Source organism: Anomaloglossus baeobatrachus, chromosome 1 (assembly GCF_048569485.1).
Source record: "Anomaloglossus baeobatrachus isolate aAnoBae1 chromosome 1, aAnoBae1.hap1, whole genome shotgun sequence".
NCBI classification, from domain to species: domain Eukaryota; kingdom Metazoa; phylum Chordata; class Amphibia; order Anura; family Aromobatidae; genus Anomaloglossus; species Anomaloglossus baeobatrachus.
Genome location: NC_134353.1, coordinates 427,504,676 through 427,576,764, shown reverse-complemented (window position 1 = coordinate 427,576,764; position 72,089 = coordinate 427,504,676). Strand labels below are relative to the sequence as shown.

The 72,089-nt window shown below is 45.2% G+C and overlaps 1 protein-coding gene across 2 annotated transcripts; it reads left to right on the top strand.

Annotated features, from left to right (window-relative positions):
- The first annotated feature begins 13,513 nt into the window (after positions 1 to 13,513).
- On the top strand, positions 13,514 to 64,132 carry MBD3 (methyl-CpG binding domain protein 3). Of its 2 annotated transcripts, none has more exons than XM_075352616.1 (6): positions 13,514 to 13,670; positions 50,130 to 50,289; positions 55,293 to 55,430; positions 55,523 to 55,613; positions 59,000 to 59,177; positions 63,111 to 64,132. In XM_075352616.1, the coding sequence occupies exons 1-6, from the start codon at positions 13,603 to 13,605 to the stop codon at positions 63,283 to 63,285; spliced, it is 810 nt and encodes a 269-aa protein (XP_075208731.1). In that variant the 5' UTR covers positions 13,514 to 13,602; the 3' UTR covers positions 63,286 to 64,132. The 2 variants fall into 2 exon arrangements, with proteins under 2 accessions (XP_075208731.1, XP_075208732.1); XM_075352617.1 differs by having other exon boundaries at positions 13,576 to 13,712.
- The last annotated feature ends 7,957 nt before the right edge of the window (positions 64,133 to 72,089 follow it).

The window sequence follows — 72,089 nt, the reverse complement described above, 5'->3', positions numbered from 1 at the left end:
CTTCCAGGTAATTCCAAAGGCCGGAAAGGGGTGTGTACGCACAGACACATAGCAACCAGGTCTCCCACACTCTAGAGGGGACCCTTGGGCAGACCCAAGAGGGGGCATTCCTCCACATCTCAGCTAGGGGTGTAGGGGAGGGGCTGGAAGCTAAGGTGGCAGTGGCTGTCAGGAAAGTAGTAGGAGTAGAGCCAGTCTGATGCGGAGAGCGCAGAAAAGAGGGAGCGAGCAGGCACGCGGACACGCTAGTCAGCCCCTGCACGTGTAGTAGCCATTAGCGGGGGAGAACGGTCACCAGCAAGTTGGACAGAAAGACGCTGAGGAAGTCAGCTGGTCGTGTACGAAGACTTCTGGTGGCTAGGCATGCACGGGGAACAGGTCCCTAGAGTAGACGTCCATTTACTGATCTGCTAAACCTGCCAGTGGGGGGACCACAAGTCCCACACCAACCAACTAGAGTCTGAGCATCAGCAGCAACGAGGGGGCCCATAAGGAGGATCGAGCCTGGAGCCATCTTCCTTGGTCCATGCTACCAGCAAACGGGCCAAAAAGGGGAGAAAAGGCAGTAGCGACTTCCCTGATGAATCCCACGGTACTTCAAGTCAGGGGTTATCAGAAACAAGAAGTGCTAGGTAGGCGAGTTAACGGTTACCCCTTAGACCAGCCTGAAGGAGTTCCTGGTTCCACCTGGTTTATCTCAGCATCACCCGGGTTACCTCACAAAAACACCTGAAAGTGAGTAAACAAGTTGAAAGACATCTTGGACTGCGACTGAGTTATCCTGCGACCTGTTGTTTTACACACCCGAGCCCCTGGGGTCAGCCTCACTCACGGGAGGCCATACCATCCGACTGCAGACCCCATCAGCCCCAGATGCTCGTTAAAACTGCAGTGGTGGTCACCCATAACCCTAACCGCAAACCGTGAGTGGCGTCACGACTCCCATGTAAATAAACCTGACATACCTGTTGCCAGTGGTAATCAAGTGGAGCCCCTGTGGCGTCTCAGAAGGTGGAGTGACGTCCCTGAGGCGACCACTACAGGTGGGCGACACACTGGTACTATGTGTATGCAGTAAGTTTATTCTGTTCCCATATCTATGTAGGAGGCTTGGTTATGTTGCTGTTTCCATGTAGTAGACTTAGTACTGTAAGTACGATTTTGTTACTGTATGGATACAGTAACCTCTGTTCTGCTCCCTTATCTCTGGAGTAAGCTCAGTTCTGTTCCCGTATCTATGTAAAAAGCTTGGTTTTCTTCCCTTATGTGCCGCCCCCGCATCAGCAGCCAGGCTGCTCGGATCCGGATCCGCAATGGCTCGAGGGGTCTCCGGACCCGGGGGTCGAGGTCGCGCGGCCACTCAGAATAAAGGGGAAGTATTGGATGGTATGGTTAAAGTTCGTGACTCCACCCGTGGTGCGTGGCAAGATGGAGTACCACCGCTGTGATTGGGAGTACTCGGTGGCGATGGTGTGGGCAGCTAGGTGTTTAACCCCTCCACGGGTAGGGGGGATGCCCCAGGACTCGAAGATTGTGACAGAGAGGTGCCATTAGGACGGTAAGGGTCACTTGTGTACTCACTCAGTCCAATAACGCTGATGACGCGGGCGGAGGAGGGGACACTGCGCTCTCCCACTGCTCGGGTCCGGCTGCTGCTGCCGCTGCTGCTCGTTGGTGGCTCGAGTGGTGGGCCGGATCCCGGGGACTCAAGTGGCGCTCCTCGCCCGTGAGTGAAAAGGGGATTTGATTGTGGTGATTTGGTTATTGTCCGTGACGCCACCCACGGTTGTGGTGATATTGGTGACACCACCGCTGCTCTAGACGGGGATCCCGGGAGCGGTGACAGGGAGCAGCTTTGTTGTTCGTTCTCCCCTCCGTGGGTAGGGGGTTGGTTGTCCCGGGGCCCGGTGATGGGGCAGGGATGGATGACAGGCGGGTTACAGGGCCTGGTGAGGTGCAGGGTCGCGGGGGCAGCGCTGTGCCGCATGGCATGGTGGTACTCACTCAGCCAATGATGAGGACACAGTTCTCGGTAAAACACACGGCTGGATGGACGGGGGGCCCATAAGGAGGATCGAGCCTGGAGCCATCTTCCTTGGTCCACGCCACCAGCAAACGGGCCAAAAAGGGGAGAAAAGGCAGTAGCGACTTCCCTGATGAATCCCACGGTACTTCAAGTCAGGGGTTATCCGAAACAAGAAGTGCTAGGTAGGCGAGTTAACGGTTACCCCTTAGACCAGCCTGAAGGAGTTCCTGGTTCCACCTGGTTTATCTCAGCATCACCCGGGTTACCTCACAAAAACACCTGAAAGTGAGTAAACAAGTTGAAAGACATCTTGGACTGCGACTGAGTTATCCTGCGACCTGTTGTTTTACACACCAGAGCCCCTGGGGTCAGCCTCACTCACGGGACGCCATACCATCCGACTGCAGACCCCATCAGCCCCAGATGCTCGTTAAAACTGCAGTGGTGGTCACCCATAACCCTAACCGCAAACTGTGAGTGGCGTCACGACTCCCATGTAAATAAACCTGACATACCTGTTGCCAGTGGTAATCAAGTGGAGCCCCTGTGGCGTCTCAGAAGGTGGAGTGACGTCCCTGAGGCGACCGCTACAGGTGGGCGACACACTGGTACTATGTGTATGCAGTAAGCTTGTTCTGTTCCCATATCTATGTAGGAGGCTTGGTTATGTTGCTGTTTCCATGTAGTAGACTTAGTACTGTAAGTACGATTTTGTTACTGTATGGATACAGTAACTTCTGTTCTGCTCCCTTATCTCTGGAGTAAGCTCAGTTCTGTTCCCGTATCTATGTAAAAAGCTTGGTTTTGTTCCCTTATGTGCCGCCCCCGCATCAGCAGCCAGGCTGCTCGGATCCGGATCCGCAATGGCTCGAGGGGTCTCCGGACCCGGGGGTCGAGGTCGTGCGGCCACTCAGAATAAAGGGGAAGTATTGGATGGTATGGTTAAAGTTCGTGACTCCACCCGTGGTGCGTGGCAAGATGGAGTACCACCGCTGTGATTGGGAGTACTCGGTGGCGATGGTGTGGGCAGCTAGGTGTTTAACCCCTCCACGGGTAGGGGGGATGCCCCAGGACTCGAAGATTGTGACAGAGAGGTGCCATTGGGATGGTAAGGGTCACTTGTGTACTCACTCAGCCCAATAACGCTGATGTCGCGGGCGGAGGAGGGGACGCTGCGCTCTCCCACTGCTCGGGTCCGGCTGCTGCTGCCGCTGCTGCTCGGTGGTGGCTCGAGCGGTGGGCCGGATCCCGGGGACTCGAGCGGCGCTCCCCGCCCGTGAGTGAAAAGGGGATTTGATTGTGGTGATTTGGTTATTGTCCGTGACGCCACCCACGGTTGTGGTGATATTGGTGACACCACCGCTGCTCTAGACGGGGATCCCGGGAGCGGTGACAGGGAGCAGCTTTGTTTTTAGTTCTCCCCTCCGTGGGTAGGGGGTTGGTTGTCCCAGGGCCCGGTGATGGGGCAGGGATGGATGACAGGCGGGTTACAGGGCCTGGTGAGGTGCAGGGTCGCGGGGGCAGCGCTGTGTCGCACGGCACGGTGGTACTCACTCAGCCAATGATGAGGACACAGTTCTCGGTAAAACACACGGCTGGATGGACGGGTCCCACAGACAGCTGCGGTGTTGTTTCTCCCGGCAGGTTGATGGCGACTTCCTTTCCCTGCACCTATGTACTGTAAACGGTTCCAATGGGTTCCCACCGGTAACCCGCTCCCCGGCTTGGATGTGGGCCGGAGGAGCCCCTTTTGCCCGCAGGCTCTGGCCCTGGGAACGGTAGCCTTGGCGGTGGCTGTGATTCCCTCTCTCGGTTGGACGGTTGCCTTCTGTCGGGACTTGGCTGCTGGGAAACCCAGGAGGTTCCCTTCGCTAACGGATTTGGCAAATTCACGGCGACTCCTAGCCTTGCCGGGGCCCGTAAACCCCTGCCAGATGGTGCTGGCTTCTCTTTGTGTACCGGTCCGGTACCGCCGGGCCACCGCCCGTCCACGGTCTTTACGGTAAACTCCGATAGGCCACTCCTGCAAACGGTCACCACCGTCTGCCAACCTTGCTGATCCGTCCGGGCCACACACCAGGACCAACTTCAGTCTGCTCCTCTACCACTTTCCTTCCTTTCACTTTCCACTCTCAAACTGATCTGTTCACTTTTCCCGCCTCCAGGACTGTGTACTCCTCGGTGGGCGGGACCAACCACCTGGCCCACCCCCCTGGTGTGGACATCAGCCCCTGGAGGAAGGCAACAAGGGTTTGTGTCTGACTTTGATGTGCCTGACCGGGAGTGTGAGGTGTGTGGGTGTTGTTCTCTGTGGCCCCTGGCTTGTCCAGGGCGCCACATTCCCCCTTAGTAAAATGCAGACCGTCCGCGGTTTTATAGGGAGCAGCTTTGTTGTTAGTTCTCCCCTCCGTGGGTAGGGGGTTGGTTGTCCCGGGCCCCGGTGATGGGGTAGGGGTGGATGACAGGCGGCTTACAGGGCCTGGTGAGGTGCAGGGTCACGGGGGCAGCGCTGTGCCGCACGGCACGGTGGTACTCACTCAGCCAATGATGAGGACACAGTTCTCGGTAAAACACACGGCTGGATGGACGGGTCCCACAGACGGCTGCGCTGTTGTTTCTCCCGGCAGGTTGATGGTGACTGCCTTTCCCTGCACTTATGTACTGTAAATGGTTCCAATGGGTTCCCACCGGTAACCCGCTCCCTGGCTTGGATGTGGGCCGGAGGAGCCTCTTTTGCCCGCAGGCTCTGGCCCTGGGAACGGTAGCCTTGGCGGTGGCTGTGTTTCCCTCTCTCAGTTGGACGGTTGCCTTCTGTCGGGACTTGGCTGCTGGGAAACCCAGGAGGTTCCCTTCGCTAACGGATTTGGCAAATTCACGGCGACTCCTAGCCTTGCCGGGGTCCGTAAGCCTCTGCCAGATGGTGCTGGCTTCTCTTTGTGTACCGGTCCGGTACCGCCGGGCCACCGCCCGTCCACGGTCTTTATGGTAAACTCCGATAGGCCACTCTTGCAGACGGTCACCACCGTCTGCCAACCTTGCTAATCCGTCCGGGCCACACACCCGGACCAACTTCAGTCTGCTCCTCTACCACTTACCTTCCTTTCACTTTCCACTCTCAAACTGATCTGTTCACTTTTCCCGGCTTGTCCAGGGCGCCACACTGACACCGACAACTGAGGTAAACCAAAGTTCTGGACACTGCTGCAGCCTGGATCCCGTGACCGTTGTTCTGCTCCCTTATCTCTGAAGTAAGCTCAGTTCTGTTCCCGTATCTATGTAAAAAGCTTGGTTCTGTTCCCTTATCTCTGTAGTAAGCTCGGTTCTGCTCCCTTATCTCTGTAGTAATCTCTGTTCTGCTCCCTTATCTCTGTAGTAAGCTCTGTTCTGCTCCCTTATCTCTGTAGTAAGCTCTGTTCTGCTCCCTTATCTCTGGAGTACTGTAGAGATAAAAATATAGCACATATGAGAAGCACCCATGGAGTGATTTCTGTATATTTATATTATAGAATTGCTCACCTGGTTAGGTTGTGCGCTCTCGCACAACCCCGGTGTTAGATGTATAATTCCTCTGGGAGATGAGGGACTGTCTCAGCTGGCGTTATCTGTTGTTCTGCTGAGAGGATCCAGGTTTGTTGCCGCTGCTGGCTTCAGATTCACCGACTTCTTGAATCCTGGAGCTCTGTGCAGACCTGCGTCCTCCCGCTGTTAGTTCAAATGATCTGATGGATTCTATTACTCACAGCAGCTCTACCCGGATTCCCTTATGGGAGTAGGCATATAGAAAAAAAAAAAAGACCGGAATCTTTTTTATTTATCTCTGGAGTAAGCTCAGTTCTGTTCCCGTATCTATGTAAAAAGCTTGGTTCTGTTCTTTTATCTCTGTAGTAAGCTCGGTTCTGATCTTGTATCTCTGTAGTAAGCTCGGTTCTGTCCTGTATCTATGTAGTAAGCTCGGTTCTGCTCCCTTATCTCTGTAGTAAGCTCTGTTCTTCTCCCTTATCTCTGAAGTAAGCTCAGTTCTGTTCCCGTATTTATGTAAAAAGCTTGGTTCTGTTCCCTTATCTCTGTAGTAAGCTCAGTTTTGCTCCCTTATCTCTGTAGTAAGCTCTGTTCTGGGCCCTTATGTCTGGAGTAAGCTCTGTTCTGCTCCCGTATATCTATAGTAAGCTCAGTTCTGCGCCCATATCTCTGCAGTAAGCTTGCTTCTGTTCCTGTATCTATGTAGTAAGCTCAGTTCTGTTCCCGTATCTATGTAGTAAGCTCGGTTTTGTTCCCTTATCTCTGGAGTAAGCTCGGTTCTGCTCCTTTATCTCTGTAGTAAGCTCAGTTCTGCTCCCATATCTATGTAGTAAGCTCAGTTCTGCTCCTGTATCTATGTAGTAAGCTTGGTTCTGATCTCGTATCTCTGTAGTAAGCTCAGTTCGCCTCCCATATCTCTGTAGTAAGCTCTTTGCAATTCCTGTATCTATGTAGGCATCTTGGTCCTGTTGCAGTAAGCGCGGTTGTGTTCCCATATATATGTACCAGTCTGTTCATAAAGCCTGTAACTTCTGCTGCTTTAATGAAGCGGCCAGAGATAAACAGGCCAAAGGTGGGTCGCTGCAACTTGAGGGCCACTGCCTTATGATTTCCCCCCTGGCCAAAATGTGCCAGCCAGCCCCTGCCAGAGAGACTGTGAGAAACCCTGATTTCCCTGATGGAGGACTACTGGAGGATTGTAACTGAACTCCGAGATATTTATGCCATTTCTGAACTATTTTTACCCTCCGTATGGTGGATTATTTGATGGTCATTCTATATTGCATGGAATAAATATGCTTTGGTTTGTTCACTCATTTCTCGCTCTGTTGATTGTGTGATATCGGAGAAGGACCCCGACACAATTGGTGGCAGTAGTGGGATCAACAGAGCACAGCCTAATGGAGATCCACCCACAGAGTGAGTACAGAGACTGGACCACATCCAGTCTACATGAGAGAGCCAGAGATCTGGGCCTGAACCACCATGGAATGAGTAAAGAGGCCTTAATCGATCTACTGGTGGGTGCGAGCCAGATCACCTCCTCCCAGATGTCTGACGGACAAGCACTGGAGACGGGGATCCCTGCCCCAAAAAGCCAGTGGTTGCTGTGGTTCAAAGAAGAGACGGCGGTTGGGCCCATGTGTATCTCAGGAGTATAAGGAGGAGGCTACAAGAAGCAATGGAGTTCGGCAGAGAGAGTAATATCAGTTGGAGTGTAAACCCAGCGATCCAGGAGCCTGTACGGATTACCCGAGCAGACTTCAAGCCATTTAATGAGGCTTCCGGAGATGTGGAAGGGTTCTTCAAGGACTTTGAGCAGCAGTGTGCCGTGATGGAGGTGCCCCACTCTGGCTGGATGCGTTTGTTATTGGGACTCCTGAACGGAAGCCTGGCAGAGGCTTATCGCACCATTAACTCACAGCAGAACCGGGATTACAACATTGTAAAATGGACTATCCTGGATTACCATGCCATCACCCCAGACTCACATAGGGCACAGTTCCCAGACACCACGGGGCGATCGTTCAGGATGTATGCCCATAAGATGTCCCAGGCATGTCGGAAGTGGCTGGAAGCAGAAGACTCCTTCACTGTGGAAGACATTATATAGGTATTTCTTAAAGAACAATTTCTTTACAAGTATCCCTCAGAAATACGGGAATGGGTCAGAGAGCGCACACCGTGCACCTTGGATAGAGCTGCAGCCCTGACTGATGAGGCCCTTACTATCCGACCACATTGGAGGAGGCTTCTGGACAATAAGCCACAGCCTTTTCCTGCGCCCCAGACCCCTCCGGTTATATCTGCCCCTCCAGTGGGAAACAAAGAAAGGAGATGTTATGAGTGCGGACAACCTGGACACCTGCAATCCAGTTGTCCTGCAAGGACTCGGAGGGACCCCACGCACCTCCACCTTGTTTGGTGCATTTTGTGTATTCCATCCCGCCTGAGGAAGAGGTACAACCCCCTCCATTGGCGTGTACCCCTGACCCCTGCACCATACAGTGCTGGCCAAAAGTATTGGCACCCCTGCAATTCTGTCAGATAATACTCAGTTTCTTCTTGAAAATGATTGCAATCACAAATTCTTTGGTATTATTATCTTCACTTATTTTGCTTGCAATGAAAAAACACAAAAGAGAATGGAACAAAAATCAAATCATTGATCATTTCACACAAAACTCCAAAAATGGGCCAGACAAAAGTATTGGCACCCTTTAGGCCGCTTTACACGCTGCGATATCATGACCGATATCGCTATCGTGCGTAGCCACCCCCCATCGGTTGTGCGACACGGGCAAATCGCTGCCCGTAGCGCACAACATCGCGTGGACCCGTCACACTACTTACCTGCCTACCGACGTCGCTGTGACCGGCGAACCACCTCCTTTCTAAGGGGGGCGGTTCGTTCAGCGTCACAGCGATGTCACACAGCGGCCGCCCAATAGAAGCGGAGGGGCGGAGATGAGCGGGACGTAACATCCCGCCCACCTACTTCCTTCCTCATTGCGGGCGGCCGCAGGTAAGGAGAGGTTCTTCGTTCCTGCGGTGTCACACATAGCGATGTATGCTGCCACAGCAACGAGGAACTACATCGCTAGCTGCAGCAGTAGCGATAATCGAGAATAGGGGGAAATATCACTGATGAGCGATTTTGAACGTTTTTGCGACGATTCAAAATGGCTCATAGGTGTCACACACAACGACATTGCTAAAGTGGCCGGATGTGCGTCACAAATTCCGTGACCCCAACGAGATCGCTTGAGCGGTGTCACAGCGTTTAAAGCGGCCTTAAGCCTAATACTTGGTTGCACAACCTTTAGCCAAAATAACTGCGAACAACCGCTTCCGGTAACCATCAATGAGTTTCTTACAATGCTCTGCTGGAATTTTAGACCATTCTTCTTTGGCAAACTGCTCCAGGTCCCTGAGATTTGAAGGGTGCCTTCTACAAACTGCCATTTTGAGATCTCTCCACAGGTGTTCTATGGGATTCAGGTCTGGACTCATTGCTGGCCACTTTAGTAGTCTCCAGTGCTTTCTAGCAAACCATTTTCTAGTGCTTTTTGAAGTGTGTTTTGGGTCATTGTCCTGCTGGAAGACCCATGACCTCTGAGGAAGACCCAGCTTTCTCACACTGGGCCCTACATTATGCTGCAAAATTTGTTGGTAGTCTTCAACCTTCATAATGCCATGCACACGGTCAAGCAGTCCAGTGCTAGAGGCAGCAAAGCAACCCCAAAACATCAGGGAACCTCCGCCATGTTTGACTGTAGGGACCGTGTTCTTTTCTTTGAATGCCTCTTTTTTTTCCTGTAAACTCTATGTTGATGGCTTTTCCCAAAAAGCTCTACTTTTGTCTCATCTGACCAGAGAACATTCTTCCAAAACGTTTTAGGCTTTCTCAGGTAAGTTTTGGCAAACTCCAGCCTGGCTTTTTTATGTCTCGGGGTAAGAAGTGGGGTCTTCCTGGGTATCCTACCATACAGTCCCTTTTCATTCAGACGCCGACGGATAGTACGGGTTGACACTGTTGTACCCTCGGACTGCAGGGCAGCTTGAACTTGTTTGGATGTTAGTCGAGGTTCTTTATCCACCATCCGCACAATCTTGCATTGAAATCTCTCGTCAATTTTTCTTTTCCTTCCACATCTAGGGAGCCTAGCCTCAGACAGTTCTTTGGTCTTCTTTCGTTTCTCCATGCTCAATGTGGTACACACAAGGACACAGGACAGAGGTTCAGTCAACTTTAATCCATGTCAACTGGCTGCAAGTGTGATTTAGTTATTGCCAAAACCTGTTAGGTGCCACAGGTAAGTTACAGGTGCTGTTATTTACACAAATTAGAGAAGCATCACATGATTTTTCAAACAGTGTCAATACTTTAGTCCTCCCCTTTTTTATGTTTGGTGTGGAATTATATCCAATTTGGCTTTCTGACAATTTTTTTTTTTTTTCATTGAAGACAAGTTAAATGAAGATAATAATACCAAAGAATTTGTGATTGCAATCATTTTCAAGAAGAAACTGAGTATTATCTTACAGTATTATACTTTTGGCCAGCACTGTAGATGTCCCTGTTCGAGTGTATGGGCTCCGGCCTTTGTCACCCGGCTCTCCTACTGCCTTCTCCAGAATGCACATTGGAAGGAGTACGACGCAGCGCATATGTTATCGATGTGGGCAGCCTGGGCATTTGCAAAACACTTGCCCTGCTGGTTGATTGAAGAATGACTTGCACCAAATCGGCCTGTTCATTCTCTACAGCCAAATACAATGGGGGAAGAGTTATCACCCCTTCAAGTTGATGTGCCTAATGACTCAGACACTCATGGTTGACCACTGTGTGTTTATGGGATGCGAGCCACAGCCCCGAGTTCCTCTCACCATTAAAGTAAGCACTTACAGGAGGTTGTGCTGGATGGACAGAAAGTCATTGGATTTCGTGACTCCGGGGCATTTCTCACAATAGCTTATCTCCGGGTGGTTCGGCCAGAGGCGATACATCATAGACCAGAGATTGTTATTGAAATGGCTGGAGGACAAAGAAATATCCCAAAGGCGACTGTAGATCTGGACTTTGGCTTTGGGGTCAAGCAATGTGTGGTTGGGGTGATGAGCAGTCTGCCTGCAGATATTCTCCTAGGAAATGATGTGGGAGATCTACAATGCCAATTTGTGGGTGCAGGAAACACAGTTTGAGTGAAGGAGGACACAAAGAGAAACTTTTCCTTCCAACGCTACCGCTGTACAAGAGACTATCCACAGCTGAGCGAGATGGACTTAAGTGAGGTGGCCAGAGGTCTGTGTATACCTCATGGTGTACTCACTTATTAACAAGGAGGGAGAGGTTGTGATGGTGTGATATTGTGGGTTATGTACCATTTTGTGTGGGTTCATGTTTTGGGCATGGTGGTCTGCCCATTCGATATATTACAGCAAAATTCCACATAAACATGACTGAAAATCAAGGCCATGTAATCAAGAAAATTTCAAGGGACATTGAGAGTAGCATACAACTCCATATAATGATAATAAACAGGAGGAAAGGAGTTATAGCACCACAAAAAAGGGGATAAATCAATTTAGTGAAAAATTACAAAACATTTATTGGTTAAAAATGCAATCAATTAACACTAAATTCTTGATCCATAAAAATGATTAAAATCGGCAATAAATGGAATATGACAGTATTATATCTCAATTTATACACATGTTAAAGTAGGCAAACCATTGAGAAAGTGTCAGGGGGTATATAACAGTAGAACTCCAAAAAATAGTGATAGTGAGTGCCTCACATGACCTATGTGGTCTGATTACTGGTCAGGCTAAGATCTAACAAAAGCACGGAACATTATATAACCAAAACTGTATGGTGCATCAGAGGGTCACAGCATCACAAAAGTACATTTGTAGATATCACAGGTAACAGTTCTATATATTGTGCATATCTACATAAACTGACCAGGAATCAGAAATCAAAAAAGAGGTCAATCATAATTGAGGCATACTCACATGTGCAAAGTGGCAATACTGACTGGTCACAAGAAGACCAAGAGGAAGAGGACCTAACGTACGTTTTGCATACACAGATTAAAAAGTATGTAGCTCCATCAGAGGTCAATATCTATCATGTATCTATCTATCTATCTATCTATCTATCTATCTATCTATCTATCATGTATGTATCTATTTATATGTATCTATTTATCTATGTATCTATCTATCCCTCTATCATGTAATTATCTATCTATCTATCTATCCCTCTATCTATGCTATCTATCCATGTATCCATCTATCCATGGATCTATTGATCCATCTATCTATTCATATATCTATCTATCTATCCATGTATCTATCTGTGATGGTGTCATATTGTGGGTTATGTACCATTTTGTGTGGGTTCATGTTTTAGGCGTTGTAGTCTGTCTATTCGATATTTTGTGTGTCCTGTTAAGTCAGGTTATATCCCCTTGAAGTGCTTCTCTCCCTAGGTCTGGGGGAGGGGGCCTGGGATCCACCTAAACTCTCTGTTTACCTGGGGCATAAGTCACTCTGGGTGAGACTTACAAAAGAGAAGAATTAAGATTGAACATCTAAGGGAGATGCTGAGACTGCAGACAGCACCCCAGAGAGACTGTGAGAAACCCTGATTTCCCTGGAGAAGGACTGCTGGAGGATTGTGTCTGAACTCCGGGACATTTATGTAATTTCTGGACTATTTTTACCCTCCGTGTGGTGGATTATTTGATGGTCATTCTGTATTGCATGGAATAAATATGCTTTGGATTGTTCACTCATCTCTCACTCTGTTGATTGTGTGATACCGGAGAAGGACCCTGTCACACTATCTATCTATCTATCTATCTAGTATATATCATGTATCATCTATCTATCTATCTATCCATCCATGTATCTATCTATCTATCTATCTATCTATCTATCTATCTATCTATCCATCCATGTATCTATCTATTCCTCTATCTATTCATCTATCCATCCATGTATCTATCTATCTATCTATCTATCTATCTATCCATCCATGTATCTATCCATCCATCCATGTATCTATCTATCTATCTATCTATCTCTCTATCCATCCATGTATCTATCTATTCCTCTATCTATTCATCTATCCATCCATGTATCTATCTATCTATCTATCTATCCATCCATGTATCTATCCATCCATCCATGTATCTATCTATCTATCTATCTATCTATCTCTCTATCCATCCATGTATCTATCTATTCCTCTATCTATCCATCTTTCCATCCATGTATCTATCTATCTATCTATCTATCTATCTATCTATGTATCTATCCATCCATCCTTGTAGCTGAATAATCTGCTTCTGGTTTCTCTACTGCAATACAGAGGTCAAGATTACCAAATCTTCCTATGTTTTTCATTACAGTGGCTCAGTGGTAGAGCTGCTGCCTATGGATAATGAGTTTATGAGTTCGAGCCCTGGCCATCCTTGTAAACCATAGCAGCAGAGAATTTAATTTATTCACTGCACTGAGGGGAGGAGCCGGGACAACAGCTGTGAGCCGCTGGACTGTGGGAGAGAGCTCTCATATCGGGACAGTCCTGCAGAATCCGGGACGGTTGGGAGCTGTATCTCATGTCTAAGATGCACAAGGAACTTATTACACATCTTCATATTTTTAGAGCAATACGTCATGTTCCCTCTTTTTACTTATTTCTTCCTATTCGTCATTCTTTTCAGTATGTCCTGCTCCTGACAATTTCATTTTAGTCCTATCAGGGACAAGTGCTACTCAACAACAATGAAATGAGTGAGCGGGTACAGTCACGTGGTGTAACAGCGCCTCAGCCTCAGCACACTGCCGTAAGTATCGCGATATTTGGAAGCCACTTTCATGACCTATCTGAAACAATAGTGGTCGAGCAGTCATCTCCGCCCCCTTTGAACTGCTGGCCAATCAGCTGTACTATCTTTTGCAGCATTCAGCCAATCTATACGCGCCAGTATCTGCGGAGGGATACGCGCGGTGGTTTCTCCAAGAGTGACCGGACCGGCAGCGAAATGGAGAGGAAGCGTTGGGAATGCTCGGCTCTGCCGCAGGGGTGGAAGAAGGAAGAGGTGACCCGCAGGTCAGGCTTGTCCGCTGGCAAGAGCGATGTCTACTATTATAGGTTGGTTTAATTTGCTCTAGCGGGGATACACGCCGTTGTAGTGAGTGACACGGCCGGCAGTGAGAACAGACCCTGACACGGCGGTGTTGTATATGTCGCTGCACGCTGCGTACAGACTAGAGCGTTGTACATACTCTGCGGCCACCGCTAGCGCTTTGTCTGTGTCCGTCCTCTGTAACTTGTGTGCTTGGCACAGAGGGGAGGCGGACACAATGCACGTCCAGCATCAGGAGGCTGTTCTCACACTGCGTTACCATCCAAGTGTATGACCCCAAGACCAGGCTTCAGACGGAACCAGCAACTGCGTTATGGAGAGCAGCTCTGGGCGCCATGTGCCGTCCACACCGAGCCAGAGCTGCTCTCCATCGCCCCTTTGCTGCTTCCAGCTCAATCCCATTGATTTTTGGGGGGAGGGATCCGGACAGCTCTAGTCATGAAGGCACATTTACCCCATAGTGGCCAGGCCCAATACTAATCTGACCAGTGCCACTTTGTGGTGGAGCTCTGGAATCCCGGCCTTTTCTACCTCAGGTTAGTGCTAGGTTTCAGCTAATTGTTCCCCTTACTGACAAACCTTCCACACACTTTTAGCCCTTCTACACATCATACAGCACAATTCCTCTCACGTGTTCTTTACATTAGCATCCTGTTTAAATGTCCTTTTATTTTATTAGGATAGTAGAAGGAATAAGGCCATGTGCGCACATTGCGTTATTCCCCGCGTTTCTGCAGCATTTAAAACAGCAGCATAAATGCATGCGTTGTGCGTCCCCAGCATGGCCTATGAGAAGTCAGCAAATTCCATGCACATGTTGCTTTTTTAAACGCAGTGTCTTGGATGCCAAATATTTGAAAAAATTGATGCGTTTAAAAAAGCAGTATGTCACTAGTTTTGTGCGTTTTGGTTGCATTTTGCACCCATTGAAATCAATGAAGTGTGTCTAACCGCAACCAAAATGCACGTGGACTACATTTTTGTTGCGTTCTGCATGTTTTTTTGACAAACAAAATGCAGGTCTCTCTGTCTGGCTGTCGGTCGATCTCTGCATCTCTCCAGCTTTTGAAAATGCCGGCTGCTCATTATTCCATCTCGTATTCCCTACGTCCCCCACCCACCGGCGCCTATGATTGGTTGCATTCAGACACGCCCCAACGCTGAGTGACAACTGTCTCACTGCAACCAATCACAGCCGCCGGTGGGCAAGTCTATGTAGTGCAGTAAAATGAATAATTTAAAAAAAACGGCGTGCGGTTTCTTCCCCCCCCAATTTTCTTACCAGCCAAGGTAAAGCCACATGGCTGAAGGCTGGTATTCTCAGACTGGGGAGGCCTATCGTTTTTAGGCTGCTCCCAGCCTAAAATCATCAGCCAGCAGCTGCCAGAATTGCTGCATCCAATAGATGCGACAGTCCCGGGAACTCTACCCGGCTCATCCCGAATTGCCCTTGTTAAGTGGCAATCGAGGTAATAAGAAGTTAATGGTAGCCCATAGCTACCATTAAGTCCTAGGTTAATCATGGCAGGCGTCTCCCCGAGATACCTTCCATGATTAACCTGTAAGTTAAAGAAAATAAACACACAACCAAAAAATCCTTTATTTGGAATAAAAGACAAAAAAACCCCCACCCCTTGACCACTTTATTAATCCCCAAATACCCATCCAGGTCCAATGTAATCCAAATGAGGTCCCACAACGCTTTCAGCTCTGCTACATGAAGCTCACAGGAGCGGAAGTAGAACACCGCCGCTCCTGTGAGCTCCACGCAGCAACTGAAGTGAGCCGCGTAATCTGCAGTGTCGTCACTCAGGTTACTCGCGGTCAGGTGGAGGACTTCAGCTGTGGCCGCGGGTAATTTGAGTGATGCCGCTCGATAACAATAAAGTCGCGTGAAGTTCATCCTCATTGCGCGACTGTCTGTGTCTGCTGTCAGTGGGCATGTAGCAAAGCTGAATTGCCGTGGGACCGCACTGTCAAAAACACATGCAAAATGCATGCGTTTTGGATGCATTTTTTTTTTTGTGTCAAGCGCAGTGTTTAGTTGTCCAGTCTGCCAGAAGGTGCGGTTTTTTTTTCTACACTTGACAGAACGCAGCGTGCGGACATACCCTAAGACTTTGTGCACACGTTACATAATTTCGTGCATTTAAGCTGCGTCTAGCACGGCAGCGTAAATGCATGCGTCCTGCGTCCCCTGCACAATCTACAGTGCCTTGTGAAAGTATTCAGCCCCCTTGAATTTTTCAACCTTTTCCCACATTTCTGGCTTCAAACATAAAGATAAAAAAATTTAAATTTTATGGTGAAGAATCAACAAGTGGGACACAATTGTGAAGGTGTACGATATTTATTGCTTATTTTAAAGTTTTTGTGAAAAATAAAAAAAACTGAAAATTGGGGCGTGCAATGTTATTCGTCCCCTTTACTTTCAGAGCAGCAAACTCACTCCAGAAGTTCATTGAGATTCTTTGAATGATCCAATGTTGTCCTAATTGACTGATGATAAATATAACCCACCTGTGTGTCATGAAGTCTCCGTATAAATGCACCTGCTCTGTGATAGTCTGTGTTCTGTTTAAAGCGCAGATAGCATCATGAAGACCAAGGAACACAACAGGCAGGTCCGTGATACTGTTGTGGAGAAGTTTAAAGCCGGATTTGGTTGGAAAAAGATTTCCAAAACTTTACACATCCCTAGGAGCACTGTGTAAGTGATCATATTGAAATGGAAGGAGTATCATACCACTGCATATCTACCAAGACCCAGCCATCCCTCAAACATTTCATGTCAAACAAGGAGAAGGCTGATCAGAGATGCTGCCAAGAGGCCCATGATCACTCTCGACGAACTGCAGAGATCTACAACTGAGATGGGAGAGTCTGTCCATAGGACAACAGTCAGTCGTACACTGCACAAATCTGGCCTTTATGGAAGAGTGGCAAGAAGAAAGCCATTTCTCAAAGATATCCATAAAAAGTGTCGTTTAAAGTTTGCCACAAGCCACCTGGGAGACACGCCAAACATGTGGAAGAAGGTGCTCTGGTCAGATGAAACCAAAATCGAACTATTTGGGCACAATGCCAAACGATGTTTGTCATAAAAACAACACAGCTCATCACCCTGAATACACCATCCCCACTGTCAAACATGGTGGTGGCAGCATCATGGTTTGGGCCTGCTTTTCTTCAGCAGGGACAGGGAAGATGGTTAAAATTGATGGGAAGACGGATGGAGCCAAAATACAGGACCATTCTTCAAGAAAACCTGTTGGAGTCTGCAAAAGACCTGAGACTGGGAAGGAGATTTGTCTTTCAACAAGACAATGATCCAAAACCTAAAGCAAAATCTACAATGGAATGTTTCACAAATAAACGTATCCAGGTGTTAGAATGGCCAAGTCAAAGTCCAGACCTGAATCCAATCGAGAATCTGTGGAAAGAGCTGCAAACTGCTGTTCACAAATGCTCTCCATCCAAACCTCTCAGGTCGAGCTGATTGTAAAGGAAGAATGGGCAAGAATTTCAGTCTCTCGATGTGCAAAACTGATAGACACATACCCCAAGCGTTTTGCAGCTGTAATTGCAGCAAAAGGTGGCGCTACAAAGTATTAACTTTAAAGGGGCCGAATAATATTCCATGCCCCACTTCTCAGTTCTTTATTTTTTACAAAAATTTAAAATAAGCAATAAATATCATTCACCTTCACAATTGTGTCCCACTTGTTGATTCTTCACCATAAAATTTACATTTTTATCTTTGTTTGAAGCCCGAAATGTGGGAAAAGGTTGAAAAATTCAAGGGGGACGAATACTTTCGCAAGGCACTGTATGAGTGTGCATAATCCGTGCGCACAATGCTTTGTTGAACGCAGCTTTTTGAGAGTCAAAAATTTGACAATTTCTGTATTTAAAAATGCAACATGTCACTTCTTTCGTGCGCTATGGATGCTGCTCTGTCTATGGGAGAGGCAGCATCCAGAGTGCATGAAATCTGCATCTATTCTGCACACACTTCATCCATTACGCAGTGTTTCTGCAGTGATTTGGAGCAGGGCTGTGGAGTCGGAGTCGGAGTCGTGGAGTCGGAGTCGGAGCTCATTTTGGTGGAGTCGGAGTCGGTATAAAATGCACCGACTCCGACTCCTAAAATATATAATAAATTGGGGACAGGAGTGCAATGCAGAATGTGCTGAATATTTTACTAAATAATAACATTTAGTATAATGCTTATATTTAAGTGAAAAATTTATTGTAGTACAATGTGAACATCAGACATTTAATTGTTTTTATGATACAATAATCAAGATATTTGGATAGAACATAAAATATTTATTGGAATACAACTTTAGAACACAAAAAACTAATAAATTGTAAATATGTAATATATATATATATATATATATATATATATATACAGTGTATATACACACACAAGATATATATGTAATCTACTGTATATTACATAGTGTATTACATATTTACAACTTATTACAGTTTTTTGTGTTCTAAAGTTGTATTCCAATAAATATATTTTATGTTCTATCCAAATATCTTGATTATCGTATCATAAAAATTATTAAATGTCTGATGTTCACATACACATATTCATGTACTACAATAAATTTTTCACCTAACTAAGCAATATATGTAGGAGTCGGAGTCGGAGCCGGAGTCGGAGTCGGTGCAAGAGAATTTGAGGAGTCGGAGTCGGAGTCGAAGGTTTGGCTTACCGACTCCACAGCCCTGATTTGGAGCACACATGCACTGCCAAATCGCTGCAGAATTTGCAGCATGGACACTTTGAAACGTGCGCACACAGCCTAAAGGTTTAGCAGCAATTTCTCATTTTTTAAGTACTTGTTTGAGGGAGCTAATTCGTTTCGATGTGACATTGAAGGGCCCATATATTGCAAAAACCCCAAAAGGGATACCAAACAGCACCCCTCAAAGTATTACTGTTGTCTGGAAGCTTGACCGTTCATGTACTTTATATTAACTTGAAGTTGACTGAAAAAACTTTTCTTTTTTTTTTACACTAAAATATTGTGCCACCATAACTGGCAGATCATGAGGCCTTTACCTGTCCTCAGGTTGCCTTGTTATGCTTTGCTTCAGGAGGCTGTCTATAGAAGGGGCTGAGGAGAGATGTGCTGCTGCAGGAGGCTGTCTATAGAAGGGAATGAGGAGCAATGTTCTGCTGCAGGAGGCTGTCTATAGAAGGGAATGAGGAGAGATGTGCTGCTGCAGGAGGCTCTCTATAGAAGGGAATGAGGAGAGATGTGCTGCTGCAGGAGGCTGTCTATAGAAGGGAATGAGGAGAGATGTGCTGCTGCAGGAGGCTGTCTATAGAAGGGAATGAGGAGAGATGTGCTGCTGCAGGAGGCTGTCTATAGAAGGGACTGAGGAGAGATGTGCTGCTGCAGGAGGCTGTCTATAGAGGGGGGGCTGAGGAGAGATGTGCTGCTGCAGGAGGCTGTCTATAGAAGGGAATGAGGAGCAATGTTCTGCTGCAGGAGGCTGTCTATAGAAGGGACTGAGGAGAGATGTGCTGCTGCAGGAGGCTGTCTATAGAGGGGGGGCTGAGGAGAGATGTGCTGCTGCAGGAGGCTGTCTATAGAGGGGGGGCTGAGGAGAGATGTGCTGCTGCAGGAGGCTGTCTATAGAAGGGAATGAGGAGAGATGTGCTGCTGCAGGAGGCTCTCTATAGAAGGGAATGAGGAGAGATGTGCTGCTGCAGGAGGCTGTCTATAGAAGGGAATGAGGAGAGATGTGCTGCTGCAGGAGGCTGTCTATAGAAGGGAATGAGGAGAGATGTGCTGCTGCAGGAGGCTGTCTATAGAAGGGACTGAGGAGAGATGTGCTGCTGCAGGAGGCTGTCTATAGAGGGGGGGCTGAGGAGAGATGTGCTGCTGCAGGAGGCTGTCTATAGAAGGGAATGAGGAGCAATGTTCTGCTGCAGGAGGCTGTCTATAGAAGGGACTGAGGAGAGATGTGCTGCTGCAGGAGGCTGTCTATAGAGGGGGGGCTGAGGAGAGATGTGCTGCTGCAGGAGGCTGTCTATAGAAGGGAATGAGGAGAGATGTGCTGCTGCAGGAGGCTGTCTATAGAAGGGGATGAGGAGCGATGTACTGCAGCAGAATAGGGCTGTGGAGTCTGTAAGCCAAAACTCCAACTCCGACTCTTTAATTTCCCTGATTCTAACACCAACTGCACTACTGCATTACTGACTCCCCATACAGTTGAAACCGGACGTTTCCCTCCACTCTATACCAGACCTGGGCAAGGGGTGACCCGAGGGCTGGATGCGGGCCGGATGCGGCCCGCCTGCTGTCTGTGACCGGCCCGCCTGTCTTAGCTCAGAGATGGAGGCATGGCCTGATTTACGATTTTATGCCTCAGCCCCGCTCTCACGGCCGGGAGCTATGTATCCCGCAGTGCAGTGGTAAGCGACTGCCACGCCGCTGGACTCTCCTGGTCACACCCCCTCTTGCTGCTAGTCACGCCCCCTCTGGATGCTGGCCACAGTCACTGGATGCCTTCCATGGTATCTATGCTGCTGGCCATGCCCCTTTTGCTGTCGTCCACGCCCCCTCAATGCTGGACACGCACACATGCTCCTCTGATGCCTTCCTTGTCCCCGCTTGCGGCTCTCTCGACGCTGGCCACGCCCCCTTTGCCTGCGCTTTCTACCCAGGATCCTCACATGTGACCGGCTCATCTCCACAGCGGCCACTTCAAAAACGTCTGTTCTGCAACTCAGGTAATGTGAACCAGTAGCAAAGGGTGAGTGCAGTGTGCCTGCAGGAGAGGAGTACTTGTGTCTTCTCAGGTCCCCCTATGCCTGCAATAGAAGAAGCAGATACACAGGTACTCAGAAGGCAGCCCGAGGAGCCCTCAGACTCTGCTGCTGCAGTGCTACCAGCCTGTGCCCTCAGCATCCTGCAGTGCTGCAAGCTTTGGCCCTAAGCGTCTTCCAGTGCTGCCAGCCTGTACACTCAGCGCCCCCGCGGCCAGTGTGTATGGCCCTCAGTGCCCCCGCGGCCAGTGTGTATGGCCCTCGGCGCCCCCGCGGCCAGTGTGTATGGCCCTCGGTGCCCCCGCGGCCAGTGTGTATGGCTCCTACTGACCCCCATATTTTCATTGACTTTGTATTGTTTAACTTACTGTTTGTTTATGAAGGATAGTATATATACTATATACAGTATTTTGTAGAACGGAGTTAATTATATTAGTCCGGCCCTCTAAAACCATCCCAATTTCTCATGCGGCCCCATGGGAAAATGAATTGCCACCCCTGCTCTATACAGACACATCTGCAGGTTTTTCTCACTATCTGACATAAAAGCAGAATGTACCTTTCCTATTTTAGGTCAGTTAGGAACCAAAATTATTTCTATTTGCCAAATGCCAGAATAATGAGAGAGAATGTTTTAAGGCATTTTTATTACTTTTTGCAAAGTTAAAAGTTTACATACATATCATTAGTATTTGGTACCATCGCCCTTAAACTGTATGAATGGGTGAAATGTTATGGATCTCCTTCCACAAGCTTCTCACAATAGTTAGGAGGAATGGGCCCAAATTCTACCAACAGAACTGGTGTCACTGAGTCATGTTCTTAGGTCATCTTGCTCGCACCTGCCTTTTCAGCTTTGCCCATAAATTTTCAATAGGATTGAGATCAGGACTTTGTGATGGCCACTCCAAAACATTGACTTTATCCTTTTTGATTTTGTTATCGTTGTTGACATTTACGTTGCTATCCGTAAGGCTGGGTCACACGTAGCGACGCACCAACGATCCCACCAGCGATCCGACCTGGCAGGGATCGTTGGTGCGTCGCTACATGGTCGCTGGTGAGCTGTCAGTCAGGCAGATCTCACCAGCCATCAGCCACCAGCAAGTCGTGTAACGATGCTGCGCTTGGTAACTAGGGTAAATATCGGGTAACTAAGCAAAGTGCTTTGCTTGGTTACCCGATATTTACCCTGGTTACCAGCGTACACCGCTTACAGGCTGCCAGCGCTGGCTCCCTGTATACGTAGCGCTAGGGTACACATCGGGTTACTAAGCAAAGTGCAAAAAATGAACCAGAACAGTGTGTAACGATCAGCGATTTCACAACAGGGGCCAAGTCGCTGCTTAGTGTCACACACAGCGAGATCGCTGATGAGGTCACTGGTACGTCACAAAACCTGTGACTCAGCAGCGATCTCGCTATGTGAGAAGTACCCCTAAGCTACGTAACCAGTTTGGCAGTATGCTTCCTGATCATTGTCCGTTTGGAAGACCCATTTCTTCCCAAGATTCAAGTTCCTGGCTGATGTCCTGAGATGTTGCTTCAGTATTGCCACAATCTTCTCTCCTCATGATGCCATCTATTTGTGAAGTGCACCAGTCCCTCCTGCAGCAAAACAACCCCTCAACAAGATGCTGCCATTACCATGTTTCTCAGTTGGGATGGTGTTCTTAGGCTTTAAAGCTTCTCCCTTTTTCCGCCAAACAGTTCCATTTTAGTTTCATCAGATAACGGTACATGTCTCCAAAATTTAAGGTCTCTGTTCCTATGCATTTTCAGACATTAATCTGGCTATTTATGTTTCTTTTGGCGTAATTGCTTTTTCCTGGCAGTGGCTTTTCAGCCTATGTTGATACAGTACTAGTTTCACTGTGGATAATGACACAATCTTACTAGCTTCCGCCAGCATCTTCACAAGATGCTTTTGTTCTTGGGTGAATATGCATGTGTCTGACCAAAGCACGTTCATCTCTGGTACACAGAACCTGTCTCCTTCCTGAGCGGTATGATGGCTGGACATTCCCATCTTGTTTGTACTTTGGTATAATTGTACAGATGAAAGAGGCACCTTCAGGTATCTGGAAACTGCATCCAAAGATGAACCAGACTTATGCAAGTCCACAGTTCTTTTCCTGAGAGCTTGGCTGATTTCTTTTGACTTTTCCCATGATGCTACACAAAGGAGTATGTTTCAGGTGTTCATTGAAATACATCCACAGGTGTATCACTAATTAACTCAGATGTTGCCAATAAATTTATCAGAATCTTCCAAAGACACATCATCATCATATGGGCTGCCCTATATTGTTTTAAGGCATAGTACTCTTAGTGTATGTAAAGTAATAAAGTAATAAAAATGTCTTAAAACATTTTCTCTCATTATTCTGGCATTTGGCAAATAGAAATAACTTTGATATCAAGGTGAACTGCTGTAGAGGGAGATCTCACTAAAATAGTGGAGGTCTATTTTGGTGTCGGTGGGTCCCGCACAATCCATAAAGGGTGAGAACCGGGATTATGCACCCACGTTGGGTGCTTGAAATATGAATAATACCTATTCTCAATATGTTACCCCCTCCTCCCCTGTTTTCCCTCCCCCTGACCCCAGTTCTCAGTTTCTTTTTTCTTTGGAATAGGGTTTCTGTACTTGGAAGATATGTCTATCATTTTAAAGGGAACCTGACTATAAGATGTGGCCACCACCACCGGGCTCTTATATACACATTCTAACACGCTGTATATAAGAGCTCAGGCCGCTGTGTAGAACGTAAATACTCACTGCTGAGTATTTGTTACAGTGCAGCAGGAAATGCACCTTGTCCTCCAGAGCCCCCTGTTGGCAGTGCTGGCACAGTCTGTTCTCCCGCGGCTTGTATGTCTGTCGGTGTCGCCCTGTTTCCACCTCTAGGCTGTGGGCACTTAGTCTGTACAGGCTCAATGTCTGCCTGTCTTTGGGGTGGCGTAACCTTTCCAGATATGGGGCCAGTGTGTAGTCCCTCCGCAGTGACCGGTAGATGGGCTCTTTTTCGCTCGGGCTCTTTTTCGCTCGGGCTCTTTTTCGATAGAGTTTAAAGTCATAAGAATTTTGATTCCTAATTGGCCTAAAAAAGGAAAGGTTTCAGATAGTGAGAACAACATGCATGTGTGTCTTTTCTAGATAGTGTATGTAAACTGGTTTCAACTGTACATGAGTCATGTTTTTGATAAATTTACTGTGGTAAAATGGTGACATCACTACTTATCATGCAGCTGAAGTGCAGCACAGAATAATTTGAACGAAAAGCCTAGATTCTTTGATCAGGAATAGAACAGACATTTATAGAACATTTTGTAACTTTCCCAAATTCTTATGAAAAAATATTCATCACATACTGCATTGAATCGCTGTTCCAATAAGCCCTGCTTAGGCTGTCTAATTCAGGGCTGTGTAGTCGGTAAGCCAAACCTCCAACTCCTCAATTTCACTGATTTCAATAGATTTATTGGTATAAACGTTTAGAACTCTAAAAACTTTAATTGTAAATATGCAATACACTATGCAGTAAGTAGGGTAAAAAAACGTTTTCAACAAAAATGTGCAGAATACCATTTGTGCAGTGTATGAATTTGTTCTGAGAAATAGTATTGCCTCCATCAGATCCTTCTTCATAGATGACCTCAAATCTGACCTACCGTATTTTTCGGACTATAAGACGCACCGGTCTATAAGACGCACCCTGGTTTTAGAGGAGGAGAATAGTAAAATAAAATTTTAAGGAAAAAATGTGGTCATGACACACTGTTATGGGGCGAGGATCTGCTGCTGACACTTTTATGAGGGTAATGTCCCCAAATTCTCTACTAAGGTACCCCATCCTGGTAGTAATCCCCATTTTTGTATAGAAGTCCCCTATCCTGCTAAATACCCCCATCCTGCTAAATGGCCTCTATCCTGTGGCACATAAAAAAAATAAACGTTTATACTCACCTTTCCTCACTCCAGCAACATCGCTAGTCTTCCTGTTGGTGCCAGCAGCATCGCCGCTGACATTTGTGGAGCTGAACACCGTTCTCAACAGCATTGCGATGTCCTCCTGTCTGCCGCCCGCTGATGTGTGTGGAGAGCGGTGCGTACAGGGATGACGTTATCGCTGTGCGCACGGCTCCACACACATCAGCGGGCATTCAAACAGGAGGACATCACGATGCTGCAGGGAACAGTGACCGGTGAGTATACCGTACTTATTCACCGCACCCCGCGCTGATAATGATGTGCGGGGGCAGTGAATATAGCCACACATGATCACTCCAGGCTGTAGTTGCCAGGGGTGATCACGTGAGCCGGCTCCCCTGCCAATCATCCCACTCACCTCTCAGCACTGGCTTCAGTGCTGAGATGTCATGGGTGGGAGGATGCATGCATATGCAATGAGCGGGCGCACGTGGTCACGGTAGGCGCTGCTACAGCATGCGCATGCCGCCGATGACCCGCTCCACCACAGCACCCTCATTCCCCGCAGCCATGCCCTACATTCAGACTAACACGCACCCCCCCCACTTTCCCCCAACATTTGGGGGAAAAAAAGTGCATCTTCTTCTAGTCTGAAAAGTACGGTAATTTTTTTTCTCTGACGCCTCATTGGGGGACACAGGACCATGGGTGTTATGCTGCCTATCAATAGGAGGACACTAAGTAGATGCAAAAGCATAGCTCCTCCTCTGCAGTATACACCCCCTGGCCGGGCCAGGCAACCTCAGTTTTAGCTTAGTGTCTGTAGGAGGCACATCTTTCAAGGTTTTGTTATTTTTTGAGGGCGACAGTTTCCTTTTGGGACCGATCTCCCAATACCTTCAACAGGCGGGAACGTGGAGTGTCGCCTCCACGTACCCCCTCTTGCGACGCTGGATCCTGGGCTGCTTCTCACTGGACGACGGGTCCCACAGACACCGATTTTTAAATAAATGCTGCTCACCACGGAACGCCTCACCACACTCGCTGGAGTCCCCCACCCATCAGGTAGTATGCCTGTTTCCTCCGTACCAAAATCCTGCTCAATTTGACCGAGCCAGGCCTGTTCCTTAGCCCGGTAGTCCATGTCCGTCAAAAAGAAGGAACCTGTGCAAAACACAGCAACAATGGTAATAATTATACTTTTTAACACCCACTCCACCATCATAGTGATAATTTAATTGCACATTTACATAATATAATTGGTGTGTGATACATAAGGACCGTGGATAAATCGCACCAACGTACAACACAACAAGGCAAAAAGGCGATCAAACATCCAGTGCAATTAAAAGGATATTTATTGAATAACAGGTGCAAGGTGTGGAGACAAGCATACACAGAAGGGGTATACGACTGGTGGTGTCCACCAATACACAGTGATAATAGTGGAGAGTGTCTGTATGCTTGTCTCCACACCTTGCACCTGTTATTCAATAAATATCCTTTTAATTGCACTGGATGTTTGATCGCCTTTTTTCCTTGTTGTGTTGTACGTTGGTGCGATTTATCCACGGTCTTTATGTACCACACACAATTATATTATGTAAATGTGCAATTAAATTATCACTATGATAGTGGAGTGGGTGTTAAAAAAGTATAATTATTCAGCCTGCACTGCCTGCCACGCTGAGCTAACACGTAAACACACCTCTTCTCTCTTTGGTTCCTGTGCCCCTATAGCCCCCCAAGACCCCACCGCCGCAACTGTCAGCCCAGAGCGTAGGCCTCCCAGCCCACCGGAACGGGCACAGTTTCTGTCCCAATCCATGGAAAAACTGTCACAGAACCTGGTTCTGGCTATGCAATGTCGTCCTCCACACCCTTCTGGGCCCCTGGACGGAACGCAGCCTGAGGATACCCCTATGGAGGATCCTTCTGAGGTAATCCAGGCACATGCTTCACCGGTTGCAGGGATCAGGAAAAGAGCACACGACCGGGTGTCTCCAGCACTTTCTCATGGCCCCCATGACTCTCCCTCGGGAGCACACAGGGCAGGCTCTCCCACACGCTCCACGGCTTCTGAAGAGCTGGAGGAGGGGGAATGCTGTTTGTACCAGGAGGATTCCTTGGTTTCATCCTCCCCAGATGATCAAACTGCAATAGACTCCCTTATCGCAGCAATCAACCAAACTCTGCATGTGGAGGATCCCCCATCCACTACCACTGACCATGCAGTCTCCTTTAAGAGGGCAAGGAAATCCCAAAAGGTTTTCGCTGATCACCCAGAGTTTCAGGATATCCTCACAAAGCAAAGGGAGAAGCCTGACAGGCGCTTCGGTAACCGAAAACTCATGGAGTCCCAGTACCCTTTTGCCTCACCTGCCCCTAAGGGCTGGGCCGATCCGCCCTTGGCAGACCGCCCCCCCCCACGGTCTCCCGCCTTACCACAAAGACGCTCCTGTCTTTGCCCGATGGTTCCTCCATCAAGGACCAGACAGACAGGTGGAGCATCTCGCCCGCTCTGCTTTTGAGGCTGCGGGTTCCTCCCTCTCGCCCTCCTTTGCCTCTGTGTGGGTCGCAAAGGCAATCTCGGTCTGGGCAGAATCCCTTAACACTTCGCTTGAGGAATCCCAGTTCACTAATACCTTCACAGAGGTAACAGCTCAAATTGCCGCTGCGGCGGAGTACTTCATACAGGCCTCCATGGACGCTGCTACCTGCGCAGCGTTTGCCGCCTCAAATACCATAGCCATCCGTAGAGCTCTCTGGCTCCGACAATAGCGAGCGGACTCTGCCTCCAAGAAGTCTCTCACGGGCCTTCCCTTTTTTCCAGACCGATTGTTTGGCGAACGTCTGGACAAGCTCATTTCTGATGCCACGGGAGGAAAGAGTACCTCCCTCCCCCAGCTGAAGTCCAGGACGACCTTCACCAGACGTCCACAGTCCTCGTTCCGCTCCTTTCGGTACTCATTTGGGTGGTCGACATCCCGTGCTGTCCCCGCGGACTACGCAGAGACTGACCTTCTCAGCTCTCCCCGAAACCCACTTCGTCATGGCAGCCTAGACCGAAACAGTTCAGGACTAGGGAGACTCGTCCACGACGTTTTCCTCCCTCATGACTCCTTTGGCGCCCCGGAAGACACACTCATTGTAGGAGGTCGACTGCGGCTCTTTCAACACATCTGGGCTGCCGCCACAGACTACAAATGGGTGCGAGACCTTGTGTCTTCCAAACAGCAGGAGTGATAATACCTGTCCCAGACGACGAGAAGTTCGGGTTTTTTTTATTCCAACCTCTTTGTGGTCCCCAAAAAGGATAGGTCAGTTCGACCCATCCTGGACCTCAAACACCTGAACAAACATGTGCATGTACGGAGATTCAGAATGGAGTCCCTAAGGTCCATTATTGCATCCATGGTCGAAGGGGAATTCCTCGCCTCCATAGACATCAAGGAAGCGTACCTGCACATACCCATCGCCCCAGATCACCAAAAGTTCCTCTGCTTCGCAGTTCAGGGCTCCCACTTTCAATTCGTAGCCCTACCCTTCGGCCTTGCCACTGCACCAAGGGTCTTCACCATAGTCATGGCGGCCGCCATGAGCGTCCTTCACACCAGGGGAGTAGTCGTTCTCCCTTACTTGGACGACCTCTTCATCAAGGCCCCGTCCTTCCGCGACTGCTCAACCAGCGTACAGATCACTGTGGACACCCTATCCCGATTAGGGTGGCTAGTGAATCTAGACAAATCATCCCCGATCCCATCACGATCCATCACCTTCCTGAGCATGTCCCTGGACACCCGTTGGGGCTTGATCTTTCTCCCTCAGGACAAGGCGATCGCTCTTCAACGAGCGGTACGCTGCCTTCTACATCCTCCGTCTCCATTCGATTCAGCATGAAAGTGCTCGGCAGGATGGTGGCGGCTATGGAAGCAGTACCCTTTGCTCAACTGCACCTCCGCCCACTGCAGCTAGCCCTTCCAGCGGCCTGGGACAAGAGCCCCTTCTCCCTGGACACACATCTTCACCTGACGCCTTCAGTCACATACGCACTCCGCTGGTGGCTTCGGTCCTCATCCCTATCGAAGGGGAGATCTTTTCTCCCAGTGAACTGGCTGGTCCTGACCACGGACGCCAGCCTCCTAGGCTGGGGAGCAGTGTACCGGCACCCCCACTGCTCAAGGACGTTGGACGCCCCAGGAGTCTTCCCTACCCATAAACATCCTGGAACTCCGCGCGATCTTCCTCGCACTCGGAGCGTTCTGCCCTCTGCCCTCTGCTAGCGGGTTGTCAGATTCGAGTCCAATCGGACAATGCGACAGCTGTAGCCTATATCAATCGGCAGGGGGGCACCCGCAGCAAAGCGGCTTATCTCGAGTCCCACAAGATCCTCAGCTGGGCTGAATCGACGGGATCAGTGGTATCAGCGGTACACATACCGGGGGTAGAGAACTGGGCAGCAGACTTTCTAAGTCGCCAAGGCCTGGCCGCCGGAGAATGGTCTCTCCACCCAGAAGTGTTTCTACACATCTGCACTAGCTGGGGCACACCAGACGTGGATCTAATGGCCTCAAGGTTGAACGCAAAGGTACCTGCTTTCATAGCCAGGTCACGTGACCCGCAGTCCATCGGCGCAGATGCTCTAGTCTGCTCCTGGCACCACTTCCGCCTGCCTTACATATTTCCACCTCTACCCTTGCTGCCGCGGGTAATCAGGAAGATCAAGGCAGAGGGAGTTCCCGGTGATACTGATGGCACCGGACTGGCCCACGCGCGCCTGGTACGCCGAATTAGTACAAATGCTCAGACGCACCGTGGTGCCTTCTAGACATCCCAGACTTGCTGACTCAAGGGCCCATTTCCCATCCAGATCCCTTAAGCTGACGCCATGGCCATTGAGACCTGGGTATTAACAAGAGCGGGATTCTTCCCCGCGGTTATTTCCACCATGATCAGCGCCCGAAAGCCTGCTTCATCCCGCATTTACCACCGTACGTGGAAAATCTTCCTCTCATGGTGCAGGGAAAACTAACGTCCAGCCTATGCCTCTGGCCATCCCCAGAATTCTCAACTTTCTACAGTCTGGCTTGCAAGCGGGGTTGGCTCTCAGTTCCCTTTTAAAGGGCAGGTCTCAGCGCTCTTAATCTTCAACCAATGCCGCCTGGCTCAAAATACGCAAGTCAAGACTTTCCTCCAGGGCGTTTCCCATCTAGTTCCCCCGTACAAATGGCCGCTGGACCCATGGGACCTCCACCTCGTTCTGGACGGTCTCCAGAGGTCTCCCTTTGAACCTCTCAAGGAATCCTCCCTTGCTCTTCTGTCCTGGAATGTAACATTCCTGGTGGCAATTACGTCCATCAGACGGGTTTCGGAGCTAGCAGCACTCTCTTGCCGCAAGTCTTTTCTGATCTTTCACCTGGACAAAGTGGTTCTGCGCCCCCTTCCGGATTTCCTTCCAAAGGTTCTTACCCCGTTTCATTTGAACGAGGACATTGTTCTGCCTTCCTTTTGTCCACACCCAGTTCATAGGGTAGAAAGGTCTCTGCATTCGTTAGACCTCGTCAGAGCTCTCAGATATTACATATCCAGGACAGCCTCCTTTAGGAAAACTGACTCTTTGTTCGTCATTCCTGAGGGGCCTAAGAAGGGACAGGCAGCTTCAAAGGCGACTCTGGCTCGCTAGATTCGCTCTGCGATCCAGGAAGTCTACCGCTTGCAACTCAAGCCCATTCCTAGTGGGCTGCGGGCTCATTCCACGCGAGCAGTTGGCACTTCGTGGGCCATTCGGCATCGGGCTTCAGTGGAGCAGGTGTGTAAGGCTGCGACCTGGTCTAGCCTACATATGTTTTCAAAGCATTACAGAGTCCATACCCAGGTTTCAACTGAGGCAAATCTGGGTAGGAAAATTCTGCAAACGGCAGTAGAGCACCTCTCTCAGTAGGTGCTCCAGGCTGTCTGGGACTGGTTCCTAGTCCTTGGGTTGTGTTGTCGTCTTTTATGTTTCTTACCCATGGACTGCTTTAGGATGTCCCATGGTCCTGTGTCCCCCAATGAGGCGTCAGAGAAAAACTGATTTTTGTGTACTCACCGTATAATCGTTTTCTCTTAGCCATCATTGAGGGACACAGCACCCACCCTGTTGCCCTGTTGGACCTTGGTTCTCTCAGTACCTTATTTGGTTATGACCCTTCTTTTCTCATGTTCCTCTGTTGAGAAGTTTTTACTGGTTTTTCTCCTACTGCTTGTGTACTAAAACTGAGGTTGCCTGGCCCGGCCAGGGGGTGTATACTGCAAAGGAGGAGCTATGCTTTTGCATCTACTTATTGTCCTCCTATGGATAGGCAGCATAACACCCATGGTCCTGTGTCCCCCAATGATGGCTAAGAGAAAACCTATTTTACGGTGAGTACACAAAAATCCGTTTTTGGTTTTTTTTCTGTTTTTATTTACTTTCACTTACATATTAGCAATGGGGGTCTCATTTTTAGGCTGGGAGGCTTATTGAGGAGGGGCCTCCCCAGCCTGAGAATACCAGCCCCCTGCTGTCGAGCTTTCATTGCCAGTTATCAAAATTGAGGGAACTGCACACTTGTTTTTATAATTATTAAAAAAAAAAAACCAAAAAAAAAACAAACCGATGCGGTTCCTCTTATTTTGATACACAGATAAGATAAACACATGGCTGGGTGCTGCAGCCTGTAGCCGTATGCTTTCTGTGGAGGAGTGATATACTGCTGTAGGAGGGTGTAAATAGGGGCTGAGGAGCAATAACCTGCAGGAGGCTGTCTATAGAAGGGGCCGAGGAATGATGTTCTGTTGCAGTTAACTGTATAGTTACACCCAAGGCTACCTCAATTAGTATATCTAAAAACAATTTTTAATGAAATAGATTAAAACAATTTAGAATTCCACCTGTGAAAATGTGACACACACAAAACATCCCAGGACCATGATACAGCCTCAATAGTATTCACCTATGGAACACAACGGTTGTTCCAATTTTATATCATTCTCATGGGATTCAACAGTTAGAAAGATCTCTAAATGACCTTCCTTCTCTCTTTCCTCTACCTGCCAATGGAGATATAACCAAGGTTACACGCACCCTAACGGTAAAAAGGTAGCCTTGGGTGTAACTAATTGATATACTACCTTTAAACTGTTTTCTAAGTGTAAAATTGCAGTTAACTGTATAGTTACTGAACAAAAATATAAACGCAACATTGTTTTTGCTCCCATTATTATTATTTTTTTTTTTTTTTACATTTTTTATTTTTTTCATCACTGTGCCTTAACTACAAACTTTGATCAACTTTGATCAACATCTAGCAAATTATCAATGGCTGAAAAGGTTTGTTAGGTCCATAATTTAATTCAAAAGTAGTTTGTGTTTTCATGTCTCAATGAATCATTCTAACATTTTATTGTGGGAATCCATTGAACAGTAAGGCTATGTGCGTACGTTGCGTACAGTCACTGCAGAATTTTCTGCAGCAATCTGAAGAGCACACGTGCGCTTCAAATTGCTGCAGAAAGTGTCCGTAGTGAAAAAAAAAAAAAAAGCAGATTCCATGCGCTCTGCCTGCAGCTCCTGTGTACAGTGCAGGGGCTGCCGGCAAAGCGCACGGAAGAAGTGACATGTCACTTCTTAGAACGCGTGCTTTGGGCAGCGGCCGAAGCGCTGCGCTCTCAAACGCCACGTGCGCACGGCCCCTGCACAATCTCCATAGATTATGCAGGGGACGCAGGACGCATGCAGTTACGCTGCGCTACAAAGCGCAGCGTAACTGCATGTATTTACGCAATGTGCGCACATAGTCTTAAGAAGAATTTCATTCTTTAGATGTGCGCTGAATAGTTCTCCACTTCAAGTACCATATTTTTCGGATTATAAAAATACACTTTTCCTCCAAAAATTTGGGAGGAAAATGAGGGGTGTGCCTTAAAATCCGAATGTAACTTACCGGGAAGTGAATTGGCAGGGGGCTGTCTGTGCGGCACTGTATGCGGGCGGCAGAGTGCGTTCGGGCAGCTGGGTGCCTGTCGGCGGTGCGTGCAGGCGGCCGACAGGGTGCCTCTCCATGCGTGCGTACGGCCGGGTACTTGTCAGTGCCGGCGGCCTCTCTGTGTGCGTGGGCCGGCTACCTGCTGGCTGCCATTCTGTGCAGCCGGGTGGCTTTATGGACTGCGGTGGCTGTGCGGTGGGTGTCCTATTCTTTCTGTGGTCCCGGCTTCAAATGATGGCGCCGGGAGTCATCGCGTGCGCAGATGAAGCTCTTGGATGAGAGCTCCATCTGCGCATGCGTCAGTCCAGGCGCCATTTCTTTAAATCATGGACCACAGACAGACTGGGACACTTGCCGCACCAGCCTGGTCCACCAGATATCCACTGCAGCTTAAGCTATCGCCACTGACCTGCTGCCAGCACTGCCTCTACCTCCTGTGACCCCCGCTCCACCACCGCTGCCGCCCCATCCGATAAGACAACACCGGTGTACACTGCGTGCAGAATTATTAGGCAAATGAGTATTTTGATCACATGATAATTTTTATATATGTTGTCCTACTCCAAGCTGTATTTGCTTGAGAGCCAACAACCAATTAGGCTAAGTTCACATTTCCGTTGATTTGTATCAGTCACATGCGTCGCTTGACGCATGTGACTGATGCGCTGTTCAACGCTGTACAACGGATGACAAAGAACAGAATTCTTTGTCGGATTCCGTTGTGTGCGGGGGGCGGAGTTCGGGGGCAGAGCCGAGCGGGGGGCGGGGCCAGGCGCTGAGGATGTCAGTGGAAGTGCTGCGGTCTGCATGGCTGGGGACAGGTGAGTGTATGTGTGAGTGAGTGAGTGTGTGTATGTGCATGTATGTATGTATGTATGTATGTATATATGTATGTGCACATGCAAAGTGCGGGAGGGGGCGGAGCCGAGCGGAGGGCGGGGCCAGGCGCTGAGGATGTCAGTAGAAGTGCTGCGGTCTGCATGGCTGGGGACAGGTGAGTGTATGTGTGAGTGAATGTGTGTATGTGCATGTATGTGTGTGTGTGCACATGCAAAGTGCGGGAGGGGGCGGAGCCGAGCAGGGGGCGGGGCCAGACGAGGGTGTCAGTGCTTGTCTGCATGGCTGGGGACAGGTGTGTGTGTGTGTACATACATGTGCGGAGTGCGGGAGGGGGCGGGGCCGAGCGGGGAAGTGTCGGCCTCCCTGCACACGTAACCAGCCTAAATATCGGGTAACAGCAAAGCACCCGATGTTTACCTTGGTTACCCGATATTTACCTTGGTTACGGGCCTACACCGCTTAGCGCTGGCTCCTTGCACCGTAACCAGGGTAAATATCGGGTAACCAACCAAAGCTGGTGACGTGTGCAGGGAGCCAGAGAGCATGCGCAGCGAAATCCGACGGATCTCGCTGCTCAAAAAACGTTACATGCTGCGTTCCTCCCGCCCGGCGGTCAGTCGTTCCACGACTGATCAGTCGGGCGGCGGGTGCAACGCAGCATCATCAGTCACAAGCCGCTGCTCATACAAGTCTATGGGAGCAGCGGAATCCGCTAAACGGATTCCGCTGTTTACAAGAGCAGCGGATTGTGACTGATAGATTTTAGCGGAAATGTGAACTTAGCCTTAAGTAAATCAGGTGATGTGCATCTCTGTAATGAGTAGAGGATGTGGTGTAATGACATCAACACCCTATATAAGGGGTGCATGCTTATTAGACAACTTCCCTTCCTTTGGCAAAATGGGTCAGAAGAGAGATTTTGACGGGCTCTGAAAAGTCCAAAATTGTGAGATGTCTTGCAGAGGGATGCAGCAGTCTTGAAATTGCCAAACTTTTGAAGCGTGATCACCAAACAATCAAGCGTTTCATGGCAAATAGCCAACAGGGTCGCAAGAAGTGTATTGGGCAAAAAAGGCACATGGCACATTTATGAACTGATGAAATGAGTTACTCTTGATGGGCCAGATGGATGGGCCAGAGGCTGATCAGTAAAGGGCAGAGAGCTCCACTCTGACTTAGACGGCAGCAAGGTGGAGGTGGGGTACTGGTATGGGTTGGTATCATCAAAGATGAACTTGTGAGACCTTTTCGGGTTGAGGATAGAGTGAAGCTCAACTCCCAGACCTACTGCCAGTTTCTGGAAGACAACTTCTTCAAGCAGTGGTACAGGAAGAAGTCGGTATCGTTCAAGAAAAACATGATTTTCATGCAGGACAATGCTCCATCACATGCATCCAACTACTCCATAGTGTGGCTGGCCAGTAAAGGTCTAAAAGATGAAAAAATAATGACATGGGCCCCCTTGTTCACCTGATCTGAACCCCATAGAGAACCTGTGGTCCCTCATAAAATGAGATCTAAAGGGTGGGGAAAACAGTACACCTCTCGGAACAGTGTCTGGGAGGCTGTGGTGACTGCTGCATACAATGTTAATCGTAAACAGATCAAGCAACTGACAGAATCTATGGATGGTAGGCGGCTGAGTGTTATCATAAAGAAATGTGGCTATATTGGTCACTAATTGTTTTGGGTTTTGTTTTTGCATGTCAGAAATGTTTATTTCAAAATTGTGTGCAGTTATATTGGTTTACCTGGTGAAAATAAACAAGTGAGATGGGAATATATTTGTTTTTGTTTTTTTTTTTTAAGTTGCCTAATAATTCTGCACAGTAATAGTTACCTGCACAAAGAGAGATCCTCCTAAGATAGCCAAATCAAAAAAAAAAAACCACTCCAACTTCCAAAAATATTAAGATTTGCTATTTTGAGTCTTTTGGGTTGATTGAGAACATAGTTGTTGATCAATAATAAAAAAAATCCGCTAAAATACAACTTGCCTAATAATTCTGCACCCAGTGTTTAACCCCTTAAGGACGAAGCCAGTTTTGTACTTAATGACCAGGCCATTTTTTGCAATTCTGACCAGTGTCACTTTATGAGGTCATAACTCTGGAACGCTTCAACGGATCCCGGTGATTCTGACATTGTTTTTTCGTGACATATTGTACTTCATGATAGTTATAAATTTAGAACGATATTTTTTGCTTTTATTTGTGAAAAAATCGGAAATTTGATGAAAATTTTGCAATTTTCAAACTTTTAATTTTTATGCCCTTAACCCAGAGAGTTATGTCACACAAAACAGTTAATAAATAACATTTCCCACATGTCTACTTTACATTAGCGCAATTTCTGAAACAAAATGTTTTGGGGTTAGGAAGTTAGAAGGGGTCAAAGTTCATCAGCAATTTCCCATTTTTTCAACAAAATTCACAAAACCATTTTTTTAGGGACCACATCACATTTGAAGTGACTTTGAGAGGCCTAAGTGACAGAAAATACCTAAAAGTGACACCATTCTCAAAACAGCACGCCTCAAAGTACTCAAAACCACATCCAAGAAGTTTATTAACCCTTCAGGTGCTTCACAGGAACTAAAGCAAAGTGGAATGAAAAAAAGCAAAAAATAAAATTTTACCTAAAATGTTGCTCTACCCCAAATTTGTTCACTTTTAGAAGAAATAACACAACAAAATGAACCCCAAAACGTGTTACCCACTTTCTTATGAACGCGCCGATACCCCACATGTGGTCAGAAACATTTGTTTGGACAAATGGGAGGGCTCGGAACAGAAGGAGCAATATTTGAATTTTGGAAAGCAAATTTGGCTGAAATAGATTGCGGGCACCATGTTGCATTTACAGGTCCGCTAAGGTACCTAAACAGCAGAAACCCCTTACAAGTGACACCATTTTGGAAACTAGACCCCTTAAGGCTTCTATCTAGGGGTATAGTGAGCATTTTGGATCCACAGGTACTTCACAGATTTTGATAACGTTACGTTGTCACATTGAAAATTTTCATTTTTTTCTCAAAAATGTTGCTTTAGCATCAATTTTTTCACTTTTTCAAGAGGTAATTCCAAAAATGTGACCCCAATGTTTGTTACCCACTTTTTTATGAGCGCGGTGATACCTCACTTGTGGTCTGAAACCTTTGTTTGGAGAAATGGGAGGGCTTGGAACGGAAGGAGCAATATTTGAATTTTGGAAAGGAAATTTGGCTGAAAAAGATTGCGGGCACCATGTCGCATTTGGAGGACCCCTAAGGTACGTAAACAGCAAAAAAACACCACAAGTGACCCCATATTGGAAACTAGGCCCCTCAAGGAATTTATCTTGATGTTTGGTGAGTACCCTGAACCCCCAGGTGCTTTACAGAAGTTTATAACGTTGAGCCATGAAAATAAAAAAATAAAATTTTACCACAAAATTGTTACTTCAACCAGGTAGCTTTTTTTTTCACAAGGGTAACAGGAAAAAAATCACCATGAAATTTATTGCGCAATTTCTCCTGAGTTTGTTGATATCTTGTATGTGGTGGAAATCAACTGTTTGGGCACACTACAGGGCTCAGAAGAGAAGGAGTGCAATTTGACTGCAAAATTGGCTGGAATCAATAGCGGACGCCATGTTGCATTAGGAGAACCCCTGAGGTGCCTAAGCAGTGGAGGTCCCCCACAAGTGACCCCATTCTGGAAATAAGACCCCTCAAGGCTTTAATCTAGGTGTATATTGAGCATTTTGAATCCACGAATACTTCACAGAATTTGATAAGCTTAGGTTGCCATATTGAAATTTTCATTTTTTTCACAAAAATGTTGATTTAGCGACACATTTTTCACTTTTTCAAGAGGCAACAACAAAACGTGTACCCCACAGGTTGTTATCTAATTTCTTGTGAGCGCAGGGATACCACACATGTGGCCAAAAACCTTTGTTTGGATAAATGGGAGGGCTTGGAATGGAAGGAGCACCATTTGAATTTTGGAAAAGTTGAAGTAAATTGCGCGCACCATGTCACATTAGCAGGGCCCCTTGGGCACCTATACATCAGAAACCCCCCACAAGTGACCTCATTTTGGAAACTGGACCCCTCAAGGATTTTATTCAGGAGTATAGTAAACATTTTGAATCCACAGGTACTTCACAAAACTGTTGCTGTATCAAAAAATTTCTCACTGTTAAGGGGGCTTTACACGCTGCGACATCGCTAATGCGGAGTCGTTAGGGTCACGGAATTGGTGACGCACATCCGGCCGCATTAGCGATGTTGCTGCGTGTGACACCGATGAGCGATTTTGCATCGTTGCAAAAACGTGCAAAATCGCTCATCGGTGACATGGGGGTCCATTCTCGATTATCGTTACTGCAGCAGTAACGATGTAGTTCGTCGCTCCTGCGGCAGCACACATCGCTATGTGTGACGCCGCAGGAACGAGGAAGCTCCCCTTACCTGCCTTTCATGTGACACTAAAGGATGCCTAGCCTTGTATTTAGCCCAAAAAAAAAAAAAAGAATTAAAATAAATGACGTGGGGTCCCCCCTATTTTTGATAGCCAGCTAGGGTAAAGCAGACAGCTGTAGCCTGCAAACCACAGCTGACAGCTTCATCTTGTCTGGTGATCAATTTGGAGGGCTCCCCAAGCTGTTTTTTTTTTTTAATTATTTATAAATAAATAATTAAAAAAAACAAACAAACGTGGGGTCCCCCCAAATTAGATCACCAGCCAAGGTGAAGCTGACAGCTGGGGTCTGGTATTCTCAGGATGGGAAGAGCCACGGTTATTGGACTCTTCCCAGCCTAAAAATAGCAGGCCGCAGCCGCCCCAGAAGTGGCGCATCCATTAGATGCGCCAATTCTGGCGCTTCGCCCCAGCTCATCCCGCGCCCTGGTGCGTTGGCTAACGGGGTAATGAATGGGGTTGATACCAGGTGTGTAATGTCACCTGGCATCAAGCCCAGCAATTAGTTATGTCACGGCGTCTATCAGATACCCGACATAACTAATTGACAGTAATAAAAAAAAAATTGACAACAAAAAAAAATTTATTTGAAAAAACACTCCCCCAAACATTCCCTGATTGACCAATTTATTGAAAAGAAAAAAAAAAATCCACAATAATCCATTTGGACGTCCCACGTCGCCTCTGGACCTTCTAGAATATGGGGGACACGTTCAGGGAACGTATCCCCCATTTTCTAGGAGGGCAGACCCTCCATTTGAGGAGAGTGGGTGCAAAGAATCTGCACCCACTCTCCCTGGGTCACAGCTGCAGAGTGCGAGCAGCCAGCGTCCTGAACACAGGAAGCTGACAGCTGCGCTCTGCTCATGTGACCGGAGTCTGCAGAGAAGGAGCCGGAGGAGGGGGCCGCGGGGGATCAGGGCTCCGACAGGTATGTATGACACCGGGGGACACCGGGGAACACCAGGGGGGGGTAGGGGGGGACCCGGCGGGGCCTAGGGAGCAGGTTTCTGTCGTATGTGTTATGGCACATACGACAGAAACCATAGGAACACTGTAAATGCGGCCGGCGCGCTGCTGTGATTGCCGGTGCGCGCGGCCATCTTGGATTTTCGGGAGGGGGTTGGGGGTCGGGGGGGGCACTTTGGGGACACCGGGGGACCGGAGGGAACCGGGAAAAAGATTTATCTCCCATCTGGCATGTTTGATCATGCCAGATGGGAGATAAATCATTTTTTACCGGCGCGGTCATTTACTATAACTTGATGATCGGTATACGGTGTATACCGGTCATCAGGTGAGCGGGGACCGGAAAAACCGGCCCGAATCATGATCTCCAGGGTCTCAGCTACCCCCGGCAGCTGAGACCCCGGAAATTTTCTGACTCTGGGGGGCGCTAGACCCTTTTTTCCGACCGCCGTTAAAAAGCGGCGGATCGGAAAAAGTACCCTTATTTACCGCCGTTAAAAGGCGTATCGGCGGTCGTAAAGGGGTTAAGACGGACCCCATTTTTTTTTTTATTTTCCTTTTTTTTCTCTAAATTTGGAGTACGTCTTCTAATTCGGTGCTTCTTATAAAACAAAAAATACGGTAATTCTTGGAAGAACTATCTGAATCTCTAAATCCATTATTGTGAACCTAATAAATGCAAGATGGTGTCTAAGGCTATGTGCGCACGTTGCCTAAGTGCATGCAGTTACGCTGCGATCTGCACCGCAGCGTAACTGCATGCGTCCTGCGTCCCCTGCACAATCTATGGAGATTGTGCAGGAGCCGTGCGCACGTGGCGTATTAGAGCGCAGCGCTTTGGCTGCTGCCCGAAGCGCTCGTTCTAAGTGACATGTCACTTCTTTCCTGCGCTTTGCCGCTCTGTCTATGGGAGGGGCTGCAGTCAGAGCGCATGGAATTGACTTTTTTTTTCATTTCGAACTGTTTCTGCAGGGATTTGAAGCGCACGTGTGCGCTTTAAATCGCTGCAGACATTTCTGCAGGGACAGTATGCAACGTGCGCACATAGTATTTTAAGGCTATCACCACCTGTACTAGTTAAGTCATTAATGAAGCCTACCAAGTTCAAGAACTGTAGTCTGATAAATGACAGGCTCACTGCAGCAGATCAACGTCTTGCCACCTAAGGAGGGCTGCATGCAGCCGAAATGTGTAATGTGTCTTGTTTTGGGTTGTTTTTTTTTTGTTTTATTTTTTTTTTAAGAAATACTTTTGTTTTATTTACACTTACTGTATTCAATTGTGGAGCGCCCTTTTGATGCAAGTTTTTAGAAATGTATTATTCATTTTTTTACCATTACGAGCATACTCTGCAGCTATGTACGCATCCAATTCACAAAGAACCAAGAAAAGAGGGTAAAATAAGTAATCTTTATTGTGAAACAATCAAATTAAAATATGGGGTGTCATACTAGAAGAGTGCACTAGGTGGCATACCAATACATCAGGAGAAAGACGTGTCGGTTAGGATATATCAAATACAATGCCAGTGATTACAAGCAAATCATAGGTCACAGTGTAAAGGCCAAGTCAATAGCAAATGCATTTAGGCCACTGTAATTGAAAAAACTGAGAACTTTGGCATTAAGTAAACAGCATTACAACCAACCTTAGAGCACTAACTCCCATTGGAATGGTGCCAGGTCTCATACAGACGTACGTTTCGGCGGTAGCCTTCATCAGGGTGGCCCAGACCGACGTACGTTTCGGCAATAGCCTTTCGGGGGGGGTCAACGAAGGCTATTGCTGAAACATACGTTGGTCTGGGACCAGGCGCCATTCCATCGGGAGTTAGTGCTCTAAGGTTGGTTGTAATGCTAATTACTTAATGCCAGTGCTCTGATTTTTGTCAATTACAGTGGCCTAAATAAATTTGCTTTTGACTTGGCCTTTATACTGTGACCTATGATTTGCTGAACCAATATATCCATGGCTATTTGAGTAGTAGGTCGGGGGAGTATTGAGTCCACTGTGTGTGTGTGTGTGTGTGTGTGTGTGTGTGTGTGTGTGTGATATCTCTCTCATATATATATATATATATATATATATATATATATATCTTATTTTTTTTTTCCTACTCAGCACATAGGCTGAAATTTGGTGTTTATTTTAGCTATGTATGCAAATAGCCACCATTCACATCAGTCCCCCAAAGTAATTCTCAATCTATCATTCCATTGCAGAGACATGCACGTGTTCATACATGTCAATCTCATAAGAAACAAAGTGATCTTTTAGTATATTTTTTTCAGAGTTCGAAAGGGGAAAGCCACACAAACACAAGGAGCACATGATTAAATCCAGAAACCCAATGCTGTAATGCAATAGTTCTAACTCTGATAGTGCAGGATTTTGATAATCTACTTATTTTAATCCCTACAGTTTCTCCTAAATGGGATATAAAAGCTATTGAAATTTTGGGCCAGTCTAAAAATTAAATGGGCTTGGCCTAAATAACATTACAGGGGGCATGAATGGTGTGAAAATAACAATCTGGTATACTTGGCGACAGAAGAACCGTGACATCAACACTTTGTGCCCTCCCAGAGCAGGCTGTGCTGGAGACAGCAGGTGGGTATGCCAGGTTTTATTTTCACCCCATCCTTACCCCCAGTAATGGCTTTTAGGCTGGATTACCCCTTTAACTAAGGAAACCACTTTAGCTGCTCCACAGGGTTCCCTCACTAAATTCCCAGCAGACTTTATAGAAGGTCTATTGATAATAGTGCCTACAAAGAGATCCTATACATTTCTAAATGGTTCCATTATACCCTATAGGTTGTGGTTAGGGACAGGTATTAGTCAGAGCAGGAGCATATTTGTCCGAGTTATGTTACTATGTGTATTTACCGTCTGGACCATGCTGTTTCCAACAATGTGACTTATTACTCAGATTCATGAGCATGTGTAGAGAATTCCATTGTATGAATTGTGAGAAGTGATGTGATAATTTATATTGTGGTGTATGGAGATGCTGCCTTCGCAAGTCAAGTAATATTGTTAATTTTAATTGATTAAAGCTTATTTGTACTTATTTATTTTTCCTTGAGTTTGTAGGTGGGTAACTGATTAGTATTGGCGATAACCTCAGTTATGGAACTCACTGTTTATTCTGTGTTGTCTGCATTAAATGGGTTTTCCATTACAGATATTGATGGCCTATTGGGAAAAGTCAGCAATAACAGATGGTGGGGCCCAGCACCCTGTACCCTCACAATCTGCTGCAGGTTACAGGCTATGGCAGTAGCTGTAGAGTGCTGAGTGCTCCATTGCACAGTTTAGCGGTCGCTCTCCTATGAATGGCGCTCAACTGCAGTACCATAGAGCAGTCACTATACACTGATGGCGCTGTGGTGTTCAGGTCTGTCCTCTGCTGGAGTTTCAGGTGCTGAACTTCCTCTGGTCTGTTGTTGCTGACATTTACAAGTCCGCAACAACAGACCATCATTATTGGTTCATCATTATTGGTGCAGTAGAAAACCCCCTTTAAGGCCCTGTGCGCACACTGCGTTTTTTTGCTGCAGAAAAGGTGCGATTTTTGTTCCTAACCTTTCTGCAGTCCTTCCCCAGCAAAATCTATGGGAAAACCAAAATGCTGTGCGCACACTAAGATTTTGGGTTTTTTTTTTTATCCCTACAGGTTTTGCTGCAGAATTTCTGCAGCAAAAAAGTAGCATGTCACTTCATTTCCTCTTCACAAGTGTCTGTAAAGAAACCCGTACACCTTAGATAGCGTTCACACCATACTGAAGCAGATGATGTGCCCATAGTGCCTTTTTCTCAGGCGTTTTTCCTTGCTTTGTTTTTGATCAATAAAGGAAAAATCATCCCAGCAAAGTTTATGCCAATCGTGACTTGCTCTGCCCATGTTGCTTCTTTTTCGGTTGCTTTTTTGTTGCTGAAAAAAAAGAAACGCCACTTGTTTTTGTCGTTTTTTTTCCCCAATTGACTTCAATTGAGTCAGTGAAAAATGCCGGGAAAAAGGCATGTGTAATGCCCATATCACTTCTTTTTTTTTTTTTTTTTTTTGTGCTTTTTGACTGGGGTTTCCTGCAATAGAAAAAAACCCCTCTAAAACGGATTTATTATTTAATTGATATTAAAACTGCTTAATGGCAAAAACCATATAGAGCAATAGAGCTCCAAACTGTCAACACACACAAAAAACACAAAACAAAAATTCTTGTGTCAGGGTGAGCACACAGCATAGAATGATCTAAATCAGGGGTCTCAAACTCGGCTGGGTGTATGGGCCGCACAGAGGAAAAAAAAATAATTTGGGGGCCGCATTCTTTGCAGGACAAAGTGACATTTTTGTTGGTACCATATATTTATTTATTTTTTACACCCCTTTGCATCACTGGTTTTTAACATTTTTCACTTCTTTATTATAAAAAAAAGTGCGCATTCTTTGTTTTTTTTTTTTTTTTTTTTTTTTTTTCATATTTAAACATTTTTGATGGTAAAGTCCTGCTTTATTTTTAATTTTTTTTTTTAACATTTCACCCCTTTCTTGTAACTAATAGTGTTACAATTAGCACCATATAGTAATTTTGGCCATCATCTTTTAGTAACGTTCCGAATGTTGTAGTATTGTGCCCATCCTAGTCCCCATCCTACAGTAATGTGCTCATCCTTTTCCCCATCCTGTAGTAATGTGCATCATCCTTATCCCTATCCTATAGTAATTTCCCCATCCTTTAGTAATGTGCCCATCCTGTAGTAATGTTTCCATCCTTGTCCCCTTGTAGTAATGTCACTATCCTGTAGTAATGTCCCCATTCTATAGTAAAGAGCCCATCCTATAGTAATGTCCCCATCCTATAGTAATGTGCCCCATCCTTGTCTACTTGTAGTAATGTCCCTATCCTGTAATACTGTGCCCATCCTAGTCCCCATCCTATAGTAATGTGCCCATCTTTGTCCCCATCTTTTAATAATGTGCTCATCCATGTACCCATCCTGTAGTAATGCCCCCATCCTATAGTACTGTTCCCATCCTTGTTCCCATCCCATTGAAATGTGCCCACCTTGTCCCCATCCTATAGTAATGTGCCCATCTTTGTCACCGTCTTGTAATACTGTGCTCATCCTTGTCCCCATCCTATAGTAATGCCCATACTGGTACCTTTGTGCCGATCTACACACACACACACACACACACACACACACACACACACACACACACACACACACACTTCTCTCCTGTGCCCTGTTCCCTCGGCTGCCTCATCTCTGCTTTTTGCTGTCTGCTGGCCCGTGCCCCCCGTTGACTATCGCCGTTGGTGTAGGGGCCGCCCGCAGCCACTGCCAGTGCTTTGTCAGATGATTGTTTTGCCGGCACGGAGTCAAGCTCTCTGTGCACAACGTTTCCAATGCAGCCGTAGCCGTCCGCTAATCAGATGTAAGCAACTGAGGTCATGCAGTTTCCATTGGAGGAATAGTTGTGCACAGAGCGCTTTACTATGAGCGTGCAGCGCCGGCAAAACAATTATCTGACATAAAGCGCTCACAGTGGCTGCAGGTGGCCCCTGCTCCGGCCGCGATAGTCAACAGGGGCACGGGCCTGGGGGCTTTACGAAGCAGCCTGAGGGGCCGCGTGTTTGAAACCTGTGGTCTAAGTAGTGCGGGATAGCAGGGTGTCTCTTAGAGTTGGGCCATAATAGCTATATATTAATGTCAAATAGCAGATTAAGTAGGGCTAGGACTAAACTGTCCCTATTGTCCCTATCTATACTTGTAACCTGGCAATTTGCCAGAATTGGATAACCATAACCCAGAAAAAGTGCATAGCAGTGATTAAAGCAGTGCTTATAAATCTATAAGTCAAAAATAAAAATTAAAAAGGTCAAATGCTTGTTAAAATACTGCATGTCTCCTGTCGGATAAGTGTACCCCTCTGACTGGGACGTTTTTTCTATAGGCCTGCAAATTTGGTATTTATCATGTTAGCATTATGATGTAGATTGACACAGCAAGGACCTATATTATATAATGCTTATAGATTGACCAGGTGTTGTCCAGACCTGGTAACACCTGGTCAATCTATAAGCATTATATAATATAGGTCCTTGGTGTATCAATCTACATCATAATGCTAGCATGATAAATAATGCCAAATTTGCAGGCCTATAGAAAAAACGTCCCAGTCAGAGGGGTACACTTATCTGACAGGAGACATGCAGTATTTTAACGAGCATTTGACCTTTTTAATTTTTATTTTTTGACTAAGGCTAGTTTCACACTTGCGTTGGACAGGATCCGTAGCATTGCGTTGTGTGACACATGTAACGGATGCGTTGCATATAGTGGCACAACGCATGCTACAGATCGTACAAAATAACGCAATCCGTTATAGTTTTTTTTTTCCTTGACTTTACACATCTGAGCATGCGCAGTTGTGTAAAATCAGCTGCGTTAACGGAATCCGCCACCATTGGCGTCCATTATAAAAACAACGGACACCTAACAGATTCCTGCAGGTTGCGTTTTTTTGACACTCCGCCAAGCGCAGAAAAACGTTACATGCTGCGTTCCATCCGCCCGACGCAGCGTCAAAATAACGACGCGTTGTCCAGCGGATGCACCGCAGACACTTGCGTTACAGTGCGTCGTCAATACAAGTCTATGGAGAATAGCGCAGTGCGTTAACGGACTGCGCTATTCTCCATAGTGACGGAATGCGCTGAACGCAAGTGTGAAACTAGCCTTATAGATTTATAAGCACTGCTTTAATCACTGCTATGCACTTTTTCTGGGTTATGATTATATAATTCTGGCAAATTGCCAAGTTACAGGGATATACTAACTAGGGTATGCCGATGCTGAGCGTCGGTGCCCAGAAAATTAGGGTGTGTTAACCTCCGCAGTCAGGTAGGGATAATAGGGATGGTGTAGTCCTACCTAATCTATTTGACATTAATATACAGCTATTATGGCCCAACTCTAAGATACACCCTGCTATCCCGCACTATTTAGGCCATTCTATCCCATTTGCTCACCCTGACACGACAATTTTTTTTTATTTTTTTTTGTGTGTTGACCAATTGTAGCTATATTGCTCTATATGGTTTTTGCCATTAAGCATTTTTAATTAATACTTAATGAATTATCTGTTTTAGGCTATGTACGCACAGTTCGTTTTTCGCAGCGTTTTTGCGCGTTTTTCGGGTGCGTTTTTGGCCTCAAAACTGCAGGACTTTGCTTCCCCAGCAAAGTCTGAGTTTTCATTTTTGCTGTCCGCACACATCTGTTTTTTTTACCTGCGTTTTGGACGTCAGTTCTTTCCTGCATTTTTCTGCGTTTTCCCCCCATGCAATGCATTGGAAAAACGCAGCAAAACGCACCAAATCGCGGCAAAAACGCATGCGTTTTTTATGCGTTTTTTCGACGCAGGTGCGTTTTTGTGCGTTTTTTAGCGGCCAAAAACGCACAAACGCAGCGTCAAAAAGACGCAGTGTACGAACCTAGCCTTAGAGGGGTTTTTTTTTTTCAGTCTTTTTGCAATATTTCCTCTTTTGGTTTAATTTTCATATGGTTTAAAGTTTCCTGCAATAGAGATGAGTGATCCTGATTGGCCAAAAATCGTACGGTCTTTGGTCGGATCGGAATCTGACATCCGATCATTTACCGCAAAAGATCTTGTCAAGGCAAAAACCATCCTCTCCCTGCCCATCACAGCCATGTCAAGTATTGGCCCCTGTAAAAATGAAAAAAGAAGCAAAAGGGTTAAAGCAGTACATACTAGAGTCCCCGCGGCTGCAGCGTTACTTCCGGGTCTGACAATTATCTCTAATGAATATTCACTGCTGTCCCTGCCCACCGGCGTATCTGGCTGCAGTCAGACCCCCACCCCCAGACAGCGTCTGTTGATTGGTTGGAATCACAGGCGCTGTCTCGGGGTCTATATCGTGGTATAAAATAAATAAATAAAACAAATGCTGTATTGATACCAGCACAGATAAAGCTGGTTACAGGCCCCAAGCCGTGCGCTTATCTTGGCTGTGTAGCAAAATAAGAGGAACCACATTGCGGCTTTTTTTTTAAAAAAAAAAGTGTGCAGTCCCCCTAATTTTGATGCCCTGCCATGATAAAGCCCGACAGCTGGGGGCTGCTATTCTCAGCCTGGGGAGTCCCATAGGTATTGGTAAGAATAGCAACTTGCAGCCATCTGGGATTGTCACATCCATTAGATGTAACAATCCCAGCGCTTTACCAGACTCTTCCCAATTGCTCTGGTGCGGTGGCAATCTGGGTAATATCAGGGGTTAATCGCAGCTCACAGCTGCGACTAAGCCCTAGATTAGTAATGGTAGGCGTCTGACGTCCCCCCAATACTAAGCTGTAAGTGAAAGTAAATAAACACAACCTCACCCCCCCAAAAAAATCTTTTATTTGAAATAAAAGAAAATGAAACACCCTCTTTCACCACTTAACCGCAAAACACCCCTGAAGGACTGACCTAATCCACACGAGGTCCCACGACTATTCCAGCACTGCTACATCTGAAATTACAGCGCGCGATCATGGAATAGGACCGAATGCTGTAACTGCAGGCAGAGAGTGAGCCGTGATCAGCGATGACATCACTCAGGTTAGTGACGGTCACAGCTCGATGTTCACGTGTGACCGCAGGTAACTTGAGTGACGTCACAAGGTGAATTGCGTTCATGCCAGCGGATCACCGGGGTTTTCTGCAGATCCACCAGCATGAATGCGATTCACTTTGTGACATCACCGGGTTTCCCTGCACCTAGGCCTCGGGCAGGAAGTCCAGGGACGTAGGTGCCCTGGTCTGTGAGGCGATTTGTAGTTAAGTAACCCTAAGTAGTCATGGTGATAACCCAGGGTTACTATGGCAGCGATTGGGTCCCTGGAAAGTGATCACGGGGGCCCGATCGCCAGGGAGAGGTAAGAGATCCCCCTCCCCGCCTTCTGACTGCTGCGATTGCACTGATTACAGCATTCATGGGGTTAAATTGCCGAGAGTGGGGCAAGCACCGCTCCGAGCAGAGAGAGCTGGGTCCTGGCTGTAACATCAGCCGGAAACCTGGTGGCAAGCGCGGGGGTAGAGCGCCTGAACCGTGCTGTCGCCTTGACAAAAAAAGCACACAAAAAAGTAAAAACAGAAGAAAAAAAGCACATTTTTTATCAGCTTTTTTCCTGCCAAAACATGCTTTCCCCCCCCCCCCCTTTTTAGCACAAAAAAAGCACCATGGGCACATAGCCTACATCCAAGTGTAGATGGCCATGTACAGACCATGATGTGCGAATTAGCCGCGGGTCACCCATTCCATGAACAGTGCCTCACAGATGTCTGATTTTGGCCATAAGCTTACATTTCAACAGCCAGATCATTGTTAAATGCCGATCGGCTACATGAAAGCCTGTGGGCAGCCGCTTAATATCATGTTTAAACAGGCTGACCACACTTTGATATGCACAGAACTATCACTTATTGGCCAGTGTAAATTTGCCCTTTGTTTTCAATGGCGAGAGTAAGTGTCTCGTGACACGTAGCGACGTTCCAGCGATTCAACCTGGCAGGGTTCTGCTGGAGTGTTGCTGATGAGCTGTCAATCAGGCAGATCTCCACAGCGATCAGAGACTAGCCACCAGCGACCCGTGTAACGAAGCGGTGCTTTGTAGCCAGGGTACACATTGGGTAACTATGCAAAGCGCTTTGCATAGTCACCCGATGTGTACCCTGGCTACGTGTGCAGGGAGCCGGCGTCTGGTAGCCTGTAACCCGCGTACGCTGATAACCATGGTACATATCGGGTAAGTAAGCAAAGTGCTTTGCAAAGTTACCTGATGTGTACCATGGTTACCAGCGTACCGCCGCTTACAGGCTGCCAGACGCCGGCTCCCTGCACATTCAGATTGTTGGTCTCCCACCGTCAAACACGCCGATGCATGCTGCACAGCGGGAGACCAACGAGCAAAAAATGGTCCTGATTGTTGTGTCATGATCAGCGACCTTGCAGTAGGGGCCCGCTCGCTGCTGATTGTCTCACACACAGCGATATCACTACTGAGGTCGCTGATACGTCACAAAACCTGTGACGTTTCAGCGATCTTGCTGTGTGTGTGACTGGGGCTTAAGTGTACACTGATACCTCTGGCGGAGTCTTATCTCTTGGGAGAACAGGATTCCCTCTTCATTTGCAGGCCCCTATACTGATAAGATTAACATCAAGTGGGTGGCTAAAGCTGGGTTTACACACTGCAACATCGCAAAGGACATCGCTGTAATGTCACCGGTTTGGTGACGCAATAGCGACCTCCCTAAGTCTCTGCTAAGTCTCTGGTGAGCGTTCAAACAGGCAAACCTGGCCAACAACTCAACAGCGATCCGGACCTGCAGAGCGACCTAGCTGGTTGTTTGGGGACGTTGATAAGCAGCCTTTTGAAAGGGAAGTTGCTAACAAAGTCGCTGCAAAGTCTTCACACACTGAAACTTCATGCTGCACAGCGGGAAACAAAGGACCTAGGAATGGTCCTGAACGATTTGTAACGATTACAACTTCACAGCAGCGGCCAGGTCGCTGATGGGTTTCACACACTGCAACATCGCAAACAACATCGCTATTGCGTCACAAAACCGGTGACGTTACAGCGATGTCGTTTGAGATGTTGCAGTGTGTAAACCCAGCTTTAGGTTTACTTTTCTCGGTGTATGGGTTCCTGAAGACAGCTGGCTGCAGAAAGTGGCTATGCCCTCACCTTTGAGAATGTATTTCAGGATTTTATGGAAAGTGTAGGCACATTAAAGAGGACAAACCATCAAGATTTTCATATATAAACTAAGCCAGTGCTATTCTGGCGCTATCATGCTGATTATAAACATACCTTTAGTTGTGAGTTTGGATGTTTTTAGTTTCTGAAATATAGACGAGTAAAGTTTGTGAAATACACAGTTGATTGACAGGTGCTGCAGAATATCTAATGGTGGGTTGGGTTTTGCTAGTTATTCCCTCCTCTGTCTGTTTACCTGTCCAGAGGGAGGGAGGAAGGACAGGCAGACGGGGGCGGGAATAACTAGCAAAACTCGACCCACCATTAATGTTCTGCAGCACCTGTCATTCAAGTACCGTAAGTGTATTTAACAAACGTGCCTATATTTCAGAAAGTATACATCTGATCTCACAACTAAAGGTATGTATAGAATCAGCCTGATTGCACCAGTATAGGCCTGACTTTAGTTTATGTATTAAAATATTGGTGGGTAGTCCTCTTTTAAATGGTTGTACTAAGCGATCATTTATTTATAGCTTTTGTGTTCCTTTTTAATAAATACTGTATATTGGAGATAGAAGTCAGACTAGGAAAACAATTGATTGTTAACTTTGTCTTGCCTTTCTTTTCAGCCCAAGTGGTAAGAAGTTCCGTAGTAAGCCACAGCTGGCACGGTACCTTGGAAACTCAATGGATCTAAGCACATTTGACTTTCGAACTGGAAAAATGCTGATGAGCAAAATCAACAAGAACCGCCAACGTATGCGATATGATGGACTAAATCAGGCTAAGGTATTTTATTTCAATCTGAAGAGTACCAAAAGTTAGAAATTGTACATTCAGTGTACAGAGGGGATTCATTATACATGTCATAAAATGTTTGTGATGTTGGCTTTTGACCTTTTAAAGGGGGCTGTTAATATATTGTGGTCCACTAAACCCCTTTGCAACATGGCCAGTTTGTTTTTGCATTTTTGTTTTTTCCTCCCCTTTTTCCCAGAGCCATAACTTTTATTTTTCTGTCCCCATAGACATGAGGGCTTGTTTTCGTGGGACGAGTTGTACTTTTGAATAACACCTTTCATTATACCACATAACATACTGAAAAATGGGGGAAAAAATCAAATGTAGAGAAATTGGGGGTGGGGGGGAGCAGACGTCTGACATTTCTTTTTTGTTTTGTTTTCTTTTCTTTTCTTTTTGGTGGTGGGGAAAAAAATCAGAAGTTTGCACAAAAAAAAAAAAATTATTGATCGCTCGTTACAGCACTTTTTGTGTTACTGCAGCTCCCCAAAATTACAATTTTAATCTTTAATTTTGGGGCGTTAACAAATCGGGTTATTTGATATCTAGCTTTTCTGAACCCAGTGATACCAGGTGTATTTTTTTCTTTTACTTTTTAATTTATTTTTAATAGGGCAAAAGGGGTTGATTTTGAATTTTTTTATTTTTTTATTTTTTTTTAATATTTAAACCCCTTTACAACTGTACCTATACGTCCGAGGTCGTATCTGTTTCTTTAATGTGGGCTTTTGCGGCGAGTCTACATTATTCCCCGCATATGTCTGTTAATCTGATCAGCAGTGAGATCGCACTGTCAAACTGACAGCGAGATCTAACGCGCTCCAACAGGGGATTGTGCTGTTCCCCGCCGCCATGGGCGACCCCGTCACATTCATGTGGCGCGAATAGGTCGTCATGATAGCGTGGGATCAGCTGATGGGTCCCTGTCACTGTCATGACTCACATGCTGCGAATGGCGGAATAGCGCCAGCATTCACAGGACATCGGCATTTCTGCTGAAGTATTGTTCTGAACAGCAGAAGCGATTGGACTATGTAGGCATAAAGTCCCCGAAGTGTACTAGTAAAATCAATTTTAAAAAAAAAGTAAAAATCTATATATATAATTCTCTGTCTGTCTCTGTCTGTCTCTGTCTGTCTCTGTCTGTCTCTGTCTGTCTCTGTCTGTCTGTCTGTCTTGAAAATTGTGTCGTTACAGTGACAACCAGCGGGTTGGCCGCTGGGCTCGGCATGGCCCCACCCCCCTGCACAGATTGGCCGCTCGGCATGGCCCCGCCCCCCGCACGGATTGGCCTCTCGCCCTGGCCCCCTGCACGTATTGGGCGCTCGGCCAGGCCCCGCCCCTCACGCATTGGATGCTCGCCCTGACCCCGCCCCCCGCACGCATTCCCTGAACCCACACGGAGACGCCCGACTCCCAGGTGACTGCTGCAGCTCCGGAAGCCCACACCGGCAGGACTAAGTGGAGAAAAGCCACTAGCTTACCCCGCCTGCTGGCACACGTGTGCCGGAGCCGGCGTAGGCTGGTAACTATAGTACACATCGGGTAACTATAGAAACCGCTTTCCTTAGTTACCCGATGTAACTAGCTTACCCTGGGTCCCGCACACGTCGGCACTGTCGCTTTTAATAGTTACCTTTTCTCCACTTTGTCGCCACGCTCCCGTGCACTGTGTACACTACAGTTGCTGTGCGACAAGCTCCCATCACATGTTGTCATGTGACCAGGAAGTTGCGGCGCAGCCACTGTCCTGTACACAGTGTACGGCTGCTTTCAGACGTCCGTGTCACACGTAGCACACATGCATGTATATACACACACACAGCAGACACACATGGATACACCGAGCGCATACACACATACCGCACATGCATGTACACACACACAAACACACACACACACTCTGCTGTACACTCACCCAGCGATGCGGTCCCCGGCACTGAAGTCCCCAGCGCTGTTCCTGCTTCCAGCTCCTCAGGGCACTGAATATTCAGTGAGTATAATAAGCGGCGATAAGGAGCGGGAGGCAGCATCGCTGGAGAGAGGTAAATATAGAAAATATTTTTATTAAAAGCAAAACCTATGGAAAAAAAAGATGCTGTGCGCACTATGCGGATTGTGACAGCTGCATGTTTTTCTGCGGGATTCCCGCAGCGAAAACAATTGCATGTCACTACTTTTCCGCAGGTAGCTGCGGGGTTTCACTCCATTGACTGCAATGTAATCGTGAAATCCCGCAGGGAATAACACAGGCAGCAAATTCTGTGCGGTTCATTGCGTTTTCTTGCGTTATTCCTTGCGGTATTTCGCGGGTTACCTGCGGTAATGTTCATCGCTGCCCTGCGGTTTGCAGGGAAGTGATGTCATTATGACAGGACGAGGAAGCGGAGCAGAGAGTAATCACACACACACACAGAGACATATAGAATACACACACATCACACACAGACACAGACATATAGAATACACACAGAAATCAAACTGATATATAGAAAAAAAAAACACGTGGGCTCCGCTGTATTTTTACCATCCAGCTGCGGTAAACACACAGTGGCGGACCGGTATTCTCAGGCTGGGGAGAGCGAGGGACAGCGTTAATGTACCCCCCCTCCCACAGCCGAGAATATCAGCCCGCAGCTGCTCCGAGACTGTCGCATCCATTATGCGGCGGTCCTGGAGTGTCCCCGGCTCTTCCAGATGCCGTGATGCGGTGGCTGTCCAGGTAATAAGGAGTTAAATGACAGCGCATCGCCGCCATTTAAGTCCCGGCTTTTAATCATGGCAGCGCCTATGAGACAGCTTTCATGATTAAAACCCGTAATTAAAGTGAATAAACACAAACACCGAAAAATCCTTTTATTTTAAATAAAACAAAAAGCTCCTCTTTCACCCGTTTATTAACCCCCCCAAAACACACAGCTCCGACGTAATCCACGTCCTCCGATGCCTGCATCCAGCTGCGACTGACAACAGCGCTGAATCAATGCAACCTTGCAGGGAGCCTGTAGAGGTAATTACAGGTAATTTCCCACGGCCGATAATATAAACACACTACCGCCCGGGAGAAATGCAGCGTGTCAATCTGTCCTCTATCTCTCTATCTATCCCTCTATCTCAGAAGGAATTTTTTTTTTTTTCTTCAATGTGCTTTATTGCATTGAATGCATTAAAACACATGTACCAATCCGCACGCGGCAATACCGCAAACAATACCGCGGTAAAGCCGCCGCAAACCGCATGTGAATTTTGGGTGCGGTGTGCTGCGGTTTATTACCGCAGGTGCGGTAATCTTTCAGATCCTGCGGAATTTTCTTAAGAAAATTCCATTTTCCAGTGCACACAGGGCCTAATACTTACCTTTTTCTCCACTTTGTCGGCGTGCTCCCGTGCACTGTGTACACTACAGTTGCAGTGCGACAAGCTCCGATCACATGTTGTCATGTGACCAGGAAGTTGCGGCGCAGCCACTGTCCTGTACATAGTGTACGGCTGCCTTCAGACGTCTGTGTCACACATAGCACACATGCATGTATATACACATACAGCAGACACACAGCAGATACACATGGATACACCGAGCGCATACACACATACCGCACATGCATGTACACACACACACACACTCTGCTGTACACTCACCCAGCGATGCGGTCCCCGGCTCTGAAGTCCCCAGCGCTGTTCCTGCTTCCAGCTCCTCAGGGCACTTAATATTCAGTGAGTATAATGAGCGGCGATAAGGAGTGGGAGGCAGCAGAGCCGGAGAGAGAATCTCTGGAGAGAGGTAAATATAGAAAATATTTTCATTAAAAAGACCCATATTTTCTCCGATATGTTTTACACTGATGTCGCACGGATCACATCAGTGTGCGATCCATGTGACATCCGTGCTGCCGGAGATGCCTGCGTGTATGCGTGCGGGGTCATGAAAAGTCACATGGTCCGTGTGCAAACACGGACGTGTGAGGCACATCAGAGAAAAACATGGGTACGTGTGACATCCGTGTTACAAAACGCATGTCACAGGTTCCTAAAACACGGACGTCTGAAACCAGCCTACGGCAGTGCGCTGGATCCGACAAAGTGGAGAAAAGCTGGATGTGTGAAACCACTAGCTTACCCCGGCTCTCGGCACACGTGTGCCGGAGCCGGCGTAGGCTGGTAACCATGGTACACATTGGGTAACTATGGAAACCGCTTTGCATAGTTACCCGATGTGTACCATGGTTACTAGCTTACCCCGGCTACCTGCCCATTCAGATCGTTGGTCTCCCACTGTCAAACACGCCGATGCGTGCTGCACAGCAGGAGACCAACAAGCAAAAAAATAAACCAGCACTGTCGCTTTGCATAGTTACCCAATGTGTACCATAGTTATCAGCTTACCGACGTACGTAACGTGTACGTGGTAACAAATGGTACACAATCCTGTAACTATGGAAAGCGCTTTCGTTAGTTACCCAATGTGTACCATGGTTACCACCTTACCCCCGGCTCCTGGCACACGTGTGCTTGAGCCGGTGTACGCTGGTAACCATGGTACACATCGGGTAACTAAGCAAAGCGCTTTGCATACTTACCCGATTGTGTAACATGGTTACCAGTGTACGCCAGCTCCCTGCCCATTCAGATCGATGGTCTCCCACTGTCAAACACGCTGATGCGTGCTGCACAGCGGGAGACCAACGAGCAAGAAATGAACCATCATTATTCAAGACTTGATGATTATATTATTATTCAATCTGCTAACCTACATACACATTCTAGACTACCCGATACGTTAAAATCGGGCCACCTTCTAGTATGTATATATTTATTTTTTTAAATATGGGAAAAAAAGCTTCAAAATCAATTAATCTGATCGGTAAGGGTGAAAGCTACTCTTTAAAGAGGCCATTGTGCACAAAGAAGGAAAAATATCACTGAACAGAACTGCAGGAACAAAAGTGACACTGTTCTGTTCCAATTACATTCTAGCGGTTTTCTTTTTGTAGGGAAAGCCTGATCTGAACACAGCACTTCCAGTTAGACAGACTGCCTCCATCTTCAAGCAACCTGTCACTAAAGTGACAAACCATCCTACCAATAAAGTGAAAAGTGACCCCCAGAAAGCAGTTGACCAGCCACGTCAGGTAGCTAATTACAAAACGTCTTCAAGAAATATTTTGAGGAGTATACTTTCCCAGGAGTAATCTTTTACTTTTTTTTTATCCTATAAAAACAGCTTTTTTGGGAAAAGAAACTGAGTGGCTTAAATGCTTTTGATATAGCCGAAGAGCTTGTGAAAACTATGGAATTGCCAAAAGGGCTTCAAGGTGAGTAATTTTATTTATTTATTTTTTTTATTAACTACTACGTTTTGCAAAATTCTCAAATTATTTTTTTTTTCTTGTTTGTGCCCAAAAAGTTAAATTATGATCACTTAATTTTCATGTATATTTTTTTTCTGATTATTTTCTATTTATACCATCTTTGGAGGATGCAGTTATATATATATTATATTATATATTATATATATATATATTATATATATATTATATATATATATTATATATACTGATTTATTTCACTGAGCCATTGTGAAATATAATCCTAGATGCCTATAACCCACCATGTGGGCATCTCACTCTACTGGATTTATTTGTGTTTAACCCCTTCATGACATGCGCCGTATCTGTACGGCACTGTGGTAAGCGTGTTCCCGCAAATCACTTTACGGGTATGGTGCAATGATTGCACCAGCTCACTAGCAGCGCCGGTGAAATAATCAACATTTTGTTCATTATATACCGTAGCTGACACCCTGCAGTAACACCCAAGATCAATGTTAGTACTGATTGTTTGATTAACCCTTCTGATGTAAGTAGTGAACGTAGCATCAATCTGCTTACGTCATGTCCATGGTTTTCATGGTCACCCCTCCCCCCCTCCATGAGAGGTGATTCAGGTATGGTGGCCTGTGAGGTCTTACTTTGAGCAGGACCTGACATTTTTTTACCAATAGATATATTTATGTAAAAACAAAATTAAACAAAGTACATAAATTTTGTAAAAGTGCTTACAGAATGACCTGATCTATAAAACTGTTACATTAATTCACTGAAAGGGTAATAACGCAAAAAAAGGTCAACTATGCTGTTTCATAATATTATTGAAAAAAGTGAATAAAGCACGATTAAAAAGTCAGTTGTAAATAAAATTGGTATAGCTTGAAACGTCTTGTTTTGCAAAAAATGAGCCCCCACTGGAAAAATAATAAGACTACAGCTTTCAGTATAGTGATGCAAAAACAATATTTTTGTATAAAATGGATTTTATTGTATAAAATCAGCAAAACATAAAAGAACAATATCTGGCATCGCTGTAAACGTACTGACCCAAAGAATAAAGCTGTCATCAATTTTACCACCAGGTGAACAGCATTTTAAAAAAAAAAAAACACAACCTCACAGCCATTTTGTTTTTCCAGCCAATTCTGAGCTCGCAAATGCATCTTTCAGTATGAACGTGTAGTGTGCCTGATCCACATTTAGCGTTCAGATGTTTGGCATTACTGTGAGCTGGGCACTACAATGGCAGATTTACAATTTTTACTCGATGATAAACTCAGAGGGGTATACTTTCCAAAATGGGTGGGAGACTTGAGGGGCAGTTCTGGCACTTAGGGGCTCTGTATATGGAGTCCGCAAACTATTGTATGAAAATCTGTGCTCAGATAGTGAAATAGCACCACTTCCTTCCGAAGTCTCGTCGAGTAGCGAAGCAGCACTGTACAGCCACATATGGGGTATTGCCAAGTTTAGCACAAATTGTGTAACAAACTTTCCCCATGTGAGAAGGTAAAATTTGTAACTAAATTAAAGTGTTTTTTTGGTAAAAATGTAATTATATTTTTTTCCTCACTGCCCAATAGTATAAACTTTTGTGACTCATCTGTAGTGTCAATATTACCAAAGCATTCCTAGATTAATTCATTGGCAGGTGTAGTTTGTAAAATGGGAGAGGGATTGCTGTCCTGGTTCCTCAGCGGCTCTGCCAATGTGACTTGGCACCCTCAGACCATAACAGCAAAGTGTGCACTGCATGATAGCACTGCTTCCCTTCTGAGCTTTGCACTGTGCCTTAAAAGTAGTTTTTGACCACATGGGGTTTTGGCAAACTCTGGAGAAATTGCACAACAAATTGTACCATCTACTTTCTGCTATTACCCTTTTGAAGTTAATTAAAAATTTAAGGCTAAATCAATATTTTTGTCGTAAAAATTACAATTTTAATTTTCATGGCTCAACATCATAAAATTCTGTGACATACCTAGGAGCTCAAGGTGCTCACCAAACATCCAGATCAATTCTTTGAGGGGTCTAGTTTCCAAAATGGGGTCACTTATGAGGCAGCAGCTCCACTGTGTAGGCACCTCGGGGGCTCTATAAACGTGACATGGCGTCTAACAATTCTAGCCAATCTCTATCTCCAAAATTCAAATGGCGCTCCTTTCCTTCCAAGTTTTCCATCACATACAGGGCATCCCCATACTCTTGAGTAATTGCACAACAAATTGTATGGTCCATTTTCTCCTGTTACCATTTGTGTAAATGAAAAATGTGGCGCTAAAGGAACATTTATGTAATGTTATTTATTAACTATTTTGTGCGACCTAACACTCTAGTTTACTAGAGTTTGAAAATGCCAAAGGGTTCAAATTTTTTTGTCAATTTTTAATATTTCACATCTAAACGGAAAAAATATCCCTCTAAATTCACCACCAATATGTAGTACAATATGTCATGACAAAATAATCTCCAAATCACCTTGATCAGTTTAAGCGTTCCAGAGTTATCTCCTCATAAAGTGACGCTGGTCAGGAAGGTGAAGGCAGGCTTTGGGGGTGATCTGACCTTGCATCGTACAGATTCAGCTAGTAGTGGCTGCAGTTAGCCCTAATTTTCATGGCTTCTAAGGCCCCTTTCACACATCAGTTTTTTTTTGCCATGAGTCACAATCTGTTGGCTCAACGGATTGATGGATCTGTCCCAGATTGTGGAAAAACTGATGCGATAGATCTGTCGAAAAAATGGATCCATCGCATCAGGTTGTTTTTTTTTCAGCCCAACAGTGTTTTTACACCCTATCTGAGCATGCTCATTTAAAAAACAAAACAAAACTGATCCGTTGCCAGATTCCGTCATTTGACAGATTACGACGGATCCTGCACAAATAGGCTTCCATTCTACCAAACGACGGACAGTGATGGATCCGTTGCTGTTCTTTTTTTTTTTTTTTTTTTTTTTTTTTCTTTTTGACGTACAGAAAAAAAAGTTACTGTGGACGTCATCTCTATCTGACAGACAAACATTTTTTGAGGAAACGTGAGGCAATCCGTTGCTAATACAAGTCAATGAAAAAAAGAACAGATCCAGCGGCATCAGTCGCTAAATCTGTTTTGTTTTTTGTTTTTTTCAAAATTTGACGGATTATGACTGGCAAAAAACTGATAACAAGCTGGTCTGCATTTAGACCCCTTTCACACATCAGACTTTGGTAAAGCAGCTGAAATCTCCTTATCACCAGGCAGTAGTAGGTGGCTGCAAATATATTATTACATGGTGATCATAGCTGTTTTCTCATAATTGGCTATACAGTGTTTCGTGTAATCTTTTTACCTTACTAATGATGGTGTTCCTGATGTTTTCTTCACTCCTAGGTGTGGGTCCTGGATGCACTGATGAAACTCTCCTTTCTGCTATTGCTAGTGCTTTACATACAAGCACCATGCCCATCACAGGGCAATTGTCTGCTGCGGTGGAGAAAAATCCAGGAGTGTGGCTTAACACTTCTCAGCCACTTTGCAAAGCATTCATGGTTACAGATGAGGACATCAGGTAGCTGTATACCATTACAGTATGTTTTATGGAAAATTAGATGGTTTTGTAAAGCTAGATAATTGCACAATTTAATTCACTTAATCAGTGTTTTTCTTTCCTTTTGACTGAAAAAATATATGGCTAGTAGCTTGCATATGTGGAACCTAACCATTTGGTATTAGGCTGTCATCCTAAATTTGGAGCTAGACTATTCTACTACTGCTGGGATTACTGAACTCCCATCCCAGTCATTTGTTAAAATATGAAAACTAATGTCATACTATAACTCTTTTTTTTTTTTTTTTTTTTTTTATTCACCACCCCATATGATTGTCAAAAGTGATCAAAACGTCATATGTACCTCAAACATTCCAGAACATTTTTTGGCTCTCAGATAATAAAGACATAAGAATAAATATATAAATCTAAAAAAGTCTAATTGGGTAATAGAGAAAAAACTGGTAATCGGTTATTCTTTCTTCCACCCACACTGATCATGGCCATTTTTAGCCCCTTTAATACCGCTGTTAATTATGGCATCTAGATGGTTAACTGTGAGCGAGCTCCCTTTCAGGTCTCTGGCTACTATACCCCAAGGCTTTGGCAACTTTCAGGGCCTGCAAGTCATATCACTTTTCTTCCCTTCCATAACCATGCGGTCGTACAGGCTGTGTCCGAGCGCTCGACTGCTCATTCCAAGTACTGAGCTTGGTAGTGCTCGCTCATCACCAGTCAAAACGAAAAAAAAAGCACAGAATTTGGTATTGTTACGTCCAGAACGACCCAAACTATAAAACTGTCACATTTGTCTCTTAAAAAAAAAAATGCCATAAATTTAGCTGTATAATCATACTGCCTTGCAGTCCATACATTCTAAAGCAACCAAGTCATGAGAACAAATATAAAAACTTAATGTCATCTCAAATTGCAAACAAAAGCCCTCTAACTGCTTTGTTGGCAGAAAAATAAGTTCTAGTGCTCAGAACATGGCAATGCAAAAACAAAATGTGTGAAATAAGTGTAAAGTAGCAAATCATAATGTATAAAAATCAGACTTCACTGTAATCCTTCTGACCCAAAGAATAAAGCTGTGTTATCAAATATACTGAAGGCGTAAAAATAGAAGTAAAAACAATTCCAGAATTGTTCATTCTGTGTTGGTTAAAGTATTGTGTCCCAAAATACTACTAAGAACTTCAACTCCTCCTGAAAAAAATCAAGCCCTCATACAGAATCTGTCAGCCCAAAAAGATGATGAAAAGCTGTAGCTGTCAGAATATGGAAATGAAGACACAATTTGATTCACCCCCTTTACGACCAAGGATATATATGTCCTTGGCTGTTTCTGTCCCTTTTAATGCTGGCTCATGCCGCAAGCTTGCATTATTCCCCGCACATGTCTACTTATCTGATCAACAGACATGTGCAGCTAACAGATGCAAGTGGATCTCTGATGGATGCTGGCCAGGGGCCGGCATTCACAGGCACAGGGGTCATCAGCTGACTCCTGGCTGTCATGACAACCCATCGACGCCCTGCTGTCACGTGACAGGTGCATAATGAGCGGAATAAATGACACGTCTGTCTGCCTGTGTTAAGGTAAAGTATATCTTTGTTAGCCAGTAGAGATAAAAAATTGTTTAAAACAACTGAGAGTCCTCAGTGGTTGATACCTTTTTAATGGCTAACTGAAAAGATGGTAATATATAGCAAGCTTTCCAGACTACTCAGGTCTCTTCATCAGGCATGGTATAACACAAAATCTGAAGAGTCACATATTTATACACAACAGGACATAGAATGGGGCAGTAAATAAAACAGGTTATGTGAAGTTGCGTGTGTTAAATGACACTTTCAGTGTTTGACAGTGGCATTTAACTGGCTAACAGTGGTTGGGTATTGGGTCACTTGATGGCTGATTAAATCAGCTGTTAAGGGCCAGGAAAGATGCTCAGCATGTGAGCCTGCATCAAAGGACCCAGCTAATAATAATAATAATTAATTTTATTCATTTATATAGCGCTATTAATTCCACAGCGCTTTACATACATTGGCAACACTGTCCCCATTGGGGCTCACAATCTAAATTCCCTATCTGTATGTCTTTGAAGTGTGGGAGGAAACCGGAGTACCTGGAGGAAACCCACGCAAACACAGGGAGAACATACAAACTCCTTGCAGATGGTGTCCTTGGTGGGATTTGAACCCAGGACCCCAGCACTGTAAGACTGCAATGCTAACCACTGAGCCACCGTGCCGCCCATGACGGCTCCAGCTAATGACGTTAATATGCATCATCTATCGCAAAGGGGTTAACACATTTGTTGGGCGCTTTCTCATTGTATACACTAAATGTAGATGAGACATGTGGTCTTCATATCCAGGGCTTTTGCACATATGATCAATAGGTGGCTCATTTCTAGATTATTTTAGTTGTTGGTTGTTTTTGTTTTTTTTTTTTTATTGTAGTGCATTAAACTGAGATATTCTATGAAGAAAAAATACCTGACCGGTGCAGCATAGATCAATGAAGAATCATAAAACCATCACCGATACTGTAAAAAAAAAAAAATGATAAGCAATGAGGCAAAAAAATGACGTTTTTCCCTGTGGCAGAAGTATGCAACTGCCATAGCATTGCATCTGCAGCTATTTTATGTTCTGAAATCCAGGTTAACATTCCTGTTAACTCACTCCTATCTCTCTGCCAGTATACTACCCATTTCCGTGGGTTCCTTATGCCAAACATGTATAGTGGATACTTTCCTTCATAGGAAAATGGCCAAGATGTGGTGTTGATGTATCGGCACCAAATGGAGGTTCTTTATAGCAATGTCTCCTACTTCATAGGATTCAGTGTGAATACAGGAGAAAAAAAAAAGCATATACTGCAAAATTGATAATTTATTGTTCAAAATGTTGAAAGTGGTGATAGAGATACAAGAAATGTGCAAAAAATTTGCATACGATAAAGCAAAAACTCTCCCCTTGAAGAAGCATATATCTTAAAAGTGAAATATACATTGGGATTGGGGGACTTGTGACGATTTGAAGAGTTCAGTGTGGTCTTCTCCAACCAGGCTAGATATGTACTGGTTTAGTTTTATGGTACCAATACATGCAGCTATTGTTTGGCTGAGATGTTGTTACATATATGGTACCATCTGCATTATGCCCAATATATATATATATATATATATATATATATATATATATATGTATGTATGTATGTATGTATGTATGTATGTATGTATGTATGTATGTATGTGTGTATGTATATATATATATATATATATATATATATATATATATATATATATATATATATATATATATATATATAGATATATATAGATATATATATATATATATATATATATATATATATATATATATATATATATATATATATATATATATATATATATATAATATATATATATATGTGTGTATATATATATATATATTAATGTGTATGTATATATATATTTTATTGTTATAATACAGTTTTGATAGTATATGAAAAATAACTGTTGGCAACTTATTTATAATATCCACACACTTTGTTTAGTGTATATATATATGTTTGCTTTTACTTATTGGTGCAGCCAAGCTGCTCATCCCCCTACCTGTTTGATTTTATCGTATGCAATTTTTTTTGCACATTTCTTGTATCTATATCACTACTTTCAGCATTTTGCACAAGAAATTATCAATTTTGCAGTATATTCTCATTTCTTCCCCTGTGTTCATGTTATATTTTGGGCAGTTGCATATCTGGTTATTATAAACCATGTGATTACTCAGATTACCTAAAAATATGGCTGTTTGGGTCTTCTTTCTCGTTGGTAGCATTCAGTATTGTGGGGCTGCCCACTGTGCTTCACTTGTTTGCTTCTCCATGTGGATTTGTCCTATATACAGACACTAAAAATGTTCCACACCTTACAGGAAACAGGAAGAACTTGTGCAGCAGGTGAGGAAAAAGTTGGAAGAAGCTCTCATGGCGGACATGTTAGCTCATGTAGAGGAGATATCAAAGGATGGTGGTGCCCCACTTGATAAAGACCTTGATGAGGATGAAGAAGAGGAAGCTGTCCGAGGACAGGAAGCAGATGATGTATAGTGAGAATTTAGTCTGCTTCTTTCAATATTGTAGACATTTGTGACCTGTCCTAAGACACCCCCCCCACCCCCACCCTTCCCTTTTGCACCAGGTCTGATGCAGAAACATTTCTTCTCACAGCTACACAAAACCCTTCAACAAATGTACCAGGGGAAGATTTGTAGATCTGGAGCCTTGTTCTTAAACTTTAGTCACTACAGGTTTTCCGCAGTTTTTACATTTAAGTACATCTGTGCTTTTGTGAAGTTTTCACCTCTGTGTTTTAAGTTTCACACTTTAAAAAGGTGTGCTGTGTTAACCTGGGTAGTAAGAAGTACCTCCCCTGTTAGTGTAGTGTTAGTTTTACAGTGTAAACATACCTATTTTTTTTTTTTTTTTCATTCTGGTGATTTTTAGTTTTTTAAAAAATGGTGGTTGCGTATAAGAGGGACCTGCCAGGTCATATGCTGTCAGTTTATTATATACATCACTATTCTCTTTAATGACTTTTTCTGGAGCATTCTTCAGAATTATGTGCCACATAGATTTTAATAAAATGTAAATTTAAGCTTTGTGTTGGTGCTTGCAACACAAACTTAGTCTCTACTGCATCAATATTTCTAACCTCCCTTTTAAAAGTTCACCAATCAGGATTTTCCTATATAACCTAAAGCTAGTGCTATACTGCCACTATTAGGGCTGATTCTCTACATACCTTTAGGTGTCAGCTAGGATGTATAGGTTTTGAAACACAATTAAAGTTTGTAAAATCAGCTTGTTGAGTGACAGCAGCTGCTGATAGCTGGGGTGGGTATTCAGAGTGATTACTGCCCCCTGCCTATCCATCCTCCACCTGTTATTTATACTAATTCTATTATAGAAGTGTTTTACTAACTGACTAGAATGACTTGTGCTGATCTCACACCCATGTGACCAGAAGGGGCGGGGCCTCAGCCAACATAGCTGATACCAGGAAGGAAGATTATTTTTCTGTTGGCTGAGGCCCCGCCCCTTCTGGTCATATGGGTATGACATCAGCACAGGTCCTTCTAGTCAGTTAGTAAAACAATTCTATAATAGAATTAGCATATATAACGGGGAGGATGGGTACGCAGGAGGGCGGGAATAACTATGAATACCCACCCCAGCTATTGGCTAATCGGCAGCTGCTGTCACTCTAAAAGCTGCTCATTTTACAAACTTTACTTGCTTGTGTTTCAAAACCTATACATCCTAGTTGACAACTAGGTATGTATAGAATCAGCCTGATTAGCCTAAGGCCTGTTCTATAGTTACACTATCTAGGAAATCCTGGTGATTGGTGTGCTTTTAAGGAAAAATTATCAGTCAACATAATTGATACCTCTTCTCAACCCAGGACGTACAAGGTGTTGGCTCTGTTACCTAGCTAGCAACTGCCTCTTACAGCAGAGATCAGAACTAGCTCCAAGCTCTGACATTTAAGTGGTGCAGTGCCGGTAAAGCGTTTGTTCCAGGGCTCATTAAAGCTACTTCCCCTTCGACTCCCCTTGAGGGGCTTCATACGAGACCTGATATTTACTGTATACTAGCAGTAAATATGTTCAGCTGCTTGATTGGCACTATGACTATAAGCAAACTAATCCACTATGTTTCCATTTCTAAATCTCTCAAAAATATGATGGGTAACTATCATAAAGACTCTAAATAATAAAACATAACCTTAAAATAAACAGGGATGATCCCAAAGCAACACTTGAAGAGCCTAGTCTTTTATCCCTGAGTTTGAAACACTAGGTACACATAAATCGGAGAAGCCTAAAAACCTACCATATCATAAAGTGCAAAGTGATAAACCATGTCAGTATAAAATCCTTATTCTCTCCAATCCAGAGGGAAAGTAGTAGTCCGTAGAGCCCCAGGGGGGGAAGCAGTCAGTAGCGAAGAAGTGTTTTTCATTCTCTGTCTCACTCTGCCCTGTGTAGTGGCCCCCACTGAGTAAGGCAATACCCAAGTGTGGGACTGAACTTGGTGTCTCCAAAAGAAAAAAAAAAAAAAATCACTCCCAATGATGAGGCATCCACAGCAGAGTGCACGTGCTGGGTAAAAGGTTATTAAACGCATGTACCATATAGTTAAGCGGGTACAGAGACATCCAGGGTCCTGTAGTGAATGTAGAACTTCATTGTACAATGCTATCTTTTTTTCATTTTTACTTCATATGTGTTATGTTTTACGCTGTGCACTGTTTCTTTTTGTATGTGTAAATATAAATAAAAAAATTTGTACAAATCCTTAAAATCTTTGTTTATAAACCGCATTCATGTTATATAGTGTAGGATTTTTATTTTTGCTTTGGTTATTGTATGTGTGTGTATTCCGAAAGGTGGTCTTTTAACAATTATCTTTTATGGTATATTGATGGAGTTCAACCAATGGAACACCATAAATAAAGGTGTGAGTCTTGCACATTTCACACTGTCCACTAAGCCTAATACTAGACTCATACTTCCTGTTCTGGACAGCTGACTTTTCAGCAAACATTCTAACAATGAATACAAAATCCTTATAAAGCATCTTAGCAATTTAAGTAAACTATGTGAGCAAAAAAAAAACAAAAAACTCATATGCCCAAATGGAAAGGGCCATATTCCACGTATGCTGAACGAACCGGAGAAAGGAGTGGAGTGCATACAAATATTAAATAGTCATCATTTTATTAAACATGCAAACAGTGCACAGTAAAAAATAAGACAGTGGGGGGGTGAGAGTTTTATGCTGCAGAGGAATATAAATGGATGAAAAGTGAAAGCATTAACAAAGTGCAATATCTCATATTTATCAGCGTGAATAACAAACATCCCAATGCATAATGTGACCCCAAAAAATGAAAACAGGGTTCCAGGGAGTAGCAACTATGTATAGAACAGGAGACAATGCAAATGAATGAGAAGCATGCACGAACAGTCACATTTATAACATATAGCTAAGACACATAGTGGACAGACAACATGATCAAATGTTCAAAGTATTGCACACATACCCATAGCTTAAGTAAACCCAAAAATCCTAGCGGTGGTGGCACAAGCAGGAAGGCGAGCCTCAACGTATGTTTCACAGTTTAATGTTGTAGCATCATTACACCCGGTAGTCCAGGTTTTTGTTTTTTGGGGGGGGTTTAATTTCCCAACTAATCAATCAGGTGATCAGTGATAATCAGTCATGACCACAAGGCTTCGGCGCATGCACTCACGAAAACCGCCCTCACCAGTCCCCGCCCTGATAGTCCAATATCGTCAGCGTGGAAGTATGGACACGTTACTATGGCTCCCAGTCATGCGCAGAGAACAGCAGACATCGAGAACGATAGGACAGAGTGGCAGCACAAGTGCACAATGGTCGAAAAAGTGCATGATAATTAACAGCCGCAACCGATCGCAAAAGCCTTATTGCTATCAAAGTGACAAAATACAACAATCCGTATTATATGGTATCCATTTATACAAATGCCGCACATATAACAATATGTATAAACATAATGATATAATAGTTCATTTAGATATCATGTAGCTCTTTATACCCGGAGCTGCTGACAAGTCTTTGGCTTTGCGATTTTTTTTTTTTCCGTTTGTTTCTATGGTAACTAATGTTGCATCACATGAAAGCCCTGTGTCTAATATATGTTTTCAAAATTTTGTGTTTGTTGCTTATGGCAACAGTGTTCTACGCACACGGGAAAACAAAATGGCTGAGTCTAATGCAATATTCACAGCAACTGAGAGCAGAGGAGAGATAAAAATTTTTGTTTCTGCAAGGAAAGTAAAGGAAAAGATATTCATGGTGATATGTCAGACATTGGGGTTCAATGCCCTTCATATTCCACAGTTAAGAACTGGGTTGCCAAATTTAAAATGGGCCACTTCAGCACCAATGATGAGGAATGTCCCGAACGACCAAGAGTGGTGTTTGTTCCTGAGATCGTTGAGGCTGTTCACAACCTCATACTGGAGACTCGACGAGTTTCAGCTAAAGCAATAGCAGACATCATGGGGATTTCCTGTGAATGTGTTTGTGTCATTATCCATGAACATTTGGACGTGCGGAAGCTATCTGCAAAGTGGGTTCCCAAATGTTTGACAACAGATCAGATAAGCATGCAAGTGAAAACGTCCTGGTCAATTTCTTAGTGTTTCTGGACTGATCAGAACTTCCTGGATCGACTGGTCACTATGGATGAGACCTGGATTTATTTGTATGACCCTGAAAACAAAGAACAGTCAAGAGTGGAGGCACAGTGGTTCTCCTCGTCCAAAAAAGTTCAGGGCGCAAAAATCAGCTACTAAGGTGATGGCATCTGTGTTCTTGGATAAGGAGGGCATGTTGCTAGTGGACTACCTTTTAAAAGGGTTCCACCATCAATGCAAGGTATTACATTGAACTTTTGGACCAATTGGAGGCAGCTCTTAAAGCCAAAAGGCGCGGCAAGCTGTCCAAAGGAATTTTATTCCTGCAAGACACCACCTCCGCTCACACTGCACAAGTGACCACGGCAAAATTGGCAGAGCTGGGCTTCCAGCTGGTTGACCACCCACCTTATTCACCAGATCTATCTTCCTCCGACCATCATCTGTTTCTAAACCTGATGAAACACTTCTAAGGTACCAAATTTCAAACCATTTCTGATGCCATGGCTGCTACGGATGCCTGGTTTGAGGCACAACCGAAATCCTTCTTTTTGCTAGGCTTACAGAACTTGGAATACCGATTGTAAGAAGTGTGTTGACATCAGTGGAGAGTATGTGAAATAAATGTAAAGTTTCATCATCCTATCTCGTTTCTTTCTGGGTAAAGCCAAGGACTTATTAGCAGGCCCTTGTAGTATATTCAGGATGATGACCACAACCTAATCAGACAGAGGTATGGCAAAATACGAAATTACTTACTGGTAATGTTTTTTTCTGAACCCGTGACAGCACCACCAGAGATGGGATCATTCCTTCAAGAACATGAAACCTACAAGATAAAAGGGCAGTACCTCTCCCCGCATTAGTTGATTACAGAGCATGAAAGGACCTCCAGCAGAAGAAAATTATCATAATACTTAACCACAACCATCATACGTCCACGTGAAAGAAGCGTGAAGGACAAAATACTGGTAATACACCCAAGTGCAAGTAGGGAATATAAGGGTGTCGTCATGGATTCAGGAAAAAACTTGACTGGTAAGTAATTTAAAAATTGAGATACTTGGCACACAAAATTGTGCTCTTGAGCCTCAGGCGATTTTAATTCTCCATTTGCCGCTTCCTGTCTGCCCATAAATTGTAGTTTTTTTTTTTTTTTTTTTTTTAACCGAAAGAGAATTTTTTTTGGTAGAGACCCAACAAAAATGAGGTCTCCTTGCCGCTGGCTGTTGGGCTCACACAAACTATGGCAGCCTGCCTGATCTAATAGTATGGGCGTCCCCTAATAAGCTGTGGGCTTGTGACTGTGCATCTGCATGTGTGAGCAGTGCTCTATGCGAGCCACCAGTGTGCAGTTTTATCATCCAGCAATCGCCCCCTCCATTTTTTTTTTTTTTAAGTGTTTGTGTGATTTGCTCCTCCTGCACCTGTGATGCCTCCACTTAGTGGGGGCTTAGCTGTATCCTTCCAGAGTTCTAGTTTTTGGCCTGGGCGACAAATGTACAACTGCAGCCCATCTTTGCTGTAAGTAATGCTTAATTTTTGGAGGATATTTATTCCTCTTTGTTGCTATTTTTATACTCGCATAAACCCGGCCAATTTTGTGTGCGAAGTATCTCAATTTTTACATGTTTTTTTTTCATAGCAGTAATGCATGTCTATATTCCCATATTCATTGTTCCATATATCTTAGTAACAAAAAGGAGACCGCTGCACTCTGTTGTGCTATGTTTCATTTTCAGTTTGCACCTGTTAACATTAAGCTGCTTTCACATCAGCGTTTTTTTGCCTGACAGCAAAAAAACGCAAAACGCATCTGACTGGATCGTGCGGATTGTACGTGCAACGTATGCAACCGCAATTATTATTTTACCGGATCCGTCTGCAGCGGGACACAGAAATTATCGTCGGCACTGGAGTCAGCTGAATTCCTGATCTGACAGCCCGCACACGCTGCGATGGATGCAGGTTAACAGCAGTCACTGCCTGCTGCCGATCACGTGTGACCGTGTGCGGGCTATGTGGTCAGGAGTCAGCTGAGTTCAGATCAGCTGAGGACTCCAGTGTCTGACGATTTAATTGTTCTGTGTCCCCCTGCATACATCGCAGCGTGTGCGGGCTGTGAGGTCAGCTGAATTCGGCCGGCACTGGAGTCAACTGATCTGAACGCAGCTGAACTCATTGAACTCATAGAACAAGTAATCAGATCAGCTGACTCCAGTGTCGGCCGATTACTTGTTCTGTCTCCCGCTGCATCCATTGCAGAGTGTGCGGGCTGGAGTTCAACTGAGTTCAGATCAGCGGACTCCAGTGCCGGCCGAACTCAGCTGACCTTACAAGCCTGCACACACTGCAATGGATGCAGGTGACACAGAACAAGTAGTCTGCCGACACTGGAGTCAGCTGATCGGATTACTTGTTATGCTGGGTGTGTGGTCAGGAGTGTAAGGATTAGTGGGCAGTAAAATGCTTGGGTGCTCAATGTCAAAATATATATATATATATATATATATATATATATATATATATATATATATATATATATATATATATATATATATATATATATATATATATATATATATATATATATATATATATAAATTTTTTTTATTTCTATTCATGAAAAAAAAGAAACCGAAACACATAAGGGGTAAAAAAAAAAAAAATTGTGGGCTCCCGCTGCATTTTCTATTGCTAAGGGTAACCCAAGCAGCTACTGCTTCGCCCTATTTTTGTATGCTAGCCAGGTACAGCAGGCAGGTACGGGCTGCCCCCAACCCTCAGCTGCCTATTTGTATCCGGCTGGGAACCAAAAATATAGGGGGGCCTTTTTTTTTTTTTTTTTTTTTTTTTTTTTTTTTATAAATACTTCATAAATTTTATGAAATAATAAAAAAAAAAACCCATGGGCTTCGGCCAATTTTTGTGTCCAGCCAGGTACAACTAGGCAGCTGGGGATTGGAATCCACAGCACAGGGTGCACAAGATTTATCTCCCCTCCCTCCCGCTGCAAACTGCAGTCACCAGCTGCCCCAGAAAATGGCGCTTTCATAGAAGCGCCATCTTCTGGCGCTATAACCAACTCCTCCAGCGGCCCTGGTTCATATTCTGATATCAGCACAGATAAAGCCCACAGCTGCAGCCCCCAGTTGTCGGGCTTTATCTGTGATATGTATCAAAGACCAGAGTCACACATGCGAGGGACTCAAATGACATCACCCGGCAGCTGCACACTCCTCAGAGGAGCGTGCAGGTATATAGAAACACATGCAGCCAACCCACCCCTGTCAGAAGAGTGTGTTGCTGTGCCGGATGATGCGATGCGAAACTCGTGCGAGTCTGGCATGACATCACCCGGCACGGCCTGCCGCTGTCCAAACATGAGTGTGGAGATACATAGAAACACAACGGCGTAACCGCTCCTATTAGGAGTGTACGGCTGTGCCGTGCCAGATGATGCCACGCGAGTCCCTTGCGCGTCCTAAGATAAACCGCATGCGGTTTTCTTTTTTATTTAAATAATTTAAAAAAAAAAAGGACTTGCAGTCCCCCCAATTTTGATACCCAGCCAAGATAAAGCCAGCTGGGTATTGCCGCATCCATTAGATGTGACCATCCCAGTGGTTCACTGGCGCTTCCTGGTGTGGTGAAATTGGGGAAATAGCAGGGGTTAACAGCGCACAGCTGCTACTAAGCCCTAGGTTATTTGATGGCACAGGCGTCTATAAGATACCAATTATGTATATCAGCTCACCGTGTGGAAGCTCAGTCCTGGTTTCTCCATGGAGCAATCAATCATCTGCTACATAGAAATCTGCCCCTAAATGTGGGATCTATAAATCTGATTCACATTACCTGCGGTTTGTGTGACTCTCGTACAGTGCATCTGTGTGGCTGGGAAGGGATTTTCCTTGTCTCACCCACAGCACACAGTTTTCTTCTCTGTACTGACTAGGGAGTTCACCAGCCGTAGGGTGTGCTTCTGTCCCTTTAAAAAGCTTGAGGTTTGATTCCCAGTGCTTGTAGCAATAATCATCTTATGCTAAGCTCACGAACGGTCGCACTGCAGACTTAACTGCGTTATTCACAAAATGCGGCTCATTCTGTTAATGGCAATCCATCAGATCACCATTGTAATAGACATATACAGCCGGTGTTGTTATACACTGAGCATAATCAAAGCAAGGGATATATCAATGATAGCCCAACACAGACAGCTACAATTTATAACATAATTCTAGCAGCTTTTGCTTAGTATAAAATACATCTATACTTCATTCATGTTGACACAGCCTATCAAATAAATCATCCAAAAAAAATTATCAAAAATTATGAGAACTGGTCTCCTCTCTCAGAATATTAATTTATTACAATAGAGGATTTGTACAAAAATGGGTTATTTTGGTTATTTTGCACTTAGAATTATATTTAAAAAAGTATGACTATTCAATTGCATATGCATGTAAAATATTATTCAACATAAGAATATTTATATTTAATCTAAAATTTACACATTGTGTTGCAACTGAGTATGAATAGAGGAAAAAAATATATGTAAAAAAAATTCTTATGTGCATCTTTGCATGTGCGGATGTATTTGTGCATGATCATGTGTTTGTACATATTTCATGTGCATGTACCTTTACATGTGCATATCTG

Coding starts and splice junctions, on each gene's coding strand:
- MBD3 (XM_075352617.1), top strand. CDS start 13,603: ATGGAGAGGAAGCGTTGGGAATGCTCGGCTCTGCCGCAGGGGTGGAAG. Junction 13,713..50,129: donor AGCGATGTCTACTATTATAG/GTTGGTTTAATT, acceptor CTTTCTTTTCAG/CCCAAGTGGTAAGAAGTTCC. Junction 59,178..63,110: donor GTTACAGATGAGGACATCAG/GTAGCTGTATAC, acceptor CACACCTTACAG/GAAACAGGAAGAACTTGTGC.